General features: G+C 40.3%; 2 protein-coding genes and 1 pseudogene across 2 annotated transcripts; 1 reads left to right on the top strand and 2 right to left on the bottom strand.

Annotated features, from left to right (window-relative positions):
* Positions 1 to 26,973: 26,973 nt before the first annotated feature.
* On the top strand, positions 26,974 to 28,721 carry LOC120289401 (probable leucine-rich repeat receptor-like protein kinase IMK3). Its single transcript, XM_039304235.1, has one exon. It carries the CDS (start codon positions 27,379 to 27,381, stop codon positions 28,606 to 28,608), a length of 1,230 nt encoding a protein of 409 aa, XP_039160169.1. The 5' UTR covers positions 26,974 to 27,378; the 3' UTR covers positions 28,609 to 28,721.
* A 2,503-nt stretch (positions 28,722 to 31,224) lies between these two features.
* Positions 31,225 to 40,427, bottom strand: LOC104426708 (LEC14B protein). The gene is given in 13 exon segments (XM_010039842.3): positions 31,225 to 31,639; positions 32,098 to 32,150; positions 32,153 to 32,157; positions 32,338 to 32,496; positions 33,010 to 33,182; positions 34,534 to 34,611; positions 36,069 to 36,196; positions 36,199 to 36,241; positions 37,718 to 37,795; positions 38,996 to 39,115; positions 39,343 to 39,422; positions 39,425 to 39,858; positions 40,274 to 40,427. Coding segments are annotated over 12 exon segments (1,467 nt in total). The 5' UTR covers positions 39,783 to 39,858; positions 40,274 to 40,427; the 3' UTR covers positions 31,225 to 31,447.
* A 5,892-nt stretch (positions 40,428 to 46,319) lies between these two features.
* LOC120289500 lies at positions 46,320 to 48,181 on the bottom strand (annotated as a pseudogene).
* Between the last annotated feature and the right edge of the window lie 10,344 nt (positions 48,182 to 58,525).

The raw sequence follows: 58,525 nt of genomic DNA on the forward strand, positions 1-58,525 counted from the left end.
ATCCATTATAAAAATATGTAAATAAAAGTGGCTCGGCTTTATCTTTTCCTATGGTACTTAGTGGTGTGCATTGTATCATGATTGTTGGAGGGAGAGATGGTGATATTAAAATATGCTTCCGCTAATAAGTTGCACTGGGATCGTTTTCAAAAAAAAAAATGCCTATGAACTATGATGCTTCTACTAAGAGATGTAACTAGTGTTCATTAGGTGTAGCAATAGGTAACTGTAGCGACCTTAAGTGAATCAGGGGTGCCACACTAATACATTACAAAAGTTGAAAATACAATTTCATGGAATTTCCAGCATATTATTATCCATTGCCATTTTATATTTGCAATGGTTCCTAAGCGTATTTATTTGGTTTCCCTCTTCGGTCAATGTATCGTTTACAAGCTCATCTTGTGTAAGTTCAGACAAATACATCGGATCTTCATATAGGGAAAAGTTCTTATCCATCTTGTTCTGATCACGAATGTAATTATGGATGGCACAACATGCAATTATGATATGTGCTTGCTTTCGAATTACAAATGAGAACATGTGCCTCAAAATGAAAAAACAATTCTTCAATGCCCCAAATGATCTTTCAATGACATTTCTTAAAGAAGAATGCCTATAGTTGAACAATTCTCTTGCAGTTGTTGGTCGTCTCGCTCTACCCCTATACTTATTTAAATGATACCAGTCACCTCTAAAAGGAGTTAAAAATCCCGGAGTTACTGCATAACCATAATCCATGACATAGTATTTGCCTACAACAATGTATTCATACATTGGTCATAATTTGTAACTATAAATATGATCATAAAGAAAATTACTCCTTAAATGACAAACAAATACTTGGTGGCGGCCGAAGAAATTCCAAGTGAGGAATCTCCAATGCTACTGCAAGCACTCGACAATCGTTGGCAGAGCCTTCCCAACTAGCATATACAAAAGTAAATTTCATATCAAATGAACAAACACACATCATATTCTGAGTGGTGGTGTCTTTCCTACCTCTAAATGGGACTTGCTTCAACACAGGTACAGAAGCATGAATATGGGTGCCATCAATAGCACCTATACAGCCTTGTCATTTTATCAAAGACTAGTATTATACAAGATTATCAACAAAATAAAATTGATGGTGTAAAGGAATATATGAGAATTCTACCTTGAAGTAACATTTATGGTTAGGATCCATAAGAATCTCTTTTGGGACAACATCAAATGAAGGTGATATGATAACATCTTTTGCCAATTTGAGAACTGCTTGCAATACGTTAGTGAAGTATTTGCTTATAGTTTGTCACAAATGTTGGAATCTCTCACATAAATCTCTATTTGAGTTCTTGTGACAAATCATAGATAAGAAAATCCCGATTTGTTCATCTATCCCAATATATTGGGTATCTTCCAACCAACATTTTTCCTTCATTAGACCACAAAGGTTGAGAAAGACATGTCTCTCCATTCTAAAAGCTTCATATACTCTATCGGAATGCCCATAAAAAACCTCCCTCATCCATTGTAGTCTTGATAATAAGCTGTCCCTAATAGGTTCTCTCGTGTGCATGAACATATCCACTGTAACAGTGGCCAACCATGCCATCAGTATATCAAGATCAAAATCATCAAAATCTTGCTCAATTGATTCAATTGATGCTAATTGACCATTAGACATGCTACTTTTACCCCCATCCATATTACCTATATGGACTCCAATAGTAATCAACAATAGCAATAATATCATCATAATTCCAACTTAAAAACATAAATAAACAAAATCTCAAATACATAAGTCACAAAATGAAATTAAGCCAAATATAAATCTATAGCATGTTTCTTAACAACTATTTAAAGAGATTCAAGTAATCAACGTCTCTTTTCAGGTATAGTGATGATGAAAGCCTCTCTCCAAGTGGCATTAACGCATGCCTGGTTCACAGCCTTATTGTAAAGATTCTGCTCCAAGTCAGGCATGCCATTTAGAACGGTGACCACAGCTCTTATGGAGCAGGGATCTACAAGAGGTGAGGCCTGTGAGATTACGGAGCCACTTGTTGATCGGGCCATCCTTAATTTGATCATTTCTTGAATGGCTTTGCAGGTGTCACTCACATCATAGGTGTTACTCTTTCTTCTCCTCTTGGAATTTGGAGTCTTATTCAACTTGTGTTTCTCACGAACTGGGGTGGGAGTCACGTCAGATGTAAAGACTCCCTCATCAACATAGTTTTCATTAGATTCCTCTGGATGACCTATCGTAGCACTACCAACATTGTTGCTACTAACACCATTATCTTCTCCCTCCGACACCACATAGTCTTCTGCATTTTCTTCTGCATTTCCCGATACATACTTCCCAGTAGCATATGTATCACCAAACACAATACAAAGGTCTGGATACTAAGGAAGCCCATTATTCTCGAATTTAGCCCATTCAATATTATCATGTAAATTTCATAGACATAACATACATCAATAATATAATTGAAGCTTACATCCACAATAAGAAAAAATGGACCCAAGTAAAGTGATACATTGATGTGAGAATCACATACACTTGAATCCTCCATAGTAACTGTTTTGTTGACATTATCCCATCCAAATCCAAATTGTGAAAGAAGCTTCTTAAAACTACTATGCTGCTTCTTTAGTTTGTTTACCCTATTCTTCAACCGAATTACATTAAAATTGAGTTATGTTTGTTTATTGAACTCGGCATGTATGTTATTCCACCCTATTTTGTTGTAGGTACAGGTGGGGCGATTTCCCTTTTTCACCTCTTCTACCAACAAACTTATAAGCAAATTGGTCAAAGGCTCAGTCCACTTTGCTATAAATATTTCTTTGTGGGGTGCCATTTAACCTTAACCAAATCAGTATTCAATGAACCATATCAAATGATGCACAAATTCAAGAACAAAAGCTTGTGATTAACAGGCACATTAAAAGCCAAAATGTGTATTACATATGTGAAAATCGTATCTTCAAAAGGCATATTAAATCAACAATCCATTATTTCGTGTGTATTACAAAACCAAAAACAAGTTATCTTCATAAAAAGCATCATAAGATTATTAGAAGCCAAAATGAGTTCTCTTCTCTTATCAAGCATGTCACGATAAAAATGCAACATAAAAGAATAAAAGGAAAAGAGGCAGCCTCTTCAGCATAAATATAATCAATGTACAGATCACCCTATGTCAACAAACGACCAAAGTTCTATCTTGTGTTCTGCAAACTTTATACATTTATGAGGGGATAAAGAGAACAAAGTGTCACTGTTACTCTAGTGCAAAAACAATACTCTAAATTTTTAAAACAACTATTGCATCCTATTATGAATGCCTAAAATCCTCAAGAAATAACAGCAAATTGCTAAGGGAAGCTTAAATTTAGGAGAGGAGACAAAAATAAATAAAAGAAATTAAAAAGTAACCACTAGAAACCCTCATGTCATGTTTGATATTTTGTTAAACATAGAAGATATAAAGAAATAGAATCAAGTTAGCCGGTAAATCCGTGCTCGACTACATTACTAAAAATGCATTACCAGCAATATGCAATCCAATTAGTGTTCTGCCCCTTCCCACACTAGTCGAACGCAAACAAAAAGCACAGAGACATATAACTGGAAATGAACGATTGTCCGATTCATGAATAAGCCCTAAAGAACCATGCTGGTCTTAAGGTTTGTTTGCATGAAAGCCAAGGTGGAAGAAACATTTAAGGCACCAGGATGCCATTACACTAATTTCATTCATTTTAAAAGCATTTGTTCATACAGTCCTTGAGCAATTAAACCTCGGCATCATAATTTTCGTAAAGCTTATGTTTTTTCCCCATGCGGGTTTAATAACTTCCTTTCACTAAAACCTTTTTGTAAGGGCGGAAGAGTATCGGCTATGGATGGCGACGACATCAGAGTCCACAGTGGCAAGAAGGATGGATTTGGAGTCGACAACGAGGATGGACAGCTTCGGAGTCGACGACGCTAGGGTTTTTGGTTGAAGTGAGGAGAAGGAAGAAAAGCAAGTGTAAGAAGTGAGGAGAAGTAGTTGACGTCTGTGAATGAAGAAGGATGGAGAAAATGAAATAATTTCTATTTTTATTTCAGAAACTGAGAAGCTACAATTTTTAGCTTATGATTTTTCCTCCAAATCAATTTCTGGAATAGAAATATGTTTCAGAAATAGAGAAATCAAATTGCATTATCAAACGAATTTCTGTTTTAAACCTATTCCAGGAACGAGAGAAATAAAGAAATAAAGAAACATAAATTTTATCATGCGCAGCCTTTGCTATCAAAGTTGGAGCAATTAGCGAGGAAAACTATGGAATTAAGTGTCAACTTCCTCCATGTCATTTTGGCCATTAGATTGAAGCTAATTGGAAGTGAATTGAATTTAAATTGGAGGGAAATTGCATGAAATTCGTAGCCATGGGGGGGGGCTGCAACATTTCAGCACCATCTTGGTTTTTTTAGGAATATTTGGAGGGGATAAGGCACTGGGCTTAGTTGTGGACCATGAGGGCCTACACTTGAGTGTTTGAGATTTTTTTGGAAGACTTTGGTGGCCATTTGTCCCCTTCAAGCCAGCAGCAACTCTTCTACTTCCTTCTTGCTCCCTTGGTGTTCCATTGTTGCTGTTTTAGAGCTCAAAATCCAGCCAAGAACCTGAGAAACCAGCTAGCACCCCCTGCAAGCTGAGCCAACTCACCCGAGACCGCCGAACCGCCTCACGCTGCCCGCGCTACCTCCAAACCGCCCAAGCCGTCACAACCGTCTCACGCCCGTCACTCGCGAGCCAGTCCGACATCCCGAAGCCCCTAGCCATCGTCGCAGCTCCGCCTAGAAGTCGCCATCACCACCAACCGCCTTTGCCAGCCCGATGCTCCACTCCAGCCCATCCTACCGCCCGTTCTAGCCCTCGGTCCTCTTCGATCAAGCCCAAAATAGAATCGACTCTCGGCTTTGGGCTGAGAGCTTTGTGGCCCGTTTCCAGTCCTTTCATTGCCTCCCTTGGCGTCGCTCTAGACTCGAGTCTCGCTCGCCTCCGTGTTGCCATCGCCGTGAACTCATCGGCTCGCAAATCTAATGAGTTTACTTGCTAAACTTGCTTAGGGGATTAATTATACTTATGGAAGGATTAGTTTAGACTAAGATTGGTTTAGGTGGATTATTTAGTTTAATTAGTGGTTAGTTAATTAATTAGGCTAATTAGATGGTTAGATTAGTTTAGTTATGGGTTAATTAGATTGTGTGAATTATTTAGCTTAGTGCATTATTTATTTAAGTCCAATTAGGAGGTTAGATTAGTGTATTTAGCTTAATTAGGCATTTATCTAATTATTTTACAAGTATTTAATTAATTTTATAATTATTTAATTATTTAATATTTTTCAAAAATTATACCAGGATAGCCGGTTGTCAGAATTTCGTGCTTATTGTCGTGGTGTAATTAGTTTGTGCAATTGATTGCTAGATTGTGCAATTGAGTGATGATTGTTGATTTTCATTTATTATTTCAAAATTATGAAATTTTGGTATTTAATTTGAAAATATTGGGTGTTAGTTTTTTATGCCTAAAATGTTTTTAAGTACTATATCAAATAGTAGGATTTTTAAAAGGAATGATATCACTTTTTATTGTTCGATCTGATCGTGTACCCACACACGATTATTTTACCAAATATTTTTAATTTGAAGAAAATAGACCAAGTATATTATCTTAATTGAGGCATTTGAGTGCAAAGCACAATGTCCTTGACCGGGATTGGATGGTCATGTGATGGTTATGAGAACCCGTCCCCGATGTGCATCGGGTAGACGTTACTCCTATATGGAATGCTCCTGACAACGGATGCTGGATCGCGATAAAGGTCAAACCGATGCTCCTTCGGGAATGTCATCTAGAGGTAGACGTTGTTGTGCTCAATGGATGAAACAATGCCCAGTTATGCCGAAAGACCGCCAAACGTCGAGTAGGCCGTGCCCGTGGGGCAGTAATTAATTGGAACATGTGTTGAGTGAGATAACCACGCTTGATTATGGGATAAAATTGTGTGGCACGGAATGGAACGTGTCATAACGATTTGGCCTTATAATCAAGACGCCTATGATTGATTAAATTATAAAGTGAGGCATTCCAATTGTTGAGTATTATTATTGCATATATCTGTTATATGAATTGTACTGACATGTAGGAAGGAACTGAAGCGAGGTAAGTCTTGTATGATGTGTGGTTAGACTGTCTCTATGCGTATTTCCTTCTTAATCAAGATTTAGGGCGTAGACTTGCTGAGACATTGTCTCACCCCGTCCTGGGTTTAATTTTTTCAAGTCCTTAAATGGAGGTGAGACCCATTCATTTTGGGTGGCCACGTGAGGCCAAGGCTCAACATATCGTCTTTCTAGTCCCTGGGAATCCTTGGACTCACGAGCTCCTCGTGACCACGATCTGGGTTGATGAGGGCCAACCTCAGTTGGTACCTCATCGATTCAAGGCGTGGTTTCGTTACGAGCTTGATGGGGTTCGGGAGGGTTTCATGGACGATTTTGACGGACCTATCGAAAGTGCCGAGTTGGGGGAGATACTCGACCTTGTGTTCGACGCCGATGTCATAACCGATATCAGGTTGAGCGGGTTGCCTAAGGGCGAGGAGCCTGCAGAGGAGGTAGCTGACCCTCTAAACCTCGACATCTCAAGCGGTGTCATAGTGGACTCGAATCCCAAGTAGATAGGATCCGGGGTAAGGTTAGCCTAACTGCTCTTTTGATTTTTGGCATCGGTGTATAAACCAATATGTTTATAAAGGTGTGGTTTGTTTTATATGGTTGTCCTGATTTTCTATCCCAAGTTGGTTCTTGTTTAGAGATTGTTTATTTCGCTTCCACATGTGCATGAATCAATCGGGTCGGTGACGCATCTTGGGAACGTCACAATTTAGTGGACCATCAAGAGATGTGCACACGCTCGAGGATCGGAGCGTGACATCCTTGCCCAAAGTGATATCAAAGCTGGTTTGTGTTTGGAGTGATAATGTGCCATGGGTCTTGGGATAGTTAGTAAGAAAGCCTTTTTTTCTTATGCTAATGCATGTGATTGATAGTTGATTGGTAAATTATTTTGTGTGATCCTCAATTTCTAATTCTGTGTGGAATTGGAAAACAGGTTCTATAAGGATCTCGCAGTATGAGTGGTCAGGAACAGAGGACTCTTAGAAAGAGGTCGATAGGATATATCACTCAAGGTAGGACGCCGACAAGGGTCGATCAATGCTTGAAGGAGAGAGCCGACTCAGGCCAACACAAGCGAATTTGCGCTGCCACAGGTTGGTGCTGGTGTAGCAACACCTGGCGATCCTAGAATTGAGGGGAGTGTGTAGGAGCTAGAGACGCTAGGGAACGTGGTAGGGCAACAAGCCCAGAATCAAGCTGCCGTCACCACTGCTACAGCCGCCGCTACCGCTACCGCCGCCGCCACTATTGCCGCCAACACCATTGTTGTTGCCACCGCTGCTGCCGCTGCCGTTGCCGCACCTGGGAACGTAGTTGCTAAAAGACCAATGCATAAGCTTGTAGAGCAGTTCCTGAAGTTGAACCCGCCAAGGTTCACAAGTGCAGGGGACCCCGAGGCTGCAACACTCTGGGTCCAAGACTTGGAGAAGGCTTTTGCATTGCTGAGGTGCATTGAGGAAGAGAAGGTTGTCCTTGCAATATATCAATTGCAGGGCAACGCAAGTACCTAATGGAGGGCCACCAGAGGCAAAGTATTCCTAGAAGGCGTCATTCCGGTGTGGAACGCCTTCCTTGGAGCCTTTAATGGCAAATACTTCTCTAATAGTGCAAGGGAACAAAAGATGGAGGAATTCCAGCACCTTCGTCAGGGTCTAATGTCTGTAGACCAGTACGAGGCCAAGTTTGCTAAGTTGTCATAGTATGCCCCAAGGCTGGTAGAAGATCCAAAGGATAGAGTTAAGAGGTTTAGGAATGGCCTCAGACTGGAGCTGAAGAATCCACTGGTACCGTTCAATCTGAAGGACTAGAACGACTTGTACAAGCAGGCCCAGCTGATAGAGAGGAATCTAAATGAACAAGCCGCCGCGTCTGGGTCAAGGTTCAATTTAAACAGGGATGGAAATCAGTTTGGGAAAAAACTGAAGATTGGAGGAAGATATCCCGTTCACCCAATAGAAAGGGTGGGGTAGGAAAGTCAGCGTCGAGTCAGAATGGCGTGTGTCGCTTTTGTGAAAGGCGACATGGATCGGCCCCGTGCCATTTTAGGACGGGTGCTTGCTATGAGTGTGGCCAGCAGGGTCACTTGGCTAGAAACTATCCTAGAAAGCCGATGGGACCACAACAATTGTCGTCGCCGCCAATGGGTCAAAATAGAGGGTATGCGCCCCAGAATGCACTGCAGGGTGGTTTGAACCGGCCTCCAGCTCAAGGAATGGTATATGATGTCACGAGACGATAGGCCAAGCACTCACTTAATGTGGTCACGGGTACAGTTTCGCTTAATGATCATACTGTTTATGCTTTATTTGACCGTGGCGCTACTCATTCATTTATAGCTGAGCAGTTCGTTAAGTTGGTAGGGTTGAGTCCTGAATTGTTGGAATCGGTAGTTAGTATATCTACACCGTTAAAGGATAAGGTGTTGTCTATAGTAGGCTATCCAAGCTGTAAGTTGGTTATTGATGGGCGAGAGGAAAGGATAGATTTGATAGTCCTAGCCATGTATGATTTTAATGTGATAATTGGCATGGACTGGCTCACCAAGCAACGAGCTACTGTCGACTACTATCATAAAACGATTCAGTTTAACCCGTTAGCAGGTGAGAGTTTCAAGTTTATTGTGAGTCGAGGAGGACCCTCGATTACCTTAATCTCGTCGCTTGAGGCAACCCGTTTGTTAAACGGGGGTTACCAAGGTTACTTGGCGACTGTCGTGGATACGACAATCAAGGAGTAGAAGATCGAGGACATTGTAGTGATACAAGAGTTTCCAAATGTGTTTCTGAAGGAATTACCTAGTCTACCCCCAAAAAAGGAGATCGAGTTTGTAATCGAGTTGGCCCCCAAGACAGAGCCAATCTCTAAGGCTCCCTACCGCATGGTGTTGTCAGAGTTGAAACAACTGAAAGTGCAGATGCATAAGTTGTTGGATAAGGGATTCATACGTCTTAGTGCATCACCTTGGGGAGCACCAGCTCTGTTCGTGAAGAAGAAAGATGGTTCGTTGCGCATTTGCATCGACTATCGGCAACACAATCAGGTGATGATCAAGAACAAGTACCTGCTGCCGAGGATCAACAACTTATTTGACCAATTGCAGGAAGCGTCAATATTTTCGAAGATCGACCTAAGGATAGGATATTATTAGCTAAGGATCAGAACGGAAGATTTACCGAAGACCGTGTTTCGTACGCATTACGGTCATTATGAGTTCGCTACAATGCCGTTTGGATTGACGAACACCCCAACTGCTTTCATGGATCTGATGAACCGTGTATTTAAGGAGTATCTAGATCAGTTTGTGATCGTATTCATTGATTACATCCTAGTGTACTCTAAAAGTCCTGAGGAGCATGAAAGGCACTTAAGAATAATGCTTCAGACTTTGTGAAGTCATGAACTGTATGCTAAATTCAGTAAGTGCGAGTTTTGGTTAACTCGTGTGGCGTTCCTAGGTTACGTGATTTCGGGTGAAGGAATCTCCGTAGACCCGACCAAGATTGAAGCCGTGATTAATTGGCCAAGACCAATAGTCGTGACAGAGATCAGAAGTTTCTTGGGTTTGGTAGGTTATTACAAACGGTTCGTGGAATGATTCTCAGCGATAGCCATGCTGATGACTAGATTGCTGAAGAAGGAAGAGAAGTTTGTATAGACGAATAAGTATGAGTGTAGTTTCCAAGAGTTTAAGCAGAAGCTGACTACCGCACCCATGCTAACAATACCATCCGGTCTTGGAGGATACGAGATCTACAGTGATGCGTCATTTAGAGAATTGAGTTGCGCATTAATGCAGCATGGCAAAGTCGATGCATACGCGTCCCGTCAGTTAAGACCTCATGAGTTGAATTACCCAACGCATGACTTAGAACTCCCAGCGATTATCTTTGCTCTGAAGATTTGGAAACATTACTTATGTGAAGAAAGATTTCATATCTTTACAGATCATCAGAGTCTCAAGTACCTATTCTCTCATAAGGGGTTGAATATGAGACAATGTCGTTGGATGGAACTTCTGAAGGACTATGATTGCGACATCATGTATCATCCTGGAAAATCTAACAAGGTCACAGATGCGTTGAGTCAGAAGTCTTTGATTGCGCATATGGTGATTAAGGAGTGGATTTTACTTGAAAGAGCCCGAGATTCGGTTTTCAAATTTGAGGTGGGCCACCTTTCAAATCCTATGGCCACCCTCGGAATTGAACCAAAAGTACAGATAAGAATCAAGACGCTGCAGTTGACAGACCTAGAGATCCAGAAGATTTCGCAAGAAGATACCAAAAAGAGAAAACCTGACTTTCAGATTTCTAATAACGGAACATTAAAGTTTCGTGGATGATTATGTGTACCTGATGATGCAAAGCTTAAAGAGGAGATCTTGTTAAAAACTCATCGTAGCAGTTACAGTATTCATCCAAGCAATACGAAGATGTATCAGAATCTGCGTCAACACTTTTAGTAGACCGGTATGAAGGCAGATATCGTCAAACATGTCACCAAGTATATGACGTGTCAGCAGGTGAAGGCTGTCACGCCCCTATCCTCGAGCGTGTGCCCATCCCTCGGTTGTCGATAAAATTTTGCAACTTCCCAGCACAAGTCACTAACCCTTTCATTTTATTGCACAAACCAAAGTAAATAACAAATCCCTTAACAATAACCATCTCAGGATAGAAAAGTAGGACAACATATTCCCAAACAAAACATGCTTTTATAAACATACTGAGTCATGTACAAAAGTCAACAACCAAAAGACTTCAAAAGACCAGCTCTCAAAAGAAACTGTCCTATCTGACTCACACCTCAAATCCCCTCAGCTCAGCTCCAAGTCCTCCACCCTACGGTCCTGAAAAGTTAATAAAGCCCACAACGGGGTGAGATATAAATCTCAACGAGTTCACGCTCTAAACCTCAATTGGGAGGGTAATACGCCTAGAGGCATCCTAACCACACAATCACACAACCATAGGGACTTACCTTGCCTCAGTTCCCTCCTACACGTTAGTACAATTCATATAACACATAAGTGCAGTAATAACACTCGATTCAATGGAGTACCTCCAATCACATCTCCGTCAATCACCACTTCTCAGTCAATCAATCCATCCATCAAGTCTACCATAGAGGTCCCCATTATGAGACCAAATCGTTATGACACGTTCCATACCGTGCCACACAATTTCGTCCCATAATCCGGTGCGTTTAACTCATTCAATAATTCACTACAATTAATCACGGTCACACAAGCACAACCTATCATGCGTTTTAATTTATTACGGCCACACAAGCACGATCTAACCGTCACACAGTGATTATATCCGTCACAAAGTGGATCTATCCGTCACACAACGGATTTAACTGACACACAGCAGATTTATCCGTCACACAGCGGATCCATCCATCAGACAGCTAGGTGTCATCTCGTCCTATCGAGCACGACAACATCTACCTCAAGACGGCTTTCCACATAAAAGCATCGTTCACCCGATACACAGCAAGTGACGAATTCTCTTAACTAGCACACAGTTATCCAATCCCGGCCAAGGACATTGTGCTTCGCACTTAAATTCCTTAGTAAAAATAATGTCTCGGCCGATTTTCTTCGTGTTAAAAATACCCGATTAAAATAATCGTGTGTGGGTACACAGTCGACCTAAGCCAAAAATATAATATCTTTTTTTTGGGAAAATCCCACTATTTAATATAGTCCATAAAAACATTTTTAGCGTTATAAAACGACGCCCGGTATTTTCTAATTAATTACTGAAATTACTTAATTTAGGATAAATACCCAAAATTATAATTTCCACTCAATTTGCACAAATTAACGTTTAATTAAATAAATTGAATGCACAATTACAATCAGCACGAAATTCCGATCACCGGCTATCTCGGTCTAATTTTCGAAAAATAATAATTAATTAAATAATTACCGAAATTAATTAATAAATACCAATAAATGCAACTTAGGTTGGAAAAACCTAATTTAAAGCCGAGACAGGCCTAGAAAATTTCTGAACTTGTCTTAATAAATACTACAGCCTATCTACTTGCTAATTGCACTAATCTAACCACCTAACATGTATAAACAACTAATTAAATTGCTAATCCGTTCTAACTAACCACCTAATCCCTAATTAACTTAAACTAAACACTCATTAAACGTCATTAGCCTACTAAGTAGAGTTTAGTGCATAAACTCACCGGTTTAACGCGAAAACTGATTCACCGCGACAGCGGCCGAAACTCGAGTTTGTTGTGGCGCCAACGGACACTTGGACCAAGCCAAAAAGGCCTTGCAAGCCCACAGCAACTGTTGGACTTGGTTCTGGGCTTCAAGTGGGCTAGACTAAGGCTAAAGATGGGCTGGAACGGCTAAACTTGTGAGTTGGGCTGGCGAAACTTGCTGGATTGGACTGAGCGTGGAGATGGAAGCTGGGCTAAGCCGAGAAGCCTTGAAATCCACGGCCAAAGCTGGGCTCGAGATGAGCTGGCTTTGGAGGAAACAGGCGCTGGACTGAACGTGCGAAGATGAGAGCTGTTGGGTTGTTGATGCAGGCTGAAGCAGAGCTGTCTCGATGAAGAACTTGCGGACATTGAGCTGCAACAAAGAAGAATCGGTCATTGTTGGGGAATTTTGATCCGCTGGAATTGACTGGCTTCGCAAGTGGAGGGCTGGCAACTGGCTTTGATGGGATGCTGCTTCGGACAATGCTGCTACTAGAGTCAACAACCAGCTGAAGAAACGGCTAGTTCGGTAGAATTGTTAACCAAATGAAGACACCATATGTTAAAGGACACGCGGCAAGGGGATGGAGCAACCTCAAGGGAGAATTTTGCTGGGGTTTGACTTGGACGGGGCAGCATGAAGAGGATCGAAGGCTTCGGTGGAGATGGCGGTCAGCTGTAGAGAAGAAATGAAAAAGAGAGAGAGAGAGAGAGAGAGAGAGAGAGAGAGAGGGCAGAGGCGTTCGGTCAACTGGCAGAGAAGGGGAAGGAAATGATGAAAGCAATGCAGAGACAGCTGGCTTCCGCGGATGCCATTGCACGAAGGAGACCGAAGCAGCTGGCTGGCATACGAGAGATGCCAAGGAGTGGGACTGAAAGTTAACAACCCTATTCATCCAACAAGGCTTGGTTCCCTATTACTTTCTTGAAGAAAATTCCACAAATAAACAATTTGATACCAAATGTTGCACCCCCTAGCCTAGCTCCGAATTTCACCAAATTGAACTTCAATTTCCTCACCCAATTCCCCAAACTGACGTCCAAATTTTCCATGGAAAAGCCCATAAGATTTCTGCAAGTCCCCTTCGCAAAATGGCTTGGTTTGATAGTCAAAAACCCCATTCGATTTGGCCCATCCAAATTTATGTTCTCTTCCGAATCTTCTAAATCAATTTTCCGTGAAAATCCCGAACTCAACGAAATTTTTCCGAAAGATGAGACGATGTCCTATAAATGAATCATGATATACTCGAACATCCAATTCCCAAAACCGAATTCAATTTCTTGGTTAAAATCAACTGGACATGATTTTAGTCCAATCCAACCTACCGGGTAGCTCTTAGGAATTTTACCGCGGTTATATCCCTTAACAACTTCACCTAATAGATTGGTTAACTCATAAATGATCGGCTCAGAAAAAAAAGATCATAGGCACGCCGACGACAGGCCCATTTCGTTTTATCGGGATGGGTCGAAAATTCAAGATGTCATAAAGGCCTAGAATTGTAAGCCGGGAGGACTTTTGTAACCTCTCGAGATTCCTGAGTGGAAGTGGAAACACATCACGATGAATTTTGTGATGGGCTTACCAAGGAGTTAGAGGGGTAATGATTCAATTTGGGTTATGGTTGATAGATTGACGAAATTTGCTCACTTCATCACCGTACAAAAAAACTTCTCATTAGACAGATATGCAAAATTGTATGTGCGTTAGAGAGTTCGTCTACATGGAGTGCCAGTGACAATTACATCCGATCGAGACCCGAAATTTACAGCAGCCTTCTGGAAAAGCTTACAAACTACCTTGGGAACGAAGTTGTAGTACAATATGGCTTATCATCCTCATAACGATAGCCAGTCTGAGAGGACGATTTAGACCCTCAAGAACATGCTGAGAGCTTGGGTGTTGGATTTCAAGAGAAGATGAGAGGAACAGCTTCATCTTGTCGAATTTGCCTACAACAACAGCTATCAGCAGAGTATTTAGATGGCACCGTTTGAAGCGTTGTACGGCAAAGCGTGCAGAACGCCAGTGTGTTGGGAATAAGTCGAAGAGTGAAAGATCACAAGCCCAAAGTTAATTCAACAGTCTGTGGATGCAGTTGTAGTTATCAAGGACAGATTAAAGACCGCTCAAAGTTGCCAAAAAAGCTATGCAGATAAGCGTCGAAAACCATTGGAATTCCAAGTTGGTGAGCACGTCTTTCTAAATGTGTCACCGATGAGAGGTACTTCGCACTTCGGCAAAAAAGAAAAGCTGAGTCCGAAGTACGTCGATCCCTTCAAAATTTTGGAGAATATAAGGACTTTGGTGTATCGTCTTGCATTACCGCCAAGACTAGCTTAAGTACACGATGTATTCCACGTGTTGATGTGAGAAAGTATGAACCCAACCCGACCCACGTGCTGAATTTTGAAAAATTAAATGTGGACGACAGAGTGTCGTACGTGGAGAGACCAGTTCAAATTGTAGATCAGAAAGAACAAATTCTGTGTACCAAGACGATTTCGTCAGTCAAAGTGGTCTGGCAACACCACGGGACAAAAGGAGCAACCTGGGAAAGTGAAGACTCGATGAGACGACAATACCCCTACCTTTTTGTTTAAGATTTATAATGATTTAAATTTCGATGACGAAATTTTTATAAGAGGGAAAGAGTTGTGACAACCTGATTTTCGAGTCTATTTTCGATTTAATGGAATAGGCTTTTCATCGACGCGCCTATAACATTTTTCTCTGAGCTGATCACTCAAGAAATAACTAATCTATTAGGTGAAGCCGCTAAGGAATATAAACACGACTGATTTGAGAATTCGATCAGAAACCAACTACTCGATCGTGTTAATCTATAAGGGTCATTACGGCACCGTTAAAAATCGATTAGAGACCAAAGATAGGTCGATATGACAGAGACATGTAATTAAATGGTTGGTGATTCCACCCGATTACAAAATTCTAGTTGAACTGCACTAGACTGATTTTTCTGTCGATTTTGTATTATGTGTCCGTATTTGAAATCTCGAGATTTTATAACAATTAAGAATCGCCAATGAGTCGAAAATGTACAATATGGATCGAAAATAATTAATCATGGGTCAATTGCATTAAAAATTCCTAAACGCTACCCGGTAGGTTAGGTCACGCTAAAATTGCGTCTGGTTGAAATTAACCACGAAATTGAAACTGATTTCAGAAATTGAAAGTTATGTCATGTCACGATTTATTTAGGAACATCAACTCATCCTTCGAATAATTTTCGACAAGCCCGGATTTTTGGCGAAAAATCAAAATTGGGTGATTTTGGACCGGGAGATTCAAAAGACCCTTTTTGTGTAAATTTTTTGCCATCAAGTTGGAGCAATTGGCGAGGAAAATTGTGGAATTGAGTATGGACTTCCTCCATGGCATTTTAGCCATTGGATTGAAGCTAATTGGAAGTGAATTGAGTTGAAATTGGAGGAGAATTGCATGAAATTCGTAGCCATGGGGGGCCTGCAACATTTCAGCACTATCTTGGCTTCTTGAGGAAGATTTGGAGGGGATACTTGAGTGTTTGAGATATTTTTGGAAGACTTTGGTGGCCATTTGTCCCCCTCAAGCCAACAACAACCCTTCTTCTTCCTTCTTGCTCCCTTGATGCTCCATTGTTGCTGTTTTGGAGCTCAAAATCCATCCAAGAACTAAAGAAACCAACCAGCACCCCCTGTAAGCCAAGTCAACTCGCCCAAGACTGCCGGACCGCCTCACATCGCCCACGCTGCAGCCGAACCGCCTAAGCCGTCGCAACCGTCTCGCGCGCAGCGCTCACGCCAATCCGACGTCCCAAAGCCCCTGGCTGCCATCACAGCTCCGCCTGGAAGTCGCCGTCACCGCCAGCCTCCTCCGCCAGCCCACCGCCCTGCTCCAGCCCATCCCGCCGCCCGTTCCAGCCCTCGGTCTTCTTCGATCCGACCCAAAACAGAACCGACTCTTAGCTTTGGGATGAGAGCTTCGTGGCCCGTTTCCGATCCTTTCCCTACCTCCCTCGGCGTCACTCTAGACTCAAGTCTCGCTCGCCTCCACGTCACCATTGCCGTGAACTCATCGGCTCACAAATCCGGTGAGTTTACTTGCTAAACCTTGCTTAATGGGTTAATTATGCTTAGGGGATGATTAGTTTAGACTAAAATTGTTTAGGTGGATTAGTTAGTTTAATTAGCGATTTAGTTAGTTAATTAGGCTAATTAAGTGGTTAGATTAGTTTAGTTAGGAGTTAATAAATTGTGTGAATTATTTAGCTTAGTGCATTATTTATTTAAGTCCAATTAAGTGGTTAGATTAGTGTATTTGGCTTAATTAGGCAATTATCTAATTATTTAATATTTTCTGGAAATCATACCGGGATAGCCGGTTGTCAGAATTTCATGCTGATTGTTGTGATGTAATTAGTTTATGTAATTGATTGCTAGATTGTGCAATTGAGTGATGATTGTTCATTTTCAGTTATTATATCAAAATATGAAATTTTGGTATCTAATTGGAAAAAATTCGGGTGTCGGTTTTTTACGCCAAAAATATTTTTAAGTATTATATCAAATAGTGGGATTTTTAAAAGGAATGATATCACTTTTTATGGTTCGATCTGACCGTGTACCCACACACGATTATTTTACCGAGTATTTTTAATATGAAAAAATAGGCCAAGTACATTATCTTAATTGAGGCATCTGAGTACAAAGTACAATGTTCTTGGTCGAGATTTGATGGTCGTGTGATGGTTATGAGAACCCTGTCCCCGATGTGTGTTGGGTGGATGTTGCTCCTATATGGAATGCCCTTGATAATGGATGTCGAAGTGCGGTAGAAGTTAGACCGATGCTCCTTCGGGAATGCCGTTTAGAGGTAGACGTTGCTATGCTCAAGAGATAAGACAATGTCCGATTATGCCGGAAGACCGTTGAACGTCGAGTAGGTCGTGCCCATGGGGCAGTAATTAATTGGAACACATGTTGAGTGAGATAACCGCGCCTGATTATGAGACAAAATTGTGTGGCACCAAATGAGATGTATCATAACGATTTGGCCTTATAATCAAGACCCATGTGATTAATTGAGTTATGAAGTGAGGCGTTCCAATTGGTGAGTGTTATTACTGCATATATATGTTATATGAAATATACTGGTGTGTAAGAAGAAACTGAGGCGAGGTGAGTCTTGTATGATGTGTGGTCAGACTGCTTCTAGGCGTATTTACTTCCTAATCAGGGTTTAGGGCGTAGACTTGCTAAGACATTGTCTCACCCAGTCATAGGATTAATTTTTCAAGTCCTTAAATGGAGGTGAGATCCGTTCGTTTTGGGTGGCCACGTGAGGCCAAGGCTCAGCGTACCGTCTTTCCAATCCCTAGGAATCCTTGGACTCATGAGCTCGTCATGACCACAATCTGGGTTGATGAGGGCCAACCTCAGTTGGTACCTCATCAATTCAAGGCGTGATTTTGTTACGGGCCTTATGGGGTTTGGGAGGGTCCCATGAACGGTTTTAACGAACCTGTCGAAGGTGCCGAGTTGGGGGAGATACTTGTCCCTATGTTCGACACCGATGTCATAGCCAATATTGGGTTGAACCAATTGCCTAAGGGCAAGGAGCTTGCAGAGGAGGTAGCTAACCCTCTAGACCTCAACATCTTGAATGGTGTCGTAGTGGACCTGGATCCCAAGTAGATAGGGTCTGGGGTAGGGTTAGCCTAGCCACTCTTTTGATTTTTGGCCTCGATATATAAACCAGTATGTTTATAAAGGTGTGGTTTTTTTTTATATGGTTTTCCTGCTTTTCTATCCCAAGTTGGTTCTTGTCTTGGGATTATTTATTTTGCTTCTACATGTGCATGCATCAATCCGATCGGCGACGCGTCCAAGGAACGTCGCAATTTAGTCGACCACCGAGGGATGTGCGCCCGCTCGAGGATCGGAGCGTGACATTTTGTTTTTAGAAAAAACCCTTCCAATTAAAGTCTTTTGCATTTAAAGAATGCAGCTTATGAGTCTTAAAGGCCATAGAGGGCAAGTAAGGAAAATGGCATGGAAGGCACAAAGAAAAAAGGACAAACCAAAGATTGAAGCGTCATCTATTGCAAATTCTCCCCCTTAAACAAACGATTTAGGCTTATTTATAATGAGTAAGGGTGAGCTGTTTCAGGATTGATCTAGGTTTCACCTAGAACCTACCTTGTCAAGACCAGTTCCCTAATTTTTAAAACCTAAAGCATACCTTACATATCCCAAAATCCGGAACTTACTCTATCAATCAATTCTAGGGTTTGTCCGAGTTGCTAGCCAATTTCTTTTTTTTTCCTTTATTTCATTTTTTTTCTTCCTCTTGGTTTAGCAAAATGAAAACGAATGCAAAGTAATGAGTTTAAGGTAGAACTAAGAACAAGACTATGAAAGGGTTAGTATAAACACCTAGAGGGGGGTAAATAGGTGTAAAAACAGATTTTGCGAAATGCAATAAAAATACTTTATTTTTAAACTCAACAAATTTTGAAAAAAAAAACTTCAAACTTTAACAACTATTTAAAAACATAGAAAGATATCACGACAAATAAAGTAAAAGAGTTCAGGAAAGAAAAAGAACACAGAATTTATAGTGGTTTGACTTAGATTAAGCCTACGTCCACTCTCCCACGCTGACAGCCTTCTGACCGGTTTCCATTATGGATCGAAAAAGAGTGTTACAACCTTATGATCTCGACTTTTCAATGAAAATATTCTACTGCTCTCACAAAGTCACTCTCTAAAGTTTCTCTCTTCTTCGAGTACAAATTTTGAGCACTGTATGATGAAAAACAAGTGATTTTGTAAGCTTCAGACTTTGGAATTCTGCTTTCACGCTTTCTATCGAATGACTTGAAAAACCTCCTTAAATGCTCTTCTATGCATTTTCGACCGTTGATACTTTCTAGAGGAATTCTTCCAATCAACCCGTTAGATAGAATCAATCAAGGAGATCTCGAACCATTTGAAAATTGAAATGAAAGTCCGTTAATTATGGTCACCCATACAATCAGGATCTTGATTTCCATAAATAGATTCTTTCCAAATAAGCTTGCCTTCCGAAAAGATTTGCTGCTTCGAAATTGATTTCAATAAAGATAACAAATATGGTAGGTGATATTTCCAACCAGAAAGCCTGATATATCTTGTTCGTACTAAATGAAGAGAAATAATATTGAGTCTGATTAAGTCTTTAGTCTTCTCTTGCGTTTAGTCTGGGTCTTCATCAAAGTGGGCAGACTTCTGATGAAATGTAGACTTTGACAGAATTTCACAGAAGTCTCATATTCCTCATAATAGAACTAGAATAGTTTTGTTAGCTTCAAAACCTAATAGGAGTTTTCTCCCATAGACTATACCAACCATAAAGAACCTAAGGGTGCCACACCCTTACCGTGACCCAGTAAGTTTTCAAGTTAGTTCTCACCTTTCCATCCCATAAAATCATTGAACTTCCAAATGCATGCTAAATGGTATAAGAAGGGTGGCACAAGCAATTCCATGTGCATTAGATTGTAATCCAACTTTGCGACATAAAGTTGGAAGATGAACATCCAAATAGACAATATCCCCATCAACCTCCATGTATCGGGCTCGCTTGATGGAAATTAAAGATTGAAAAGACAGCTCCACCAAAAAGCAATGATGCATCATGGCCTTGAACCTATACAAGGCCGATCCCGGAACAGCAGGGTTTTTTATGGTTGTTGAGGCTCTCGGAACAAAGGTTGAAGCACTCTTTTAAACCTCCTGTTTTTAAGACGCAACAAAACAAGAACATCAACACGAATAAGAATATAATCTCTAGAATAATAAAAAGTTCAAAACACACATTGCATAGAAATATTCCCAGTCCGACTCTTCAATTCTTGGTTCCCAGTTCGATTTTTAACCAAAAACCAGGATCCTAACCACATGGTACTAGTTCGACCCAATTCCACCTCTTTTAGAATCAGGATCTAAAGATAGCCATGGAAACTTGAAACTAGTCCGGTTCCTATGGTCGATTCAATTCAGTTCCTCCACCCGTAATGGTGAGGGATAAGAAATGGCTATTGAATAGGATTATGTCGCATGGTAATTGATATGATATGGACAGAAGGTATTCCGCCTTGTTCAAAGTGTACACTAGTTAGGAGTGAGAGGCTTATGTCACAAGAACATGAATTGATGCCAAGCCTGTTAGAAATTGTTACGCATGGACTGGGTCGATCAAATTTTCCCCAATGAGCCACGGTCCGAGCTTACCACTCTCAAATGGAGGGATAATTAAGGATTCTACCACTAATCCATAATTAACACTGCACAGATCGTACATGGGCCGTAATCAAATTCTATATTACTATTTAAGATGATATGATCCTTTTATATATGATCGATATACAATAAAAGGTCAATTTAATCCAAATAATATGAATGTAATGTCCTCTTCCAGGTATTTGAGTTGCTTGGAACAATTAAAAAGGCCCTAAGAAGGCTCTTTGTTGAATAATAACCTGCATACTCCGTTCAGGGTAAGTGACGAAACTTTGTTTCTGTTTTATCATATACTACTCCAAAACCTTGCTGCATTAACGCATCGAAATTGAGTTGCCCTACCTTAACTTTCATATTTCTTTGTTACTCCCATTTATATTTCTGCGACAAAGTTTGACGAATGACAAAATAAAAATCAAATCTAATAGCCCTCATGTCTTAGCAAGGGTCGACAACCATCGGATCAAGTGACTTGGTTATCACGGTTCCGACCCGATTCATTCTCCTCGAATAAAACAAATTTCACATAAAGATGGATATGGAAATCGAGAAGATATATATATGTGTGTAGGAAAAATTTAAGATGTCTCGCATTCTCATATTAGTAAATGGGGACTCTTTTGAAGGGTTTCAACACACTTGTTTATGCTTTATACATGTGCTCGAGCTCTTACATTATCTCTTCTTCTTATTTGGAGCAATTATCTCCATATTTACATATATGCCAGCTTGCAAGAGGATGTACAATCCATACACTTGTTAATTTCTGAACCAGTTGTTTTTCTGCCACATTTTTTGGAGCTTAATAACAATTATTGGTCTACGTACACCATAGTAGTATCTAGGGCTTTGAATCTTCGAAGCCTATAGAAAATCCAAGTGTATATATAGGTCTGCAAGCTATATGTGGTACACATCCATGCATGCACATGTCTAGTCTAGGTGAACCCAAATTTTTCCTAGGATGAATAGTCTGTCACGAACCAACTCTTCAAATTATTTCCCTAGGTGAACCCACAGTTTAGGATGAATAAAGTGGATTATTGAGCAACTCTTTGACTATTGTTTCCTCTCTGTGATTCAAGGTGATGTAACCCGGTAAGATGAGGTGAACCCACGATTTTCTAGGATGAGCAAGTGTGTTATTGATTGGCTTGTTTCGATAATTATTATTTTTTCTATGCATAGAGTTTCAAGTTAGGTAACCTATTGAAATATTATCTCACATTACTCAAACAATGAGTTTTATATACTCTTCATATATATATGATCTCCCTTCACTTATTGATGTAATTTTTTTAGTTAAACCTGCTAATATGATAGAATAGTCAATATTATCTCTTAGGAATATATGCGTTCATTCCCATCAGTCAGATTTAACGCGCCACTCCTAATCTTGAGTTCAAGAAATAGGCATGGCCCAACGATTATCAAGTGGAGCAAAATAAAACAAAAATGTAAGGCAGATTGAATTTGGGTGTGTGCCTGGAGACCGAAGTATCCTCTGCATTCATTCTATATGTCAAAGGTGATCCTAACAAGGAAAAGGACTCTTCAGTGTACATTATTTTGATCTAAGTTGCTACCAAGATATACTGGTCCCCCGCTATATTATCTTTTGGCCGACCCACGGTATAGAATATCTAGATAATTGTCTTTTCTTTTTCTTCTCTTGCTTTTGTTTCTTATTCCAAGTTTTTTTCTTTCCTCTGTCCCAGATGTGATCAGAAGAGTAGAGTGAGCTAGAAAAGCGAGTCCCGCTAACGCTTGGTAATTACACTTCCTTATGTTGTCGTGCAAGAGAAGGCAAATTACGGGGTGATGATATCGGTCAACGTTCCACGCGAATTTTGAACATCCTTTTTTGTTTTGAAGGAATGTCGGACCCTCTTAGAGTAAAGTTAAATGAATCATTTTTACAGAAAAAAAAAAATCAATAAGATTCATGTCGGGTCGAGGACAGTTTTGGTTTCCTTGAATTTCACCGTTTGCACGATCAGATCCTTTTCAAGTCTTTAATTATACGATCAAGTCCTATTACTCTTTCGATTTGTATGAACGCAATTCTTCTATCGATCTCTATAGTAACCCAGTCAAATTGTTGACATGGGATTGTTGATGGAGCACGGAACGAATAAGTGGTGCCGATATGGTAACAAAAATACAGCGTCACATCAATGAACACTATTGGAAGAGAGAGAGAGAGGATGGCCACCCAACCATCTTCAAGGGTCCGGTGCGGTGGCTCTTGTTAGGTGAAGGTGGGGATACAGCGACCTTTGTCATGCTTAGACAGGGGTCAATGAAATCTAAACAAGAGAGAGACACCCACTCATTTGCCAACTCTAATCAAAGTGGAAGCACTCAAAGCTCCTCCTAGGATCTGCCTTGGATTAGAAAAGACTAAAAGCTAACTTTCCAAGTGTTAAGCCAACTACATTGCGGAAAAAAGAAGGTAAATTCCCTCACAATTCTTTAATCCCGGCGTTTGTGCCCTTGATCACGTTGAGGTTTAGCGAGGAGAGAGCGAAAACCATGCAAAACCCCATCACGTGATTACGTAATGGATCAAAGGCAATTCAATGGGGAAATGGGGGATAGCTGGACGAAAGAGACGGCACACCCAAATTGCATAAATGAGCCACAACCCCTTCTTCACCTGCTATTTTACCTGAACGGCAGCAAGTTTTCTCGTCGTGGCAAAGCCCGTGCAGGCAACCTCGCACGTGTTATGGGCAAAACTTGGGGGGTAATTTTCGGAGGGATACTTCCGTAGATCCGGGGCACACGAGTCCGGTGAATTTCAACCGTCGTATCGCGCGGATCATAGGGAGTCCGACGGCCGAGATTCATTGGGCTAGCGGAAGAAGCGGTTCGCGATATTTTTAGGAGTTGTTGGAGTTGGTGCGGAGATTGAACGCTCGTCTCTGGTGTGAAGATGAACCAACCGGGGGGTCCATTTCAATGGCAAGTGCTGTCTGCTCGGATCGTATTCACAGTCATGCCCACTGCGGCTTGTAGAGTATATTTGCTCTTTAGTGATTTGGCCGTTCATGGCTGCACTTTCATTTTTGAGAAAGACTGCATGCTAGGGTTTGGATAAGAAAATTAGGATCCAAAATTCTAGAAAGTCCATTTCAAGAAGCTTGATCCGACGGGTGGACAAAATTTTGTATATAGGTAAATTAGTAGTGGCACATGCATCATGGAATTTGACTAATAAGGGTGGATCAAGACATTAAGTGTTCTCAAATTCATCTACCATTGATTTCACGAACATTTTTTCCCCCGTTTTTGCTGCTTTTTCCCTTATTAGAGCGCGTTTGTTCGTGAAAATTAAATGATTTGGAAAACATCTTCCTAAAATTGATCACTTATATCACTTGAAATAAGTAGTCAACGAAAATATTTTTATTATTGATGATGACAATTTAAATCTAAATATTTTTGTAAGTGATCAAGCGATAATTGATTAGAAATTATTTTTTTCCAATCATTCAGTTTTCGTGGAACAAACGGATAGTGTTACTTAGTGCATCCACAAGTATATCACATGTTGACGGGAGTTTTGGGACATTTGTCAAATAACTAATTGAGGAAAGTTTGTTATTTTCAATGCATTGTTTTTTTTTTTTGTGTTACGTATAATCAATATATTGAAAATTAAAATATTTTTTAATGATATATTAGGGCTATCTCTTGAAGTATTACTGTCCTATGATCTCGTTTAACAAGCTTATAACATACGGCCGAAAAATAAAAATAAAAATATAAAATGAACACTTGTTTTCATTGTTTTCTGGTCCGACTTTCATTTACAATTGCAGAATTGATAAAGCATGACATATTAAAAGAGCAAAAGGCATTCCCATTCGAGTTTGCTTTTCATTCCAAGTAAAGTTAATTAATGATATAAAATTAATAATTCGATAAGAATTTTATATAGAGAGTTGTTCAACTGAAATCTAACTTAATGCCATGATTGGGCAAATAAGAACTACTTAAATGTGACGTAAAGTCAACTAACCACGGACAGGTTCTGAATTGGCAGTTCTTGATTGACAAATAATCCTTCTGATTAATTATTTTATTTTGATTTGGCCCGTACGCTTTACTGACCTATATATCCAAATTATCAAAATTCCAAACATTCAAAACGCAAATTAAATGATAATATAATATGCACCGTTCAAATTCGAACATTGATTGACATCATTCAAATTAGAATTGTGCGTACAATTCTGATAAAAAAAAACATCATTCAAATTCAAAAGTTTTAGAAATACATAGCATGGATTGACCTTCTATGTGTCGTATCCATTCAAGTAGCATTCACCCATATTTATTCTTTTCATGAAATTTTCGAGAATGAAGCTGTCATCTTCTGAATTACAATAAAATTGACATAAAGTCCAAAAACAAAGAGGCAGGTAAAAAAAAAAAAAAGAATCATCCGCAAGTGTTAGTTTTTTTTTTTCAAGGGAGTGTCGCTTTCAAATGTTCCAAGATCTTAATAGTTGATTTTAATTTAATAATAAATTATTATTTTGCTGATCGAGAGGTTCGCGAGTTTGGTCATCGACCCTTTTTGACTTGGGGTAGATTGTTAGATAGCTTTGCTTTTAACTTATTCTGCGTGCTATTGCGTGAATTAATTCATATTATTCGATGTCCTTTTAGGGGTCAAACTAGTTTGTTCGCACGTACTGAATAGATTGCGACATGGAATATTAGGTTTGACTGCTATTGACACGGCAATTTTTATTTATTTTTTTGTTCTTTTTCGGTTTTGCCTCGAAGCTGTGTCGTTTCCACTATGGCCAAACTAAGACTAGTTTAGGAATGATTAAATTATCGAGGGAGTAAAGATATGGATTGGAGAATTTATTCGATGTCGAAAATGCCCATCACCTAGATCTCGGACGGGGAAAACTTTTGGAATTCTGAAATTACAGACATAACCCAAAGATTTTTTTAACAATAAAATGACATTAAAACTGACTTGGAACCATCTTTTTGGTGCTTTGCATGATGAGGAAGTTTCACCAGAAATAAGGTAAATACGAAGCATCCAAAATACCTAGTAATTTCACCGAGTAACTTACAAGGAAAAAAAAAGCAATTAAGTTTAAGACTAATATTACAAAAACCTCAAACCGTTGCACTTGTGATAAATTTACGTCAAATTAATTTATTGATTATCATAAACCCTAATTGATACACTTATAACATATTAGTCACAAACTGATTTTTAAATCATCAAAAACTCTAAATTAGTATATTTGTGAGAAATTTACCCTCCATTAATTTTTTTTTTTTTCGAAAAGTCTATGCCCAAATTTTGAAGAATTTTTTTTTGTGTGAAATTAATTGATTGCTTGATTTAGCGAGACAATCGAGGTTTTTCACTTCCAATTTTGCTCATTTGCAAACTAAAAGCAATTTGTTACGAATGTTCTATTTTTAAATTGGACCACTTAGGTTTATCGAATCAAATAAGTAAATATTTGATCAAAGCGCACAAACTAGCATAGAACCTAATTAAGCGATTCCGAACATGGAATTCCTCCAAAGGCCACTAATTTTTCCACACGAATTCGGCAATTCCACCAAAAAAAAAATAATAAAAATAAAAAGGAAAAGGGGAAAAAGATCCGGGAATTGATATGATGGACAAGCGAAGGGGAACAAAAGAGCATTCGCATGAAGAGTGTGAACGTCCAGACAGGACAACAAGCATTCGATGACGAGCATGATGTGGATGACAAACAGCTGGCATCCACCAAGTCAACCGTTGACCGGTGACGTGTCGCCGCACCAGGCCCGAGCTCACGCTTTCGCCGTGCACCCTCGCCGCACCCGAACCCAAGATCAGTTCCCCCATCCACCCCTTCCTTCCTCCCGTTCCTTCCTTTCTCCGGGGGACCAAACACGAGACGGATCACGTGATCCGAGCCCGAGGCTAGCCCCACCCGAGCCGACCTGTCACCCGCCCGAGCCTCGCGTACGGGCTGCCCACGTAGGCTCGGACAGCCGTTTGGTCCCCCGAACTCCATTCCCAATAAAGAAAAAAAACCCCAGCGAGTAAACACCACACCAGTAAAACAACTCGTAAACAACTATTTCATTAAATAAATAAATAAATAAGAAATAGTGAATTGCGGTGGCGAAGCAAAGCAAAAAGCAAAGCTTGCAGCGTAGCCTTCAGACAAAGACCAGACCAGACCAGACCAGTCTAGCGAGGACTGTAGCGTAGCGAGATTTTCTTTCCTTCTTCGTCTTCTCCGAGAAGCCAACGCGAGTGGATCGCTCTCGAGAGCGAGAGAGGCGGCGACGATCCATCATCATCATCGTCACCGGCAAGCGCAAGATCGTCAACCCTCCGTGTCCCGCCTGGTCCTCCCTTCCTTCTCCCTCAAGCCACCTCCCCTCTCTCTCTCTCTCTCTCTCTCTCTCTCTCTCCCTGCGTGTATAAATTCTCGTTGACAGCCAGTCGCCTCCATTATAGCTCTCACGCTTTGAACCGCTCGGACAGCACTCGCCCTCTTCACGGAAAAGCAGTTCTCCACTATAAAGCCAGACCCCCGCCACCACACCCCAGCACCTCTGCTCTCGTCTCTGCCATGGCGAAGCAGAGGGTCGTCGCGGTGAGGTCTCGCTTCCAGACCGTGCTGTCGGTCGTGATATGCGCAATGTGCTTGACGACGAGTGACCGTCTTGGCGTTCTTGCTATCCTTGATCCGAACGACTTCTTGGCCCTCCAATCGATCCGGAAGTCGCTCGACGACATGCCCGGGTCCACCTTCTTCAGCTCCTGGGACTTCACCGCCGACCCATGCAACTTCGCCGGCGTCCTCTGCGACGCCGACCGGGTGATCGCCCTCAACCTCGGGGACCCCCGGGCCGGCTCCCCGGGCCTGACCGGCCGCATCGACGCGGCGGTCGGCCGGCTCTCCTCCCTCGCCGAGCTCACCGTCGTCCCGGGCCGGGTCTACGGGTCGCTGCCGCAGACGCTGTACCAGCTCAAGAGCCTCCGGTTCCTCGCCGTCAGCCGGAACTTCATCTCCGGCGAGATTCCGGCGAACCTCGGCCTGCTCCGGAGCCTCCGCACGCTCGACCTCAGCTACAACCAGCTAACCGGAGCGATCCCCCGCGCCGTCGGCACGTTGCCGGAGCTCTCCAATCTCATCCTCTGCCACAACAAGCTGTCCGGCTCGGTCCCCCCGTTCGTCTCCGAGTCGCTGACCCGGCTCGACCTCAAGCACAACGACCTCTCCGGCACGCTGGGGCCGCTCACCCTCCCGGCCTCGCTGCAGTACCTCTCCCTCTCGTGGAACCAGCTGGGCGGGCCGGTCGACGGGGTCCTGAGCCGGATGGACCGGCTCAACTACCTCGACCTCAGCATGAACCGGTTCTCGGGCCCGATCCCGGCCCGGCTCTTGGCGTTCCCGATCACGAACCTCCAGCTGCAGCGCAACTGGCTGGAGGGGCCGGTCGAGCCGGCGAGCCAGGTGTCGATCCCGACCGTCGATCTCAGCTACAACAGGCTGTCGGGGCAGATATCCCCGATGTTCTCGACGGTGCAGAACCTGTACCTGAACAACAACCGGTTCACGGGGCAGGTGCCCGGCTCTTTCGTGGACCGGCTGCTGGCCGCGAACATCCAGACGCTGTACCTGCAGCACAACTTCCTGACGGGGATCGAGATCAATCCGACGGCGGACATTCCGCTCAGCACCTCGTTTTGCCTACAGTACAATTGCATGGTCCCGCCCGTACAGACGCCTTGCCCGTTGAAGGCCGGGAAGCAGAAGACGCGGCCTACTTCGCAGTGCAGCCAGTGGCGAGGGTAAAATGGGGAGGAATTCGGGTAAGCTTCTCGGTTACTTTTTTTTTTATTTATTTTGTCCTTTTGTCTTTTGGGAGGGGGCAAAATTGGAAGAAAAGATACGTATAGGATTAAAATTTGGGAAATTTTAATTAATTTGGTGGGAGGCGGGGCAGGGCGGGGGTTGGGTTTTTGATTCAATTTATTTATTCGTCACTGCGTCAGTGATAGATGTTTGGGTAAATAGAGAAATAATAAGAGGTCTGGTTGGAAAATATTATCATAGATGTTTCGAGGGGTTAATATATGCTGCTTGTTAATTACTGCCAGTAATATGAGTATATGTTTCTGCAATTATTTTTTTTCTTTGGAATTACGGTTATCTTTTAGTTCTCCATAGAATACTTATTGGGGGTGTTGGAATCTTGTAATTTTTCAATTGCAAAACAAGTGTTTTTGGATTTTTGAGAGGGTAATTTATTCTCTCTCTGGGCAATTAATCTAATGGAGATGGGAAGTAAGATTTCTTTTGCAAATTGACCAATCTCGTGACCCTTTTGCCCTTGAAGAGAAGATTTTATTTTGCCGGGCGACTAGGCTCCAAGTCAATTCAACACCACCTTTTCCACAATTAGACTTCTCCCTCTAATGGGACTCGTTTTGACCCCTGTCCTTTCATTCTAAATAGTCATTATCAGAAAAACCAAAAAGACAAACTCCACCGACCATCCAACAATAAATATAACCCTGAATTGCACGGGAAATTCTCATACTATCGCTGCCAATTTTCGGTTTTTCGAGTTAAATAAAAGTCAAAAAATAAGAGGTTGAGGTAATTCAAACGGGTAAATTTTTATGGCATTTCCAAGTTTTGTTTCTTTCTGGGCAAACGAATTTAAATATAGAATGGGATATATAGTTGGTAGACACAATAATGTTTAGCCCAAAAGAAGTGAAAAAGCATAGAAATAATTTTTTCAAGATAGATGAGATGAGACACTCACAGCAGGCCAGGCTGGCAAATCAACAACTCTCAAACCCTAATACAATCATTGTAAGAGAGGAATGCATTGTTATCAGACCTAGGCTTTGTTCACCACTACACTCCACAGGTGTTGGGTAATGTTGAGACATGCAGGCCAATCATGGCGAAATGGTTCCACGTTCGATTTGCTTTTAACTCATGCAAGCAAGGCATTGATTCAGTGCCAAGCACTAAAAAGCTAACTAAGATTTTGTCGATCGATTTAATTAATGAGCCGCTCGGCACTTTATTGGAGTTAGAGCTCGAAAGGGATGATGCCCTGGAGAGACAAGCTGCAGCTTCATACTTTGCTGCATAGTAATCACCATGCTCCAAAAGGACAAAAGGAAGGGAGAATTGTTCAATTAGGCAATAATAAAGTGTTAGCATTGGAATTGGATACAAAGATTTAGAATAAAATTGATAAAATCGAAAACCTTAGAAATGTATTGGTATCGATTCGATACGTTTAGGAGTGGTTAAATAATTTTCTCGAGGAAAAAGATTGATGAAGGTTCAAAATAAATACAAAGCTCATGGTTAATGAAGAAGGGGTTTTTAAGAAGTGGTTTTCACACAAAAAGAGAATCTATCTATAAATTAAAACCAAAACATGTGTTTGTTTCCTCTTTTCTTTCTAGTCCATTATTACCTTTGGGTTAAGATATATAAAAATCAAAACTGTCAATTAATCTTCCTTCACAAAGTAACCAAATATTCACACGTTTTATAAATACCCACCAGGCACTGCATCCACTTAATTACATGATTTACCCAATTTCTCCAAAAAAAAATTGACATATAGAACGCTAGTATTTACTTACTTAAGCTCTCAAAACCCAAAAAAAAAAAAAAAAAATATATTAAGAAAGTAAAATTTTGGGCCGGGGGGGGGAAGTTACCGTGGACAGACGACAAAAGGCAGGTCGACTTTAATGCGAACGTTCACATCGACATTCTTTTAATGCGAACGTTCACATCGACATTCTTTCTCACTTAGGACAAAACCACATAGGCAATTTCCAAGACAATGTCCATTTTACCCATTTTTCCTTCCTTCCTCTTAAGAGAAGAAGAAATTTGACTAGGGAGAGCGTAAAAGCTTTACAACTAATCCCACTTTTGGTTTATAATTTATATATTTTGGAAGGGGAGCTAAAACTAAAGCCTTCTAAAGATCTTACTTTTCAGTTGAATCTACATAGGCCTGCATATGAGAAAAGTCCATCGGGTCTACCAAAAATTGAACCAGACCAAAGCGAATCGAATGGCCTCTAATTAACTACTCACTCGAGATCCTCGAAGGTAGAAAGAGACACTGCTATTCGTTTTATTCTAATCCAGCCGGGATGAGGAGGAATTCACTCATTTTAAGACTTGTGAATACGTACTTTGGTCTCTCGAATGGTGAGAGGGCAAAGTCCAGTCGAAAATCGAAAGCGTATCGGACGCAAAGCGGAGACTTCGGCAGATAAAGATTTTTTTTTTTTTTTTATTACGAACTTTGACCAGTGTCCAGTTACAGGGTCTGAGCAGCTCAGTCGCCCGGATCGCAATTTTGCCACGCCATTTATTTGGGAAACTACGCTTTCAAGAAAGATTTTCTCCACTGAAGTAGACACCGAGGGAATGGAAGCTTGTAACAAGCAACAATGGCTCACAGTCACAATTACATTCGAAAGGTCGATTATGTACAACGAAATTCACACGAATCGCGTGTCGTTTGGGACTATAGCTTGAATGATACACCTTATCTGTACATGAGATGGAACTTATTAGGACTATATAAGCGATTATTTATCCGGCCAACCGTCATCGAGTGAAAAATAGTAAGCATCTTTTAATACAAATGCCGCCTCCGGATCCTCTTCTTCATCGCCGGGATCTCAGTTTCTCCGTTCCCAAAGAATTCCCATTTCACAATATCCCCATCCCAAGAAGAGCTCACAATCATCGGGTACTCCGGGTGCCAACTGCAGTCTCTGACCGGCGATTTATGGTGCTTGAGGGCCGCAACTTGAGCTCCAGTCACCTATTCGAAGCAAATTCAACAAAAAAAAACACCGAAAAATTCTTACATAGTGAATACTATCTACGCAGAGACGAAACATGTATGCAAATGTACGGTTTTGTGTATATGCATCTTGAGTACATTTGATAACAGATGCTACATAACAATTCGATTATGATGAGAATGTATCTCATTGGACCTCTTGATCCTCATGCCGAATGTCGAAGGAGAAGCGCATATTCAGTCGGAGAATCTTCTTCCACTCTTGTGACTAGCCAACAAGAAGGAGAAGCACCCGCTTTTGTTATGCGTAAGAGTGTAAAAAGTTTTTCCAGCATAATTTCAAGTGACCGGTATGGGTCAACAAAATTTAGATTTCATGCCATCCTATATTTGGCATCTCCATGTTGATGTTAAAACAGGACAACAACAAACATAATTCTGAAGTAGAACGACCTAGTACGAAAAGAATTACGTGCCACATCATAGATATAAACACAGGAATCATGGGATCCAGTGTAGATATACTTTGACCAGTGCTGCACACAATAAATTCATGAAATTAACGAGTTAGTCTTGGTAAAAGGACTCGCCCACATTAACTGCAAACTAAATCAGCATTCGAGCTTATTAGGAGCTTGGTGTGGATCATACTTGGGCGCCACATACTCATTTACAGATTTAATTTGAACTTTCAATCAATGTTTGCTTCTTCTTACCTATGTACTGGGGAGAAGTAGCACCGAATAAGAGTACGCAACACCGAATGGCCTTTATATGTTGCCACTGACAGATCAAAAGGGTGTTTCGAATCCCTAGCCCGGGGTGGGTAGTCCATCCATCTGTAATCCCATTCGAAATTCCTAAAGCCTCGACGACTGCACCAAATCAACCAAAGTAAAAGAGTTAAAACTCTGCTCTCCTCCATCTCTGGCAGAAAAGAGATGTAAGCAAGCCCATTGAAAGAGGATTAATTCAAAAGAGTCAACAAAGAACTCGGCCAGTCATCTATCTGCACCTCATACATCAATATGCATCTCCAACTTCGAGTTCTAATACTTCCATCTGCTCATCATTTTCATGCTCATATATTGCATTGCAACAATTCACATCAACATAATTGTTCACTCGGCTTCCATTTTTAAAGTACGCAAATAAGGAAAAATATGATTTTCAATGCACTGGTTTTTCTCAAGATAAATTTAATCAATGTTTCCAAAGCAGAACCTTTCCTCATTAGGTATGTTTAACCAGTGCCTCTGGAGCACTAGAGGCACTGCTCTACAGGCACTCATTAACATAACTTTTAATAAAAAACTGGAAGTAGGCATTAATGCTTAGGGACGTCAAAATCAAATTCCATGCAGCACACGGAACTTGAGCACACCGACCAGATATCAGAGCCCATTTTCCGGATATCCCAAAGTTTGATCGTCTGATCTTTGCCATTTGATATGAAATAACGACCATCACCACGGCTATCAATGAACGTAATGCCTTCAAGGTGTCCCATTAGAACTCCTGCAGGTTTATTTCTGGCACTCAGGCAACGTCTATCCCACACCTACAAAATTAATAATGTCATTTCCCTAGAGAACCAAAATTCCAGCTTGCTTCAGTTCTCCTCTGAACTCATAAATCTCGATTCCTCCATTTCTTTAACATTGAATGATGACAAATAGGGTCATTCGTGCGGTGCTCAAAGGCACTGCCTGAAGGATGAATTAGCAGCATATCAAGGTTTTGTCTGCTGTAGATACTTTCTCAGATGACACAACCCCATAGTTGTAACAATCTATCATTTAAGGAGCAGCTTGGGAAGGTTAAAAAAAAATGAAACGGGTCTTATAACAAAACAATGGCTTCCACTTGCTTTCGTTTAAAAGCGCTAAAAATCTAGCCAAGATTACATCTAGTGAATGGGACAGATGTTGTAATTTTAGACACAATTAGACTTGAGTACGTTACACTGAAGAAAAGAACATGCCTTCTGAGAGTGGAAAACTTAGTGTCAGAATAATAATTACAATTAATTACTACTGCCAGAGCTTCAAGCCAAAATTTAATTGAACTGCATGTCAGGAGAAACCAACAATAGACACTCGAAATCAACAGAAAAAGAAGTGTGACATTGAAAAACAATTGGGCTAAGTACTTTGATGGTGTCACTTAATCTAATTGCCAAATGAATGCTATATAATTGTTTGACTGATGAACTTCATCATGGTTGAGAACGGAGATAAAATAGGCCAACATCAAATTGTAGGAAGCAAGTGAACAATACCATAATCACATGTTTCATCATTTCTTACCAGTCCATCAATAGTAAAAAAATTCAAAGACCTACCTAATTGTAACGTCAATCAGATACTGGACATGCCTCCCACACAATGTCTTGTTGACAGGGTGAGCCAGCTTTTATTTTTTTCTCAGATAATAATCATGATAGTTATGATATTAAAGTTTGCAGTTGCAAGTTCTCGCTATGCATGTGTTCATAAATTTGCGCAATATGCTCAGTTATTTATATGACCATGAGAATATCATAAATAGGATGATACAAGCAATAAGAATGAACAAGCCTTTTCCACCACTGCCTTATGTGTGATATCAATTGTAAATGAGCACATTTGTTTGCATTGGGTGCAAAATAGGCTAAGACAGTGGATGCGAACACCAATTACATGGGAAGTGTCTATGAAACACAATTAAGAGAACTGATGAATAAACTAAAAAGAATCCCACAATTGCTTCCACAACGACTGGATTATCACCCATCTAATAACGTGTTGAATGTGCATCATATCCAAATAATTTACACAAGTTAATATAACCAAAGGCTATTTAAAAAAAAAAAAAAAAAAAAACAACAACTAAAGTGACCAAAAGATCTCCAGGGAATTGAGCTTAAGTACCTTGCAGTATGTATCATCACTCCCAGAATAAATTATATGACCACTTTCATCAGCAAAGCATACTGTGTTCACATCAGACTGCAATTTAAAAAACAAAATCAGATTCTAAAAACTTGTTGAGTTCTATTTCTCCAGCAGAAGTTGACAAAGTAGAATAGATATTCAGGAATGGAGATGGCAGTAGACGCATGAAGTAGGAGAAAATAATTGGATAAAATAATGATTAGGTGCAACCAGAGGAAGGGACCTGAAGGTAAAGACTCACTAACTCTGCAGATATTCAGGTTCTAACCAACCAATGCACTCATCTCTTTTAAGCTTATGATGATATCGGAGTATAAGGTTTTCTGAAGGTAACTGTGTGCATGGATTGGTTTTGAAAACATATTAACTGCATGTAAATTGGGTACTCAATGCACAGTAATCCACAAGACAAAGTGCACAAGCAATTTATTCTTTTCCCCCTATAATCTTTTAACTTTTGCACTTGCATTCTGATGTGCATACTTCCTCAGCTAAAGATGCAGTAGGAGAAAGAGTTCTGACAAAGAAGTCCCTCATTCCTTTTCCAACCTCAAAGGATAATTGCATGAGAGGCGACCACAATTTAAGTCCACTTTGACCACTATATAACAGGAAAGGGAAAGAACAACAAAACCCGAAAATTTCGTCAAGCCGCCTTTTCATTTGAAAAATCATTTTGCCTAACAACCTGAGAAAAGAAAGTAGAATCTCCAATTTTGGCATAGTGACCTCGCAGAAGCATGGGTGGAAAATCAAGATGAATAATCCAGGCAACAAATCCTTTTCGTAATTCACTCATTTTCACCAATACCAGATATTTGCATTGTGCAAAAACTAATACTTGAAGACTGGAAATAAAATAACTGCCTTGAATCATTAATAGACTTCTGGAGTTTCCATGATAAAGGAAAAAGAAAAAGAAAACCACAGGGAAAGTGGAAACTTAATTTAATGGTAGCTAACTGACAACATTGTTGGGTGGTAATTCTCAATAAAACCAGCTGTACAAGACTAACTCTAAAATTGAGTGGGAAAAAAAATTCTTGGCCTATATGTTCATCATTTCTGGGATCAAGAATTTGACATATCAGCTGCCCAGGGAGGGTTCAGAATTGCAACTCACGGCATATTGCAGGGACATTTTTCAATTACTTTTAATGGTTCTTACATTTCCAAAGATATGTATCACCTTTTGCATGAAGAGATTTGTCATATCAGCTGCCAAGAGAGGTTTGAAATCATAATTCAAGGCTGGTTACCAAGAATCCAAAATCATGGCGTATTGCTCAGGAAATCACCAATTACTGTTAAGGGCTATTATATCTCCAAAAGGAAAGAATTTACTCAGGCAGATAGAGATCCATTCAAAACCAAACTTATATAGAACCAGATTCGAAAGAATAAAAGCAACACTGCGGGAACACTGAGCACCAACCTTCTAAGTTCTGAGTAGTTGGCAAAAGCGTATCAGGAACAAATCCAAAAAAGCACAAGAACTACCAAAGTTTTACCTCATGTGCTGGAATTCTGAGGGAAAGCTTATTTGCCACAAGATCATAGACATATATAGAATCGTCGCTGCTTCCAGCAACGACTTCTCGTCCATCGGTAGAAAATTTAACAGAGAAGATTCCAAAGAATATGGTCCACTGTCAGCGGAAAAATCCAAACCCTCATGGATCTCCTGCAGATAATAGAAGAGGTATGGAGTCATATAACCTCAACTCAAGAATGCCTAGCAAACATATTCTGAAAGAAAATCAACATGGGAGGCAAGATGGTGAACTCCAATAACATAAGCACCATATCTCCAAGCCAAGAAACCTATCAATCCATCATTTTGCTTAAAATGAAATCTTCAGGAGATTGTTCATTTCATCAACATCGGACAAGATAAAAGGAACTCCTGCATAATCTTGTCTATTTTCTCGAATGTTTCTTTCAAAAGTTTTGATCCAAAATTGTAAGGATAGTCAGAAAAATCAGAACTCCATGGGAATTCATTAACCGGCATCACCTTAAGATTTGTAAAAGCTCAAAGTCAGGCCTCTCATATGCACAATAAGCATGCTCATGCCATCAAACTACCACAATCGTAGTAGCTCATAATAGTACATTATGTAGTTCTTGTCCAGCTTAGTGAATACAGACACTTGGCTAGGGAAGAAAAGGGGAAAAACCATCAAAAGAATGCAGATGTGATTATAAACCTGATAAATTTATCATTTTAAGTGCTTCAAAAAGTGTGCAAAGGACACAGGTGCCGCGAGTAATTAAAGGTACTAACGATTCAGTTTCCTCTGCCAAATTTACCAAAAGAATGTTCTGTTAGAAAACTGCTGCAGGAACTAACCAAAATCAGGTGAGAAATTTGAAAATCTTATCACTGACTGCTCAATGATTGAATGAGAGGAATAGGAACTGTTTTCAGGCACAAGCTTTGATAAGCACAGCAGACCCATTTTAAAGCATATAAAGAATAAACTACAGAAGTACAAGAATTTCCAATATTTCAGGCCAACCTAAGCCTGGTGGAGTCAGGTTCTAGGAAAAAGTCCAAATGCTAAGAGCAGGAGTTCTTGGATCTATTCATTGGAGACTCTCAAATCACTTGTAACCTTCTTATTTACTCTAGCCAGCTGACTTAGGAACAACCACCTGATGCAGCCAAAAGATGATTGAGCCATAGTGAATCTGGCCATATTTCCTCAGGCAGAAACTGCACGTGAGAACTAATCAAGAGCTGCACAAGATTAAATACTGTGCATCCACAAGAAGGAGGCACAGAGACCCTCCAATGCTGCTTCAATTGAGTTCTGAGGGCTTTTAAACTCCCAAGTCAAAACATGCTGAATGAAAGTCTATCGAAATGTTGAGCTCAGAAGGGACTGGATAAAAGAAAACCAAAATTCTTGCTTGAACTATTTAAGTTATCCAGAATTTTAGGGCACCTGTTTTGCCCACCACAGGAGAAACCCAACTCAACCATGTTGGATTCCAATGAGAGCAAACCATCCTTGTAAGATTGCATGTGAATATAAATGATACAAACTTATATGCTTAAGAATGATCAGAAAATTGTCATGGTAGGCCAATGTGTCAAAGATGACATATTGCTTCTACAAGAAAAAAATAAATCTGAATTTAGTTATATTTTTACCGTGATGTTTGCAAGAGAATCCATAGCAGCGGAGCCGATGTCAACAATATGGACGATGGGTGACATACTGGCATACACCTGCAAGTTAGAGATAGATATGATATATCTTATTCTGCTAAGTAAGCAGGCAGTGTTTTTTGAGATATATGATATATCTATATTCAACTGATGATAGAATTAGCATATGAAGAAACAAGAAGGCTTCAACCTGCAGAAAGAAAGTGCTAAAGAATGTGAGTAATAAAATGCCATGACAAAATGCTTAAATTAACCCAGCAAAGATCAATTCTCTTGCTGTTCATAGAAATTCTTCCAGCATGCAATCACTTAAGAAATCCTTGTGTACACCAAGCACTGAATTCCATTCCCCTTGTATGCATCTAATCTTTTTTCTCCTCTTCTCAAGTGGCATCACAAATTCTCTAACATTGGAGAAGCCATATTCACGGTAAAAACAGAACAATACTCCAATCTACTATAGTATCACAAATGAGCAACTTGACTTTGAGAACCAGCTACTCACCAATCACGTGAAAGAGGCCTTGCATTACTATGGAATAACATCTGGTATGTATGATTATCCTAGCTCCTAGGACCTTTATCAAGAGCCAACAGTGAATTACATGAAACTATCTAAATAGCACTAGTAATTTCCTGAAGGATGGAAACACAAAAAGGCCAAGTATGACACGCAACTGTAGCTCTCAATGTACATTCCTATAAGAATGCCTGACAATAAATTAAAGCTAAAGACAGTCACATCCACACGAAAGAGAAATGCACATTCCAAGCAGAACAAAAACGAGAACAAGACTTGAAATATCTCTCAAAATACAGAAGAGTATGTTGGTTTTTCAGCATTCATGACCTCATTAGAAACTCTAAGAACTTGAGTTGATATCCAACTTATTTCCCATACATTTTAAATAATAAAAGAAGTGTCATCTTGAATAGTTTCTCTGACCCACTAACACCAGGGGCCAGAGTCGGCCCCCATGCCCCAAAAGTCAAATTTCACCATGAGTCACGCATAACACTTCTCAGGGAATAAAAACATCTACTCTATGTGTGTCTATCGATTTTACTACATACAAGTACAATATTTTGGCATAACAAAACTTATAATGTATATGCACACATGAAGTGAGCAACAGATGCTAGCAACATCCATATGCTGTGCCTAGTTTCTTGAGACTGAGTTGAGATGTTCTATGACTTGGAATACAAAAAGTTCAGGCGATAAAGATTTAGTTCATTGCAAGAGATACATGAACTCACAAGGTAACGTTGGTCAGGAGAAAGAGATGTATCAGTGATCGTCCACCGTAAACTCTTGGTAAGAATATTCTTCTGACATTTCCATCCTTTATCAACATTATAAATTCTAATGTGGCTACCCTGCAGAGGTTGTTGGAAAAGTAGAGTTAGAAATCAAACTTACTACATTGACACACCTTATATCATACAGCCAGATAAGAGGATACACCAAAAAAACCTGACATAGGAAATCTCTCTTAGGGTCAGGTTCTGTGACCACGGAAAGTGGTAAAATGTTGAAGCTTAAACAATTTAGTACATTACAATTCCCACAAAACATGTTCAAGTTCAAGTAAAACATGCTGTACCTGAAAGCCAGCAACAAATAGAGAACCATCAGCTGAAAATTGCGAAACATAAGCTCGACTATTCATCTGATCCAGGGCGAAGGACCATTAACAGGCACATATCTGCTCAGCATGTGACAGCAATCAGCGGAGGAGAACCTCCCTCTTCGTGAATAATTACACTCTCGACCCGCCAGCATCTTAACGGTGGAAACAGGCAGAGCCCGCCTCCCAGGGAAATCTCGGATCAAATGTTCATGGGGCCTCGACTTCAGATTCGTCAAATGCGCCAACTCATGATCCAAGCATCTCGGCAACTCATTCGGTCCCTGGCTGTTACCAACCCCATCCAAGCTCTTCTCGTCCTCACACGACTCAGGCTCAATCTCTAGTCTGCTCATCGCATACCCCATCTCAGCAATCGATCGCCAACCAGCACCAAAATGCATTGCCGTATTCATACCGCTAGTGGCAACAGAGTGAACAGCGACATTGCTCGATCCATGTCGCAGTTAAACAGTAATCCCACCACCAATCCTGCCAAACCAGTCCTTTTCCTTTTTAAAAACCAGTAGAAAGTACACTTAAGACGGGGGGAAACATCTTAATTCCGCCTTCACTAAGTGCAAACATGTAGAATACCGACCGACCGACCAACCAACCAACCAAAGCCAGACAATTAAACAACAGTCACGTTACAACCCAAGAATACGGTTTCCCGTAGCCGAAATCAAGAACTCGAGCATAAGAATATGAACCAAGAACTACGAGCACGCACACGGGACAATGAATTCCACCCAATTGTCCCAAAGAATTCTTGAAAAGGCCCACGACGACGGTCACAAGCGTGTCGAGATCAACCGTCACAAGATCAGTGGAAACCAGGCGCATGCATGAGCCCCCGACTCATCAGGGCAAAACCCAAAGAATCAATAAAGAACACCACACTGACCTGATGATCTCATGGGCTTTGTCTCCTTCTCCCCCGCCTCCTATGCTGAATGGATAATGCCCGACCTCTCTGTCTCTCCCTCTCTTTTCATTTTCCTTTTTTACTCCTCCCGAAATCACGCGAGTCCGGATGTCCTTCCGCGTGCTTATCGTGTATGTCTAGATGTCTAGTGCCGCCCCTCCTCGTTCGGTCAACGTCGCAGCGGGTTTGGTGCTCTGCACTCTCTCGCGCGCGCGCGTGCACCGGGCTCAGCTGTGGGCCGGCAATTTCATGCCAGCAATCACGTGATATGGTAAATACATAGCAACGTGCAAAACGGACCGTTCGAATTGTAACCATCCGAACTGGATCAGACCGGTCGATTGGATCCAATTCTCAGTATTATCGGTCTACTTCTCGATTCCTAAAAGTGACCGGACCCTACCGACTGAATATAATTTTTAATTTTATTATTTCTTCAAAAAAAATTAGTAAATGCAAACTCAATACTATTTTGGTCCGGTTTCAAGCAATGGCCAAAAATAATAATAATAATCGACTCCATTGGACTAGAGTGTAAGTGGTCCGCTTCTCGGTTTTCAGATTGAGAACAGATCATCTCTATTAATACATGATCGAATGCTCTAATCTTCATGCGTGCGCGCAACATTAATTTGCGTTAATTTCAAATGTTTTTAACTTCCAATTTTTGGTACAAGGTATGTTCTCGTACTCGGTCATGTTGTATTTGAACTTTTACCGATCCTACGTCGACAGCTTGTTGCTCACGCATCAGTAAAATTCTCCACAAAGCTTGCGGTCAATTCTTTATGACGAGAAAATTCACTTTAGATTGACAAATTTCGGGCCCATTAAATACCCCACTGACTTTTTAAAGACCGAACAGACCGTGGGCCGAATGCTAGGTAGATGCAAATCGTTTGATACAAGCAGAAGCTGTGGCGTTGCTCGAAACCCTAACGTTTCTTCTCCCCGGATCTACAGAAACATTGCAGCTTCACTCTGACTGTAGTGTACTTGTCCCATGTCTAAACTCCTCTGATCAGCTGAACTGGGAAGTACAATTCCCGGTGGACCGGGCCAAGGAGCTAAAGAGTAAATTTTGGGGCCTCTCCATAGCCCATTGCAGCCGAGACTCGAACAGGATCATGGATTGGTTAGCAAAATCACAAAAGTTAAACGTTTTACCTAAGAATTGGGTCATTCACCCTCCTTCTACTCTCTTTAATATGTTATGTTCTGATGCTCTTAATGTATTTTCACCGCACTTTGTTAAATAACGAATATCACGCGTATTGTCGAAAAAAAATAAAGGTAAAATCGTATATATGTTTACAAAAGGCATTATACAAAAATTAGTTGGATCAGGGTTAGATATCTGTTTAAGACTATAGAATAGAGCTCTCCATGACAAAGTGGGCTATCATCGTACCCAAGGAAGCAATGTTGGGCTTGTCCAAGTAAAGTCGGAACCATGACACCACTTAATAGAAGATCAAAAATAAAGGCCTACATGGTAATGTTCCTTAATCTTGTTTATGAACAAAATTTTGTTTTTTTGTTTTGGGAACAAGAAAATAACAGAAACGCATTTGTTTGCATTTTTGTTCAAATCTGTTTTTTTGTTCTCAAAACAAAATTGGAACAAAAATGAGAAATAAAAAAAGTTGTTTTTTTGTTCCAAAAACACTTTTAAAGAACATTTTTCTCTCTCTTCTCTTTTCTTCTTCTTTTCTTCTTCTTTTCTTTTCTTTTTTCTTTGGCCGATCGCCGATCTCGGCCATGGCCGGCGACCGACCGTCGGGCCGGCGACGCCGTCGAGGTCGGCGACCTCGCCAAAGCGTTGCCGACCCCGGCGAGGCCAAGCCTCGCCGAATCTGGGCGAGCTCCAGATCCGGGGCGAGGCCGCGACCCAGTCAACTGGGTCACCGAGGCCGGTGACCAACCAAAAAGAAAGAAAAAAATAAAAATAAAAAAGAAAGGAAAAATAAAATAAAAATATTTAAAAAATTAAAATAAACAAAAAAAAAGAATATAAATTTACCAAACGTGTTTCTATTCATTTTTTATTCTCGGAACAAGTTTACCAAATGCGTCTTTCGGTCAAAATTATTCCCTAGGAACGAGAAATAGTTTTCTATTTCTATTCCCTAGAACAATTTTAAATTGAAACGTTACCAAACGCGTCCAACCTCAATTTCTTTCTTTTTCTTTTGCCCAAAAGTGGAAACAGACCAAGGCTCCGTTTACTTCTTTGTAAAAAATTAATAATTTAGAAAATATTTTCAAAAAGTAATCGCTTATATCGTTTAAAATTAATTTATGAAACATATTTTCATTATCGACAATACTTTATGTCTAAATAATTTTCATAAACACTAAATATATTTTTTGTTAGTAAAATTTTGTAAGCAATACAAATTATCATTTTTAGAACAATATTTTCCAGAGCGCACCCTAATGTCTATTGTATATTAGCACAAGTGGCACACATGTATGTGTATAAGGTGAGAGTGAGAGACGGAGTCATCGGCTATGTGAAAATTCTCTAATAGCCTCAAAATCAAGGTTGTCAAGTCAATCAAACATACTTTTAAAAGTATAGCACATGAAATTTGGAGGAGAAATTACCAAAAAATTCTTAAACCTTATATTTGTACAAATAGTTATAAACCTTTTAATTGTACTAATTTAATCCTAAATATTTTGATAATTTACATATTTAGTCTTTCTCGCTAGTTTTTCACTAAAAATTGCTAATATGACAATCTAGTCGGCGTTGATCGTCTTATATAGTATAGTTGACGCCAACTTGGAAATTATTTTATTTTAAAAAATATTCATTGTGAATTTTTTATTCTTTTTTTCCTTTTTTTTCTTAACCTTAGGTAAGTGAGGTTGCCAGCCGACACTCATCCTCGACTGGTCTAGGCGTCCTTGCCTAAATCGGTCAAGGATCGCTTGCCAAGATTAGGAAAAAAGAAAAGAATAAAAAATAATAATACAAATTAAGAATAATAAAAATTATTTAAGTCAATGCCAATAGTGCCACGAGAGGACAACCAATGCTAACTGCAGACTTAGTGATTTTTAATTAAAATTTATCCAAATGACTATATTGATAAATTGTCAAAAGATTTAGGACTAAATTAATAAATTGTCAAAAAGTTTATAACTAAATTGGCACAATTGAACGTTTAAGACCGAATTAACATAAGTACAATAGATTTAGTACTAAACTGGCTAATTTAAAATATTTAAGATTGAATTAGCAGTTGGTGCAAGTGCAATAGGCAAAAAACTTTTTTTAGTAATTTTCCAAAAACAAAAAATCGTAGCACATTGGTACGTTGAAAAAGTTACATATTCAGATCAAGGAATGGAGTTTAGTTTTAATGGTTTGGCGTGATTATTACGTTTAATTTTTACTATTTTCTATATTAGAGGTTGAATCTGAGCCATTCTTTGATTTGAACACCTCAACATAAACAAAACTGCAGCAGTTGAGCTCACTAGCTTTTATAATCAACTTGCAGAATCACATGCGAAGTTTAATTTAATGGGTAATTTAAATGTGGCTTACAAACCCACCCAAGAGGTGCTTGGACAGCAAAATGTTATGTAAGATAACCGTCAACTTATACTAAGAAAAATTGAGGATAAACATCGTGAGGAAATAATGAAAACCTCAAATTTATGCAGTCAGCTAGGGCGTTGAGGGATTTTCAGTTCAGTAGGTGGAGGTTACGCATTTGAATTCTATCAACTATGTTCAATTGCTCATAATCAAGGCTACAAGCACAGGTCAAATATATGAACTTAATCTGTTCATGAGTCATTCCATGAAGTTATCGAAAAACATGACATGAATATATAAGATGTTAGGAAGTGTGATCCTCATTCATGAACATGGAAAACAATTTCATAATTGGTTCCTGTTGCCATAATCACAACATTACATGCACCGTCCATTGTGCTCGTTGACGTAATTTCACGGTTGACTCCAACAAAAATGCAATGTCTCATCTCAAGCGGTGGATGAAGCTCAAATGGAACACAAGAGACGTGACCGCAACATGATGTCGTTCCAAGCATCGGGATGACCGACCGCACATTATCAAAACAGTGATCACTCTAGAGATCATGTCTAAACTCGTTCCCTATAAAATCACATCAATTATCATTACGAAAGAAAATCGCGACTTTCTTCGACAGAAGCCAATCCACGTATCCTAAACGATGTTTCTTCCCAACCAATCAGAAGATGTCTTCAATCCCTAATGACTATTAAACAAAAGCCGATTGTCAAACAGTGTGACTCCGTCTTGTCCCAATGGAGAATGCATTCACACGACATGTCCGGGGGGACAGTTTTTGACAGCAGGACGTTAGCAATTAGAGAACACCGAGATAATCTGAACAAGAAAAGGTTAGGGAAATCATTATTAAAATTGAACCGATGCGAAAGGCCCCCTAGTGATTATAAAAGTGACGGGGCGCAAACCAGAAGAACATATTCTAAGCAAAGAAACAAAGGAAATTTAAGGAGGGCCTAGAAAGTCAAATTGCGACAAGGTTCCATGTCCTTGTCCTGCTTAGCTGTTCCTACCACTTAGTGCCCATTAATTTAATCCTCCAAAAAGCAATCCAACCAATATTATTATTATTTTTTTTAAAGTAAAGTGTCCCCAGAATTCATAATAGATCCAAGAAATCCCAACCATCAATAGATGGGTTTCCCCTCCACCAAACAAAGACAAATTCAACACAATTTCTTGCTGTTTTCCCAAAGCTCCAGAACGCACCTCCATCATCTTAAGAATGGGGGCAATCGCAAGCTGCCAAGAATTAATCAAACCGATGTGGAAAGATGGCGAGAGCCCATGATTTTGACCCCTCCCCCAATGATTTTCTCCTCTTTCTCCCTCTCTCCTTTTGGCTCTCATTTTCCTGGGAAAATTTTGTTGGTTGTGGGTCTGGCTTTGGGGGCATTTTCTGGGATGGTACGCCGCCACATGCTTGTTCGTGCCCATTGTAATCGTGGACCACCAGAACAACGTTTGTTCATCGACCAACGTGGTAAATCGCAAGCATATGTTTAACTCGTAACGATTTTCGCACATCAATCTCCGTGTTTTAACTTTTAAAAACTTGTGCAATTGTATGGTTCGTGTCGGGGACGGTGGGGGCTTTTCATAGGATGCCATATGAATGAACATGAATTCCTAGTGGAATCCAAAATGACTAAGTGGAAGATCAAGATGAGAATCTCGTGCCTTGCAGAATTTCAAACTCCTGCTACTACGTGCATTGAAGCTTTCTTTTGGTTTGACTGATGTTATGTTTCTGCACAGTGATTTCGTTCTCGGACATTATTGAAGAATTGATTAATCCAACCAATGAAGACTTCGATTTCCCCTCTTACAATGCGATGAGAAACGTCCTTCCTCGTGACCAACTACAAGAGCGCATCGACCAAGTCTTAACTATAGAGCGTGCACATGAATACTGCCTGCCAACAAGAGGTTTCGCCATCAGAACAGAAGGGAGAGAGAACCAGTCCATTCGAGAAGGAAAATATACAGGCAAAAGCCTTTTCTTTGTATTTATCTAGGCCACAAGTATCACATACATAGTCCATACCACGAGCGTATAATCAAAGTCCAGAAATTAGTGCTCTAAGAATGATCACCTGCTAAGACCAGATCGATCGACCACCACGTCGATGCCACCGGTCCTGCCACCCCATTAATCCTCAGCTGGAAGCTGAACAACAGTAAGAGGTTATAGTAGATATAAGACGATCTCTCCAATTGGTATAGCAGAGTCCGATCCGCCACAACGAAGGCCACTATCTCCAGAGACCCGACTGATCGATAGAACTCTCATTCTACCACCACAAATGCTAGAACAGCAAAGAGGGGAGAAAACCCAAAGAAAAATACTACACAACCCACCACTGCAATAGATGGAAAACCAAATACAAAACCTGAAAACAGTCAAAGCTTCTGTTATGTATGGACTGCTTTGCCTGTAAGTAGGTTAAGTGGGTCTTATATTTAACAGTTAGGCTTGACAAAGTTTTGATCTCCTCCATCAGGCAGTAGAAAATGCTCGTTGTTCGGGAGGAAGTAAAAGCCGATCGTGGCCTGCTTCAGATATAGCAACTTCACTTCTTGACCGTTCCTTTTTAACCCTTCCCATAAGCTATTTGCCGGTCCTGGAGAATATCCAGACCCGCCACAACGATGAGGCTCTTCGAAACTTAAGCCCCTCAAGGCTTCTGCCACGGGGACCGAAGGATTGCAGGCAGGTGATCTCGGTCTTCCCCTTCCGGAAGATAAGCCCGCCAGTACCAATCGCGTTCCTCTATTTTAACGAAGTATTTCCCATCTAATCTCTTCTCGATTCGGTTCTTTCTTGCCCGCCAAACAAAGGATGAAGAAGGATATTACCTAGTATTTCCACCTCGGCCTCGGCAGCCCTGACCGCCACGTGATGAGCGATGTTACCGCCCGAGCTATCCCCAGCTAAATAGACATGGACTTTAGTCTTTCCCACTCATTAGCCAAGGTCTCGACTTCACCCACTTCAGGGCTGCCCAACCATCATCGCTGGGCACAGGGGTATCAGTGTCGGGCGAGCGGCGGTAATTCACTCGACACGACCGCCCCTTGCAAAGGCCGACGAGGCGGCGGCAGAAGGTGTCATAAATTGCACTGTTGGCAGAGGAGGGCTGAAGCTCCCGCCGTGGAAGAATAAAATGACAGGGACAGCCTCGGTGGTGCTAAGAGGCTTCTCGAGCTCTTCAAATCCCCATTGAGATGCATCATGGGCACCGGCAAGTACACCCGGTTCAGAAGGCCAGTGGGGCGATCGACGACGTGATCAAACGACAAGACTCCGTCGACCGGAATGGTGTTGGCAGGCACTTTCCGGTCAAGGAACTCAGCCAAGTCTCTATTGAAGGTCCCGTCGGGCCGGCGGAGGAGATTGTACGCGAGCCTGAAGTTGGAGATGAGGACCCATGTGTTTAAGGGAACAACTCTCTACAAGAGGAGGAGAAACACGAAATCAGCGCTCAGAGCGTCACCAATTGCGACACGAATTCGACATGTTAAACCACTAGATTGATCTTCAGCATAACCAAGAAATGCACACAGCAAAATGAGAAGATCATCATTGACAAGGAAGCTGGGAAATTTACTAAAAAGGAAACGGGAAAGGTAAGAACGGGAATGACTCGTCGTCCTCCAAATGCGAAAACTGCAAAAACTCTTCGTCCGATCAAGCCAGAACCCTCCATTGCTTTAATTAACACTCAAATTTCAACCACTAATCTTGGGGAAAAAAAAAGAAGAAGGAAAAAAGCCCAGAAGCAGAGACGCCAACTAACAGATCGTAAATCGGAACTGCGACTGAAAAGCACAGGGTAGCCATAATCGCCCAGGAATTTTGAACTCGCGGCGAGGGGGAAAGATATCACGGCTTTTTTTCCAGGAACCAAGCAGAATCACCTCGGGCATCACCTTTTCCAAACGAACGAGCTCGGGTCCAATTCAGGCGAAACCACCAAAAATCGAAGCATCGAGAAAAAAATCCACCAACCAAATAGCCCAATCGGCTCCAATTATCATCACAGACCCCCGAACGCCCAAAACCACGAAGAGAACACCGAGAAGCCGAAGAATCACAGGAGGGATTCGAGGGAGGCACCTTAGATTCATTGGCGTTGACTTCGTTATCGCCAGCCATGAGGCGGCGAGAGATCCGAGACCCGGAGAGGCGAAGGAGGAGACGAACCGCGGAACGAAGGAGGAGGAGCAGCCTAGACCCAAAACGCGACCTTCGCCGAGGCGGCCTTTCTGATGATCATAGCAACGGCCCGAGAGTTTCGGACAAGCTGGCCTAGCCCGCGCACTCTCTCTCTCTCTCGCGCGCGCGCGTTCTCTGCCGCCGCGGGCGGGAGGGGAGGGGGCTGCAACTTGCGCCGGAGATTCCTCGTCGAAGAGGAAGGGAGGAGGGGGTGCTCTGAACAGGGGAAAGGACGGGGGACAGTTCTTCTTCTTCTTCTGATGTGAGGAGGGAAAACAGAGATGGCGCAGACGCAGTAGAGTGTGAAATCGAAGATCCTACTCAGATACGCGTGTATGTATGTGTCCGCGAGAGAGAGAGAGAAGGATGGAGAGAGAAAGAGAGAGAGAGAGAGAGAGAGACTAGAGCTTAAAGTACAGAACTCCGCAGAGAAAGAGAGAAGACAGGGAGAGAGGAAGAGGGAGAAGGAGGGAGGCAAAACGCAGAGGAACGACGCCGGAGCGGAGGGGAGAGGACGAAGGAGGGTGAACGGAGACGAGAGAGAAAAAAAACCAGGGCGGCCGAATTAAACTGTGCCCAGTGGGTCCCATCACCCCCCTCCTCCTCAAATGGAGCTCCGCATTTTTATTTTTATTTTTTGGTCATTTAGCTCTGCATATTGACTCCCTCGACTTTTGCCTAACTCTACTTTTTTTCCCGCTTTGAAAATTTTTGAATGCCCTGGGGAGTTTCGATTTTTATTTTTCACTTAACTTTCATGGCTTAGATTCAAAGTTTACACCAAATATGACGTAATTGGGTGTGCAGAGACGCGAAGGCCGAAATAATAATAAAATTTAATCGTATAAATGACCTTAATTGATTGCGTAAATGTTAACTTTCCTCTCGATCCGCGATAATCTTGAGATTTCTGCTTTGTTATTGTATTTCAACAAGGCATACGCATTGGAGCGAGTTACCAAAATTGATTTGTACGTTTCATTGTGTGCAAACATGTCTTGAGATTTTTGTTTGTTCTGTTCATCGAAAACAAATATCTTTAGGGCAATTGGTTCGATCGTAAAGGCTTCCAAGTGTAAATTTTGTAATAATATCGAATACGAGACATGATAACAATACATAATCCAATTTTCATAATCTAATAAGTTTTAGGTGTTTTTGCATTTTATAAAATTATAATAAATTGAACCGATGAGCTTTTGGGACATCTAATTTTTAATATATGGGAGCCCATGTCTTGTTCTAATTTTGGACATCTTGGGCATTTGTACTATTCTGTTAGATGGATTTGGATGCAATATGCCTGTGGGGTGGTTGATTTTTACCCTTAGCGCGTGAGCTTTCATCCCACATCCCACATGAGCCTTCTTAAAAAAGATAGAATATACTTCATTGACCGAGAATAAAATGTATTCGACCGCCGATCGACTGAAGTCGGCTCCCGCACTATTTCGTGAAAGAATAATAGTGAAAGATACATCGATGTGCAATTTATTATCTGGACCACTTCAAGTCAACACGTCGCAATTCTAATGCCAATTTCGAGGAATGGTTTTTTCCTTTTTTTGTCAATTTTTTTTCTAAAAAATTGGTTATTAACTCTCTCCTTTAAGTTTGCATAGTTAAAAATTAATAAAACCGTCGGGGCGATGAGTCCTCTGGTCGATTATAGCTGAACATCTTGCCTTTGATTAAAAGTTTTGTTATTGAATTCCATTCAAGACATGTTATATACGCAAATAAAATTTTTTAGAAAATTTCAATCATTAAATATGAAACATTAGTGAATCAAAGGTGTAAAAAGTTATTCTACTTGAGTATTTAACAAATGCTTGTGCTCATCGATAACTTTCCTAGAATAACCATAAAGTGCTTCACTCGGGTCGAATTCATTATACCAATAATTATCGAGAGGAGAACAATTACTAAATTACAAATTCATTATAATTCAACTATTTTTGGTTAGCTGACCAAATTGACAACTTCGCCAATATAAATGGTCACAACATTTTATATCAGTTTAATTGATATTATCGTTTCATGCGTGTAAATGCATTCAAGCATTATTTTCATTTTTTTTTTTAAAGAAAGGTCTTTCACAAAATTGCCCAATGAAAATTTTACCTGAGTTACTTTAATTTTATTCGTCTTTCGTCGATCTGATAAAAATCAGAACTAAGGCCGGGCTCTGCATAGACATTCAATTTCTGTCCATCATCTAATTAATTATTCTAAATCTTTTAGAAAATTTAGAACACGAGGGAGAGAAATCAAAAGAATAAGGGGGATGGGAATAAATAAAAAGAAAAAAAAAACCACATCCTTATTGTCCCCGAAGCCGACCTATTGGTTCACGCGCAGGGTTACCACCCTCCCTGGCGGATTCCCCAACCTACCTCGCGGCTCTCCCCAAATCACGAGAAAGCTCATGAGGGATGGAGACGCGTGTTTTGTCCGGTAGCGCGGGGGGCGCTTTTTCAATTTTATCATTTTTCCCATACATAAAAATTATATCACATTATTTTTATAAAAAAAAAAAGTAATAATTTCGCCCGTCCTCTTTCGGTTTTCTCCTTTCTTTGTTCGACCGCTTGTCGTTGCTGGGGGGGGTGAGGCTTTGGCTCTTGTCGTATCCGGTGGAAGCGTGTCGCATCCTTATCGTCGCGGGCGGCCGACGCGTGGCTCGCGCGTGGCCCACCGGGGCCTGACGAGACGAGACCTTCCGCCCTACGGGGAGATGATTTTGTTCGAGAACGGGGCCAAGGGGGAGTCTCGAATCCGATACGACGTTCGGGAATCTGCGTCTCTACCGCGGTGGGGTCCCCGCCCGTAACGGCCCCCTCCAGGTGCCACGCGTCCGCCCGGGGTTTCATCTCGCGGTCGTGATTCCCCGCCCTCCCCCACCCGCTCGCCCGGACGTATTCGCGTGGGCCATCGCGGTCTTTTCCTACTTTCCCAATCTTCTCTGGCCCAGAACGGGAAACGTGGGAGCAGAGACAAACATAAAAACGGAAAATCCACTAAAAGGTCCAGGACCTATCACGAAACTACAATTAAATCATAAAACATTATAAAAATACAATCAATTTTTGTTAACTTACCTTAATAAATTTTGAACTCGATTACACCTACTTTCGATAAATTTTACGATATGATTACACTTTTTAAAACTTTAAAACTTAATTATACTTTCGTGGTAAATTTTAAGATTTTTAGTATACTTATCCTAATATAATATGAGACCACGTAAATTATTTATGAACTTTGATTTAATATGAATTCTTAATCCATTCGATGTGATTTTTTGAATTTTTAGTCAAATGCACAAGATGTCCTTAAACTTTTTAATTTGTCCAGCATAATTCATAAATTTCGATTCAATATTATTCCTAAACTTTTAAATGTTTTCATATAGTTTAGAGACTTGGGTGATTGATTGGATTGAGAACAAATTGATAATTTAGGGACGACATTAAACATTGGGCAAGGTTTAAGGATCGCATTATATAAATTAAAAACTTATGGATGATTTTACACATTAAACCAAGTTCATCAGTATCTTGTGCTATTGCCCTTCTGAAAAACATATTCTTCCACATGTCACCTCCTCTTACACCGAAAAATTAAACTAAAAGAGAAACGCTATGCAAATTGAGTCCTCTCAACCGTTCGTTCAGGACATTGGTTAAGTACAATTAATTTGAGATATTTCGAATTGTAAGTAAAAGTTGTGCATACAATCGATCTATTGCCTACGAACAAGAAGTCACGAGTAAAGCCATAAAAATAAGATGAAATGATGAAATGATATTGTATTAACATGTTGGTCCTTCGAGAGCCTGGCTGCATCCCTTGTCTTATATGAAGGTGGGCGAGCATGTGCCACACACTCAGCATACCAAACATAGAATTGATGCTTCCACGCCCTTCTTTTCTCTCCATTTCCCCTTTTTCCTTTTTTTCTTTAACCTTTTCCTACCTTTTCAATTTTGTATTCTCTCTCTTTTCCAGCAGCTGTTTTGTTCTCTTCTGCTTGGGTCCTGGGGTGCATATATTTTGTTCTCAGTTACTTTCACTGAAGAAAATTTAGGACCTTTGCGGTGGCGTTTTCGCTATTTTTAATTCCCTATCACCTGAAATTTTCTCAATGGATAAATTTTGACGAGAAAGTAAAATTGCGATGCAATTTTTATTAATTCTTAGAATATATGAGTAACGTTCTTGATTTCGATGGGAAAATAAGAGGTCAAATTTTAGTGTTGTTGAAATGTAATCAAACAAGCTTTAACTGTTTCAAGTGAATTTACCATGAATATTACTAATAGGGTATAAGGAAATGTTCTCATTTTTAATAGTGAATTATGAAAAATTAAAAAAAATGATGATTTGATCATGACAAATTTTCTTATCGAGAAGTTAAATAAAGTACATTTTCTCCAACCTGGCAATTTTTAATATTGTAACGGTACTATATTAAACTCTTATGATGAAGATGATATTTAATGTTTTGCAAATAGAGTTAAAATCGCGCCTGCGTAATGCATTAGAAACTACAATGTCCCATCAATCGCTCGTTAAATTAGAAATTAAAAACTAGACGTGTTTCTAAATATTTTCACTCTTTTACTAAAAATAGTGAGGCCGACGTCGGGTTTTGGCTGGTAGTGCGTTAGGGTCAACAAACCAGGGACAGCTTTTGGCCTCTTGTGCCGTTCCGGTCAATCCCACCAAGGGCAGAAAGTCATTGCCACCTGTTCCGTTACACCATTTCTCGTGGACAGTAAATGCATGCAATAAAAGATTTCCGTTCGTTATTTTTTCACAACCTGATTCTCTATATCTGTCTGCTGGTATGCGTGTCGTGTCTACCTCATTTCGGACAAGATGTTTGCTCTCTTCCCTTCGTCCCTTTTGGGAATGAGGTGTTTGAAAATGTACGATGTCGGCATCGAAAATCGTCCCGAATTTTCGTGGGTTTTCATTTGCTATGGAAAGTTATAGAAACCCTTTTTTTTTATTTGGTCTAAATTTGAACAGAACGCTATATGTCGCGAGCCTGCTGCCAAAACTGAAACCCAATCCGATTTTTGATTCTTGAACCGCACCCCGCGGGCATGATACGCGGAACGAAAGATATCGCTTTGCCATAATATAGAAGGCCAAGTTCAGTTGCCTCCAAGGAACTGATTTTCTATTGTCGGCTGGAGACAAGGCGAACCAAACCGCGAATGTGTAAATCTCAGCTAAAATGCATAGATTCTCATAAAGTATTAAGTTAAAAGGCAAACCCACGCGGTACAATGAATGTGAGGCTGCTTCTCGGATGGAAAAGAGGACAAAGAACTTAAGAAAAGGAAAAGCAACGAATCTCTAATCTCTCTCTTTGTTTGCGTGAATGGGTAGCATACATAATTAAAAATATCTTTGAAAGGTACAATCATAATCACATGTGTCCATTGCATAAATGACAATCGGGTTCACGAGTTAGGTGGGACGAATTTTGTATAAGTATAATCATTCTTGTTCCGGGGTGGTGTATTGAGAAACATACGTAACGTGTCGATTGTGCTATTGGTCAATCGGCATATACAAAAGTAGAATATTTTTATAGATATAAAAGCGGAATGTTTTTTATTGTAATGATTCGAGTTAGAAAATTTCAACCTAATGCATCGTTGTTTTATAGATATATTCAAAAAATTCTCGACATGTTTTTTTTTTTTACATTTCACAAGTGTGGTGAGTCTCGCATGATATATGTAAATGAATTATAAATAAACTAAAAACAAAAGCAGCATATTCGTTTTCGAATGAGTGGGGGGAAATTGTTTTCTGGGATTTCCTCTCGACAATTGATTTTTTCTTTTCGATAAAGTATATTGCGAATGCACACCCTTGAGTGGACCATGTCATAATGTTGACCAGTGTAGGTGAATTATAAATAAACATATCTCCAGCCAATCATAGACCGACAAATTTTCCTAGGTGGATTATAAATAAATATATCCCTAGCAATCAAGCCCTACTTGCCTAGAAGAACCTCTCTCGTGAACGATTACATTTATAAAGCAGAACAAATTAGATTAGCTAAATAAACTATTTTAAAAGGAGGAGGAGTTGGGAGGTGTATAGAGAAGACATAAAGGTCTCGATCGCGTCATATTGGAATTTGTTGGATGCATGCGCCCTAGGCTTGACTTTATAAAGTAATACTTTAGGCCTCAAAGTATAGCCTAAGGTTTCCTTCTTGAATTTTGCTTCATCAATGCCAGGTGTGGATCACTTGAGAAGAGAAGAGTAATGGAGAAAAGGGCTAATTTCTCTTCTTCTGATTCATCTTCTACTAGAAAATGGGGGAGCATTTGTAGGTAAGGGCATTGAACGACTTTGATTGTTCCCATGAGACATTTGGATGTAATAGACTTGTGTATAAACCTAATCAAAACCTAATTGAATGCATGGGCAAAGTTATGAAAAGTTCGGACATTGAATTTAACTTGTTAGCCGATGCACTCGTGATAATTGATAGTTATATAAATCGGGCTTAGAGAATGAATGGCCCAATTGAAAACACTTTTTTTTTTTAATAACTCTTTATATCTATTATCAAGTCTAATAGTAGATCATTCTTGATGATCATAATTATGCCTTGGAATTCCTAAGGAAGGTAAAGAAAAATTTTCAAACGTCCTTCTTGTTTCTTTCTCTCTATCATTAATTTGATTTTTCTCTTGACTAACGAATCACAAATGTTTTAATGTCGAATGTATGCTCCCAAGTGCCAATGTGAAGGGCGTGTTTTCTTCTTTTATTCTCAGGTTTCCAGCCATCACCTTAGATCGAACTCTAAACGCACCTTTACGACCCCAAGGTCGACACACCGGAGCAAATTCATTTCTTTAGACATAAGTGAAGAGATAGTGATTGTCTGGGGAAAAAAAAAAAAGAAAGATGAGAAAGGTGTTTGTTTCTAGAAAGGGTTCTTTTGACCGACGTCATTTGCTATGGAAGCGTTCCTTATTAGCTTAGCTTTTTCCGCTTCTATGGCCTTTATGTTCCATCTTGGTCATTATTGGAAATTAAAAGTCAAATGTTTGAAACTATCTCTCTCTTGTCATGACCTTCTTAACCATTATTATAACATGACCCCAAGTGGAAAAATTGTTCAAAAATCTAGAATTTATTGCACTTTTATTAAATTAGTCTAAAATTTCTGAGATTTTTTATTGTTGAATTATGAACCTTTTCCACGTTTGCCAATTGAATTATTAATATGAGCATTGGTGTGCTTGCGTAATACAACTAGTCTTGATGTTGATAAATTTTGGCAAGTATTTTAATATTCTTTTGAGTTTTTAATTTTTTTTTTATTTTTTCTTTCCCTTTTTTCTCTAGCTAGTCATCGAGTCTCGACAATAGCTGGCAAGGTTGACCTGAGTGAGCCTCGCTAGGTGATGGTGAGCCTCACTAGCCCTGGTGGTCAACCTTACCAACCCTTCCTCTTTGCACTCGCGGCCATCGTTGAGACTAAGGGAGAGAGGGAAGGAAAAATAAATAAATTCGAATAATAATAATAATAATAATTCATTTTAACGTGGGCCATGTCACGTATGATAGTTGGCATCCATGTCCAAAAGTGACTGGATAAATAAAATTGACAAAATAAAAAAATTGTTTAAAATTTAATTTGTACAATTAAAAATTTATGATTGAATTAGTAAAATGTAATAGGTTTAAAATTTATTGGATAATTTTTCATATATCTATATATAGAGATAGAGAGAGAGAGAGAGAGAGAGAGAGACTAAAGGGAAGTCAATATAGAACGAAATAGTTAGCGTAATGGATGAGGATTGAACCATGTGTTCTGGGATCCGACTTCTTCTTTGGAGATTTCAAGACCCTATTTGGGATATTCACTTAAGTCATGATAATATGTCGGTCTCTACAAATTATAATTAAACTAAATGGGAGGTCCAATGCATTTGATCATACTACCCATGGCGATGGTTCATTGCCTCGTGGGAAGAACCGGATTTTCACGCATTTCAAGTTTGATCGAACACAACGTCGTGCCTACGCGAAAGGAGGGGTGACATTTGAGATGACGATTGATGGAGATGGTGAGATTGAAAAAGGAAGATGCCCCTTTGCTGTTCCTGGCGTTTGTTTCTTTGTGCATGATTAGCAATTTGTATTTTCCTTCGTGAACTTTGATGCATTAAACAAGCCTTTTATTTGAATGGAACTCACAATGATGAAAGACAAGAAAAATGGGGCGGCTAGGATGCTTGGCTGGTTAAATCATTTACACATATATTAAATTATATCTTTATCTAACAGTAATAACTTATAAAGTAGACGGGTTACATATATTTTAAAGTTATTATCAAAGTGTGAAATTCTATATACAAATCTTTTAGGGTTTGTGCCACGTTGTATTAACATGGCATAACAAAATGTGACTCGATGACATATTGGGGTCTTTCAAAAATTGTTTTCCCTCCGATAGATCACGGGTGAACTTTTTTTGAATTGAAGATCGTCTACCTAAAAGTATTAGGGCCTTGCAGTGGGAAAACAGTTCTATTTTTTGTTAATAGCAAGGACGATCCCAGCTTGATTTCTTATTTTCAGTAATCATTTGTTGTTGATATGTGAATGTCCATAGTTATGTTTAATGGAATAATTTCAGTGGTTCAATTTGATCATGATGCGAAGCAAGAGGAGGGACATGCGCCGTTCAAGAGAAATTGGTTCAAAAGAGGGCAGCGGAGGATGCATCATCTCTTGTGACATTTTCATCAATGGACTTTGCAGCTAATGGAATTGGGTTCGCAATAACTCTAGAGGAACATTTGAGTGGCAAGGCCCTTGCACCCAGACCAGACAAGTCAAACAAAGGGAATTTCTCAAACCGGGGACATGAGAAGGAGTCGACATGGAAAGAGTCAAAGGCTCGTCCGAGTTACACATGTGAGAACTGAAAATGCTTTAGCAACAGGTATTGTTATTCTAAGCTGCAAGGATTTGCTCTTTTTCTCCACGAGGAACATCGATGAATTACAATGATATATACGTAAAGAGAAAGGATAAGGTTAAGAGAGCAAATGGCACGTCTCTTATGCTATTGTCAGTAACCAGATTCTGCAGCCAGTGGAATTGGGTTTTCAATGATTCTAGTGAAGGCCCGTATGCCGACACGTCAAACGAAAAGGACTTCTCAAATAAAGGACTCGGGATGGAGTCAAAGAGGGAAAGGGTAAAAAAAAAAGACTTGAATATGCTTCAATGACAGGTACAATCATTCCAAATTGCAAGTATTTGCTCTCTCTTTTCACGAAAAACATCAATGGATGACCATGATGTGCAGGTTAGGGAGAAGAGTGCAGATGATTCATCTCCTATGACATTGTCAATAATAAATAATGCATCTTAGGAGGGCTAGGTATGATAATCTCCCAATAAAGCTGACTCTATGAGGCTATATTCATTATTTTAATATGTCAATATCCGGCAGTCTCACATTCTTTTTGTTAGTTGGTGAATATTTTTCTTTCCCATCAACTAGGGAATACGAAGGTGATATTGCGGAATCTCTCTCATCTCATGATAGATCTTCCACCTGTTTTCTCCCTTAACCTTTTAAGAATATGCTCTCATATCTACATTGTCAATAATAGATAATGCATCCAATGGAGTTGGGTTTCCGGTTAATCGATAAAGGCTCTCGTGTGCCAAGCATGTCAAATGAAGAGAGCTTCTCAAATAGAGAACATGGAGAGGAGTCAACAGGGGAAGAAGGAGTCGAAGGCTAGTCAGTTACATGCTGAAAATGCTTCCGCAACAGGCATAATCATTATAAGCTGCTTCTATTTGCTCTTTCTTTTTTTCATTAGAGATATTGATGGAAACAATGATATGTCGGCAAGAAGAAGGGAGCGTCGATATTGCAAAATGAATGGAAAAGAACATAACTGGGATCAAACTGAAGAAAAACATCAAGTGAAAGGTTAATGCTTGTGTCCTAAGTTCAGGAGGGAACTAGAGTACGGACGCACCCAAGAAGTTGTCCCATCAAGCAGTCGCAAGACTCTGCACCAGAGCAGAGTCGCAAAGGTCCGGACATGGGTCAGGTTTTGGTCATGTATCTAAATGTGTTGAACAGTACACGGACATCAGCTTGGTACGATCTGGCTTAGTCTGAAAAGATGCTTTGTTCCCACTTTTCCACTCATTTTGCTGAAGGGCCGCGAGAGATGCATCGAACTTAGATTGGCCAAACTCGGGAATTCCAAATTTGAGTACGAAATAGGCATTGGACTGTGATGTCGCGGAATATTATATCACGTCGGATATGCTAAAATGAGATGTGTATTAGATTCGTGTTGTCGGGGGACCTATCTATGATGGATGTATTAAATAGTGTAAAAAAAT

This window comes from Eucalyptus grandis, chromosome 11 (genome assembly GCF_016545825.1).
Source record: "Eucalyptus grandis isolate ANBG69807.140 chromosome 11, ASM1654582v1, whole genome shotgun sequence".
Classification (NCBI taxonomy): domain Eukaryota; kingdom Viridiplantae; phylum Streptophyta; class Magnoliopsida; order Myrtales; family Myrtaceae; genus Eucalyptus; species Eucalyptus grandis.

Bases quoted from the DNA above. Each gene is read 5' to 3' on its own strand.
- LOC120289401 (XM_039304235.1), top strand. From the start codon at position 27,379: ATGGCGAAGCAGAGGGTCGTCGCGGTGAGGTCTCGCTTCCAGACCGTG.